General features: G+C 33.8%; 7 protein-coding genes across 11 annotated transcripts in view; 5 read left to right on the plus strand and 2 right to left on the minus strand.

Moving 5' to 3' along the window:
• Positions 1 to 12576: 12576 nt before the first annotated feature.
• Positions 12577 to 14907, plus strand: LOC122596533 (probable serine/threonine-protein kinase PBL10). The gene is made up of 5 exons (XM_043769134.1): positions 12577 to 12795; positions 13021 to 13159; positions 13248 to 13381; positions 14370 to 14475; positions 14660 to 14907. The coding sequence occupies exons 1-5, from the start codon at positions 12577 to 12579 to the stop codon at positions 14905 to 14907; spliced, it is 846 nt and encodes a 281-aa protein (XP_043625069.1).
• Positions 14908 to 17073: 2166 nt separating this feature from the next.
• LOC122579136 (RPM1-interacting protein 4-like) lies at positions 17074 to 20287 on the plus strand. The gene is made up of 4 exons (XM_043751249.1): positions 17074 to 17324; positions 19147 to 19449; positions 19520 to 19702; positions 20051 to 20287. Exons 1-4 carry the CDS (start codon positions 17319 to 17321, stop codon positions 20081 to 20083), a joined length of 525 nt encoding a protein of 174 aa, XP_043607184.1. The 5' UTR covers positions 17074 to 17318; the 3' UTR covers positions 20084 to 20287.
• Positions 20288 to 23638: 3351 nt separating this feature from the next.
• On the minus strand, positions 23639 to 31305 carry LOC122598680 (beta-galactosidase 9-like). The gene is made up of 19 exons (XM_043771263.1): positions 31177 to 31305; positions 30773 to 30868; positions 30572 to 30684; positions 30325 to 30391; positions 29910 to 30002; positions 29678 to 29821; positions 29404 to 29492; positions 29178 to 29283; positions 28889 to 28976; positions 28683 to 28804; positions 28330 to 28494; positions 27412 to 27641; positions 27083 to 27198; positions 26383 to 26480; positions 25699 to 25809; positions 25277 to 25387; positions 24786 to 24994; positions 24315 to 24663; positions 23639 to 24057 (listed from the first exon to the last, which is right to left on the minus strand). Exons 2-19 carry the CDS (start codon positions 30866 to 30868, stop codon positions 23929 to 23931), a joined length of 2436 nt encoding a protein of 811 aa, XP_043627198.1. The 5' UTR covers positions 31177 to 31305; the 3' UTR covers positions 23639 to 23928.
• A 10105-nt stretch (positions 31306 to 41410) lies between these two features.
• Positions 41411 to 50551, minus strand: LOC122601724 (beta-galactosidase 9-like). Of its 3 annotated transcripts, none has more exons than XM_043774477.1 (20): positions 50011 to 50551; positions 49780 to 49875; positions 49559 to 49671; positions 49358 to 49424; positions 49123 to 49215; positions 48878 to 49021; positions 48307 to 48395; positions 48033 to 48138; positions 47750 to 47837; positions 47522 to 47643; positions 47215 to 47379; positions 46882 to 47114; positions 46435 to 46550; positions 46166 to 46263; positions 45482 to 45592; positions 44971 to 45081; positions 44480 to 44688; positions 43719 to 44064; positions 42372 to 42565; positions 41411 to 41790 (listed from the first exon to the last, which is right to left on the minus strand). In XM_043774477.1, exons 1-19 carry the CDS (start codon positions 50200 to 50202, stop codon positions 42413 to 42415), a joined length of 2652 nt encoding a protein of 883 aa, XP_043630412.1. In that variant the 5' UTR covers positions 50203 to 50551; the 3' UTR covers positions 41411 to 41790; positions 42372 to 42412. The 3 variants fall into 3 exon arrangements, with proteins under 3 accessions (XP_043630412.1, XP_043630406.1, XP_043630401.1); XM_043774471.1 differs by having other exon boundaries at positions 41411 to 41799; XM_043774466.1 differs by lacking the exon at positions 41411 to 41790 and having other exon boundaries at positions 42249 to 42565; positions 50011 to 50550.
• Positions 50552 to 53519: 2968 nt separating this feature from the next.
• Positions 53520 to 58646, plus strand: LOC122601743. Its single transcript, XM_043774485.1, has 12 exons — positions 53520 to 53726; positions 53794 to 53899; positions 54118 to 54181; positions 54876 to 54977; positions 55084 to 55148; positions 55389 to 55484; positions 55599 to 55678; positions 56087 to 56264; positions 56472 to 56527; positions 57034 to 57162; positions 57252 to 57435; positions 58288 to 58646. The coding sequence occupies exons 1-12, from the start codon at positions 53683 to 53685 to the stop codon at positions 58411 to 58413; spliced, it is 1230 nt and encodes a 409-aa protein (XP_043630420.1). The 5' UTR covers positions 53520 to 53682; the 3' UTR covers positions 58414 to 58646.
• A 6697-nt stretch (positions 58647 to 65343) lies between these two features.
• LOC122611198 (F-box/kelch-repeat protein At3g23880-like) lies at positions 65344 to 67130 on the plus strand. Its single transcript, XM_043784184.1, has 2 exons — positions 65344 to 66560; positions 66898 to 67130. The coding sequence occupies exon 1, from the start codon at positions 65414 to 65416 to the stop codon at positions 66551 to 66553; it is 1140 nt and encodes a 379-aa protein (XP_043640119.1). The 5' UTR covers positions 65344 to 65413; the 3' UTR covers positions 66554 to 66560; positions 66898 to 67130.
• A 977-nt stretch (positions 67131 to 68107) lies between these two features.
• Positions 68108 to 72089, plus strand: part of LOC122597040 (cellulose synthase-like protein D1) — a 4318-nt gene continuing 336 nt past the window's right edge. Inside the window, exons 1-6 of one of the 3 annotated variants that reach the window (XM_043769675.1) lie at positions 68108 to 68581; positions 68705 to 69134; positions 69504 to 69884; positions 69974 to 70349; positions 70431 to 70854; positions 71307 to 72089. The exon at positions 71307 to 72089 is cut by the window's right edge and continues 336 nt beyond it. In XM_043769675.1, coding sequence (XP_043625610.1) covers positions 68223 to 68581; positions 68705 to 69134; positions 69504 to 69884; positions 69974 to 70349; positions 70431 to 70854; positions 71307 to 72089 — 2753 coding nt within the window. In that variant the 5' untranslated portion in view covers positions 68108 to 68222. The remainder of the gene's footprint in view (positions 68582 to 68704; positions 69135 to 69503; positions 69885 to 69973; positions 70350 to 70430; positions 70855 to 71306) is intronic. The other 2 variants (XM_043769679.1, XM_043769686.1) reach the window with 2 other exon arrangements.

Genomic DNA, 72089 nt, shown 5'->3' on the forward strand with positions numbered 1-72089 from the left:
CACATACATCAAGTTGCCTTGATTGCGTAAGCCTTAAACATGTATAACACAAACAATTATCAAATAATCACATAGTTAGCTTTCTGAAAATTCCAGTAGCTTCACGACCTGTTTAGACCTGTTTCTGGTCCGATTCAGATTTCGACCAAAACTACAAAGTTTTAGCCCTATGTGTTGAGAATCTACAGTTCAAAGCACAGCTTCTAACTCATTACGGATTAAAAGATATAAATTTTTTAGTAAACTGTCGCAAAACAGAAAGTTTATGCGAAAAAATTCACATTGTCACACAATTAGTTTTACAACTATCTAGCATAATTAACCCTAATGATCAAGATTTCATATCAATATATCTAAGTAAGAATCATGAATGATTTGCATGAAAAATTCATGATTTTTACTTCTTTTTAACAATTAAAAGTAAAGGTACAACATATAATTACATACAATTTATCACATAAACATGTAATTAAATCAAAACTTGGATTAGGAACCCTAAAAAAACTTTTTTTTTTATTTTCTGGAAAAAAAATGTTCGATCCATATATATATATTAAATAAAACCCTTTTCATATTAAATAATGTAATTAAATTACAAAAAACGATTGAACAATATATATATATAATCGAAAATTTGGAAAACAAGAACCCTAACCCCCCTTCAAGTTTTGATCTTTTGGTAATCAAAAAACATACATAGTAGGCTCTGATACCACTGTTGGGTTTTATAACTAATTATCACAACAAAGCACAAAGCACGCAGCGGAAGACAAGATCTATGTAGTTTAACTAATTAACCAAGGAATAGAATGTGTACCTTAATATGGAGAGATTGAAGACAAAATAAGGTTTAACTTAACCTCTCTACGATTGCACACTCAACGGTGGAACGTTGTATGCCGGTACTTGATCACGAACAACCCTTTGCTTAAACCCGAAAACCTAGCTAACCCGAAAACCTTTTTCCTAGCTATGGAAAACCGAAAATCAAAACCCTTAGGGTTGTTGACTTCGGCCGAGAGAGAGAGAGGAGAGAAAGAGAGGAGAAAAACCCTATGGATTTAATTGTGTGAAAAACCAGATAACATAGGTTTATATTTATAGGTTTAGGAAACTTAATGACCAAGTCTTGGAGGGTTTTGGAACCCTATTTCGACCGCCCCCCTTAGAAACAAACAAGGGAAGTTTCCTAATTGTTTCATAATTCCAACTCTTCTCCGTTAAGTCCGTTAATTAAGTACCGTTAACTTTTAACTCTTTTAACGAACCCCCGTTAGATTTTCGTGATCAAATTAATCAATAAATTACATTTAATATATTAATTAATTTATATTAATATTCACGTTGAGGTGTGACCCCGTAGGCTTAAATACTTTTCGGACATACGTTCATTTTACGTGATCATATTCCAACAGTTGTTGTTAAAGCTAGATTCAAGGATAAAACCTTATTCGGTAGTAATTAATGCCAATAATAAGATAATATATTATTATACTGCGTGTAAAAAGAAAACCTTAACTTACAAATCGACTTACAACGTAACAATGATTTAACTGGAAGTCTTAACTAGATTTTCGCAACAATCTCTGTTACATATAGAATGTAATCTCAGTACGTAGGAAGAAGAACTGAAACTTGAAATTATGGTTGGTTTTTATTGGATTAAATATATATGGTGTGTCCCAGACCAAAAGATTAAAAGCAGCTATAGTACTATTGGACCTTGGTTAACTATTTGTGTTTTCACTTTGCCTCCATTATTGGCTGGAAGGTTCCATCTGAATCTATAAATATTAGATTTACAAAGAAATATTGTCCACTTGTTTTGTAAAAATGATAAACAATCTTAACTTGATTTAGTTGTATTTCTACTTACACACTTTCAAGAATTATGCAGGATTATAAGTTTGGGAGCTTTTATCAAGGTCTGGTAAAGTTCAAGGGTGCAGATTGTAATTATAGAAGAAAGTCTAAAAGTGACAAGAAAAGAATTGTTGAGGGGGCAAAGAAGAAATAGCAGGGGTATATAACCCTGCTTAGGGTTCTTGTGACATCCGTCACCAAACCAGTAATTTACTATAGTCTCTAATTTGTATTCCTAATTTCTTGACTAGTTAATGTGCCTACATAGTATAACAAACATGGAGATGTTGTGATCATTCCAATATGTGACTTTTATTACTTGGGTTCCAATAAGTTTAGGATTTAGACATTTGATCTACGTAAAACATAAATGACTATAACTGTTCTCGTAATATTTAGACGCGTAGTTGTTAGTCATATTCATTTCTTAATAGCAGTACTACTCGTTCACTATTTAGAGTTATAATCTAACAAGTTGGGCCATGACATTGTATGAATCACACTTAAGATTAACTAAAAGCCTATAACACTTTACTACAAAAAATAAATAAATAAATAAATAAATAAATGTATCTACCTGTTGGTCTTAGTTCGGTCAAAGGGATGTCTATCCCATCCAAATCCTAAATAATTCTAGATAATGATAGTAGTAACTATATATAAAAAACATGGAAGGCAAGTAACCTACTTATTAAACAACAACAACAAATTTCCCAAATCCTTAGCTTGTAATTTACGAATAGAGGAATTAAAATCCTACTATAACTCTTGCTAAATTATACACTAATAAATCCTAATTATAAACTATATCAAAGACTTATCTATGAATATAATTATAACCCTTCATTGTTTCTTTTTCTTCTCCTGCCGTCGAACACATACAACACCACACAAGAGCATATTAAAATCCTCATCAAGCCAAGTTTTATAAACATTATGTCAAAGCAAATTTTGGTACTTTAAGGAGTGATCATCAACCTTGGTGGTAAAATTCTTAATCTCTATCTTTTATTAAATTATATATATATATTTATATATAATATAAGTAACCTATTTGATGAATATATATTATGACAAATTTATAATGAATGAAAGGGTTTTTTTTTAAGGTTAAATCAAAAGATTGAAATATAAATCATATTAATGTTAAAAGTTTACGTATTTATTGTAACATAATAATAAATGTAATTAGAGAAATTCAATTATGAATGCATGGAAATCATAATAACAGATGTAAATAGGTGTTGGAAAGATTTGAAAGTTTATATATGAATATTAGTTGTAGTAGTCTTTAAAACAGTAAGTTTGGGTTATTTCAGAATCTGGACAGATTCGGTTTGTTAACTTTGAAAGGTCGTATCTTGGTCATGGAAGATGGTTAAGTCATGTTTTTGGTGTCTAAAATTAATTTCAGGAAGTCTACTTTCTGGTGGATGTGGTTTCGTGTCAAAATATGAAGTTTAAGGTTATCAAACGAATTTTATAACAAAAGTGCACAAAGCTGAGTTTTCCGAACAGATTTAGGTCAAACTCAAATAGTCATATCTTGGTCGATTTTACGAACTGGAAGGTTATTTTTTTTAGAGATATTTTTAAGGTGTTAAGAGTGTACAGTAAAAATTTGGATATTTTTTTGAAGCTTCGAAGACCCTTAACTTTTATAAAACTTTTTTGCGCGCAAACAGTGAATTTTCTGACTAGTCTGTGATTATGGAATTTTTTAAAAAATAGTTAACGTGAGAAATAAATTAAGTAAAAATTCATGTAAGTTTATAACACTCTAAGGTTACAGTAGTTAAGATTTGAAAACTTGAATTGGTCGTTTCATCCTAATAAAAAATAGATAAAGTCACCAAAAATTTCAGTAAATATGAACTTGTGGAAACCAATGGTATATCATTAAAACAAATACACTATATTAGGTTATGTGACTTGTAACTTAATAATACATGACAAATCAGTTGTGAATATTTTGAAAGTAGCCATATATGTATATCATCGAATGCGGGTTACAATGGACGGTTATTAACCATGTCCATAATTGTAACTTGTACATGTATATGTTGTGTAGATTCTAGTGATCTTTTGGACTTTGCACAACTGCTTGCTGATTGAGGTGAGTTTCGTGGCCCCTTTTTATTTTATTTCTTTGGGGGGAAATGATGCTCAAAACACTATTCATTTCTTTACTAGCTGTGCCAAAACTTGTTTGTTTTCATGGACAAATACGTGTAATTATGAAATTGTGTATGCTAGTTTGCTTGTATTGATTTCTTTGATGCAATAGATGTCTTTTGATATCTATTGAAGACTATTGGAAAACTATCGACCAACTTTATACTCCAGCTGGTAGTTGTTGGTATTTAAAGCATGATTGAGTTGTTGGCAGGAGTGATGGGGATTGTGTTGTTGGATAACTATGATGGCATTGATCAGTATTTAGTATGCTACCACATGTTTATATTTACACTATTGTCCAAACCTCATATATCATGCACAACAAATTCATTTGTATTACTTTAAACCTACGAACTCACCAACATTATGTTGACATTTTCGAGCATTCATTTTCAGGTAATAACAATGCTTAAGAAGATTGAGCATAAGGCATTTAGGAAGACTAATAAAGAGATACTTCATGGACTCCTAGTTGCATTTAATCATTGAACTCTATTTGCTATTTGTTACATCTTTTGATATTTGAAGCGTGTTGCCTAGACTTATCCCGCTTGTGGGAATTACATTTATTTTGATTTCATTTAGTATGACTCTATTATAAAGTCCATGTGCTATTGCTATATCTTTTTGTCATATCCTACGATTCCGCCTAAGGTGGGGTGTGACAGTTCTGGATTCGGGATATACAACGATATTATTTCCAGTTTATCTTTCTCTTAAAAATCAATTTTGTGGTTCTTGTTTATGATCATACTGATCATTCTGCTTGTCAGTTTATTATTCTGTATTTGATTTCTAAACATTTTGTTTAGATTTCATCCTTATTCTCTGTTTGTAATCGAACATTATTAAACAGTAATAATAATCACAGCCGACTTGTTCGTTATTTCAAAATTTCTTCATGGTATCAGAGCCAGGTTACTCTGATTAGTGCTTCTGATCAAGATTAGTGTTCAATCAGGGCGTATTTCGATTTTCGAAACCCTGATTTGAAAACCCTAATTTTTAGGGTTTGTTCATCTTTGATTCGTGGTTTTCCGCTGCTTCCTCGTTTTAGGGTTTGTTCTTGACTTAGTGAATCAAGAACAGATCTATTGTTGCTGATCCTGGATCTCTCTTGACTAAGTGAATCAAGATCTGATCTAGGGTTCTTCTACCTTCTGCCGAAAGCACTGTATTGTTGATCTTCTTTCTCTTATTTTCTTCAATAAAGTTTTATATATATATATATATTCTAATCTCACAAAATCAATTGTGTTAATACTTGACCGGTCTTCATTGAGAGACTTGGAATCCTGTCACTGACACTTTTGAGGGATTAGAATTATTTTCAAAAATTTTTTTATTACTTATATTTTTGTTATTATTCTCTATTACTTCTCTGTGATTGTTATTAGTCAAAAGTGTTTATGTGTTGTTGATTGTGTATTATTTTCTTTAATTGATTGAAGTGTGTTGTTTGTGTGTTAATTGTTAAATTTGTGTTTAATTTGATAAAATGGTGAATACTCCTCCTGGTTCTGTTCATACTGGAAATACTCCTCCTGCTTCTGTGCATAATGAAGAATCTGAATCAGAAAATGAATTTGAAACTAAGATAAGTAAACTAGACTTTGGTAATCCTTTGTATTTGCATGCTAGTGACATCACTAATACTCCACTTATTAGTCTGAAATTAAAAGGAACTGAGAATTATAATGTTTGGAGTTGTGCTATGTTACTTGCATTAGAAACTAAGAATAAAAAAGGATTTATTGATGGTACTTGTGTTAGACCTCTTGATAATGAAGTGTTAGCATTACAGTGGGATAGATGTAATGCTGTTGTCTTATCTTGGATTCTTAATTGTGTAACTGAAGAAGTGTTTCTTGGACAAATTTTTTCAAAAAATGCAACTGTTGTTTGGAATGAATTAAAAGAAACTTATGATAAAGTTGATGGTGTTATTACATTTAATCTTCATAATAAAATCAATTCCTTGTGTCAAAATGGTTCACCATTATCTGAATATTATCATAAACTTAATTCTTTGTGGAAACAGTTTGATGCCTTGATTAAATTACCTACTTGTGTGTGTCATGCTGCTAAAGATTTTCAAGAACATAATCAGTTAATAAAACTAATGCAGTTTCTTATGGGTCTTGATGATTCATATAATTCAGTTAGAAGTCAAATTCTTACTAATAATCCTTTACCTTCTGTTAAAAGTGCTTATGCTTTATTGTCTAGAGAAGAATCTCACAAAACTGCTTCTGTTAATACTGTGACTAGTAAATCTGTTTCTAATGCATTTGTGTCTAAATTTGTGGATAACAAGAAAAGATTTAATGGAAATAACAACTATATCAATAGAGGTCCTAATACTAATCTTAATTGTACTCATTGTAAAGGGATAGGTCATACTATTGATAGGTGTTTTGAGTTAATTGGTTATCCACCTGGTTATAAGAAGAGAACTAATTTTCAAGGATCTCAGTCAAATCAAAGAAGAATTTATAATAATCATGTGATGTCTGACAAATGTGTTAATGATAATGGTTCTTCTTCTGCTACTACTGCTTCTTCTTCTACTTCTGCTCCTTTTTCTCTTTCAAATGAACAGATGTCTAGACTTATGAATCTTCTTAATGAAAAACCTGGAGTTTCTGCCAATCTTGCTAACATGGCAGGTACTTTTTATAACTCAAACAGTTTTTTTAATCAAAATTTTGAAAGATTTTTCTGTTCTTCTTCTAGTACCAGTTCTAAAACCAAACATTCTGGTTGGATTTCTGATTCTGGTGCAAATCAACACATGACATATTCTTCTAAAAATATTTTTGATGAAATTGATGTTTCTGATCTTAATCTTACTGTTGGTCATCCAAATGGAACCTTAGCTAAAGTCAAAATGATTGGAAATCTTAAATTGAACAACATGGTAACATTGTTTGATGTGTTGATTGTTCCAGAATATTGTGTGAACCTACTTTCTGTTCATAAACTGGCTAGAGATAGCAAAAGATTTATAGGTTTTGATGAATTTAGATGTTATATTCAGGATTTAAAAACCAGGAAGACTCTATGGACTAGTAATGAATGTGGAGGATTATATATGATTGATGAAAGTTCTATTTGCCAAGGTGTGACTAATAATGCTATATATACTTGTTATGCTTCTCAATTATTGTGGCATAGTAGACTTGGTCATCCTGGTAATCAAGTTTTGAATGTTTTAAAAGATACTTTGAAAATTGACTTTAGATCTTCTGATTCTCCTTGTGATATTTGTCACAAAGCTAAACAAACCAGATTACCATTTCCTCTAAGTAATCATGTTTCAAAAGATATAGGGGAACTTGTTCATTTAGATTTATGGGGTCCTTATAAAGTTCAAAGCAAAGAAGGTTTCAAGTATTTTTTAACTGTTGTAGATGATTTCTCTAGGGCTGTCTGGACTTTTTTGATCAAATCTAAAACTGAAGTAAATTCAAATATTAAAGAATTTGTTTTATTAATAGAAAATCAATTCAGCAAGAAAATTAAAACTTTTAGATCTGATAATGGGACTGAATTTGTAAATAATGATTTGAAACAGTTTTTTGTTAGCAAAGGTATTATGCACCAGACTTCAAATGTGTATACTCCTCAGCAAAATGGTATTGCTGAGAGAAAACACAGACATCTTCTTAATGTTGCTAGGTCTCTTCTGTTTCAGGGGGAACTTCCTCTTTATTTGTGGACTGAATGTATTTTAACTGCTACTTATTTAATTAACAGGATTCCTTCTTCTGTTCTTGATGGTCACTCACCTTTTTATAAAATCTATGGTTCTGAACCATCTCTCTCACATCTCAAGTCATTTGGTTGTCTTTGTTATGCAACAATTCTTAATAATAATGATAAATTTAGTAGTAAAGCTGAAAAATGTGTTTTTATTGGTTATTCAAATGAGAAAAAAGGATACAAACTATATAGTTTGGATAATAAAAACATATTTTTTTCAAGAGATGTTCATTTTTATGAAACTGTATTTCCATTTAAACTTAAAAAATTTTCAGTTGAGTCTAAATTTTTTAATGATGAAAGTATTACTCATTTAAATTTTTTTAATGAAAACTATTTTGACAATTCAAATGACTTGTTGCCCAATCCCAATGATGAAGTGAGAGACAAATACAGAAGTGAGGGCAGTGATAATGAGATGGATGGCAGTCATAGGACTACTGCAGGCCCTGGGGGACAGGGTTCTTTGCCTGGCAGTTCTAAGTCTACCACATCTCATCATCAAAATGCAACATTTTCTGCTGAAAATGAGAATTCTGAGGGAAATATTAGTGACAACACTCTTTTTAGTAATGCTGAAAATGATTTACATAATACAGAAAATGTTATACATGCTGAAAATGGTTTACATGCTGATAATTATCAATTTTTTGAATCTGAAAACATTAACCTTGATAATGTAAATCAAACTGCTAATCTTAGAAAGTCTGAAAGAAGTTCTGTTTTACCCAAACATCTTAAAGATTATGTTTTAGATGATAAAGTCAAGTATGGTGTAGAGAAAGTTGTAAATTACTCTAACTTAGGTTCTGAAAATTTATGTTTTATTACAAGTTTAAATAAAAGTGTTGAACCTAAGAGTTATAGTGAAGCTTCTAAAGATATGAACTGGGTTCAAGCTATGAATAATGAAATGGAAGCTTTACATAGAAATAATACTTGGGAGCTTGTTGATCTTCCTAAAGGAAGAGAACCTATAGGATGTAAATGGATATTTAAAATTAAATACAAAGCAAATGGGGAAATTGAAAGATATAAAGCTAGGCTTGTAGCAAAAGGTTATAGTCAAAGAGTAGGTTTAGATTTTGATGAAACCTTTTCTCCGGTGGTTAAAATGGTGACTGTTAGATGCTTATTGTCTCTTGCTGTGAATAATTGTTGGCCCTTATTTCAATTAGATGTTAACAATGCTTTTTTGTATGGTGATTTGAATGAGGATGTGTATATGTGTTTACCTGAAGGATATTATGATATTAGTTCAAATAAAGTATGTAAACTAGTGAAGTCCTTATATGGACTTAAGCAAGCACCTAGACAATGGAATGAAAAATTAACAAGTGCTTTAATTGAATATGGATTCAAACAAAGTAAAAGTGATTATTCCTTGTTTACCTTGAATAAAAGTTCTGTGTTTGTTGCCTTATTAGTATATGTTGATGACATTGTTTTAACTGGTAATGATGTAAAAGAGATTGAAAAGGTAAAAATGTTTATGCAAAATAAGTTCATGATTAAAGATTTAGGGAAGTTAAAGTATTTTCTTGGAATAGAAGTTATTTATAATACTGTTGGTTTATGTTTGTCACAAAGGAAATATTGTATGGAATTATTGCATGAGTTTGGTTTGCTTGGCAGTAAACCTACAAAAACTCCTATGGAGAATAATTATACCATTCCTAAAAGTTCTAATGATGAAAAAATCCTGAAAAATATTTCTGTTTATCAGAAATTAATAGGCAAGCTTATCTATCTTACTTTGACGAGGCCTGATATAAGTTATTCTGTTCATGCTCTTAGTCAGTATATGCATGCTCCTACTGATGTTCATCTTAAGTTGGCTTTTAGAGTGTTAAGATATTTAAAACTATCTCCAGGAAAAGGTATTCAAATGACAAAAAATAATAAACTAGACCTTGTTGGTTATGTTGATTCTGATTGGGGTAGATGTTTGAATTCAAGAAGGCCTGTCACTGGTTTTAGTGTATTTTTTGGAGGTAATCTTGTTTCCTGGAAAAGTAAAAAACAACAAACAGTTTCTAGGTCCTCAGCTGAAGCTGAATATAGGGCCATGGCAACTGTTACTTGTGAACTTCTTTGGATTATAAATTTGTTGACAGATTTGAACATTAATCATATTTTACCTGCAAAACTGTTTTGTGATAACAAATCTACTATTCAAATTGCTGGAAATCCAGTTTTTCATGAAAGGACTAAGCATTTGGAAATTGATTTACATTTGGTAAGGGAAAAGATAACTGCAGGTTTAATAAAAGTGTTCAAAATAGATTCACAAGATAATGTTGCTGACATTCTTACCAAAAGTCTAAGTTTTGAGCAACATAAATTTCTTTGTTCTAAATTTGGTTTATTTGATCCTTTTCAAGTTAAGATTGAGGGGGAATGTAAAAATGATAAACAATCTTAACTTGATTTAGTTGTATTTCTACTTACACACTTTCAAGAATTATGCAGGATTATAAGTTTGGGAGCTTTTATCAAGGTCTGGTAAAGTTCAAGGGTGCAGATTGTAATTATAGAAGAAAGTCTAAAAGTGACAAGAAAAGAATTGTTGAGGGGGCAAAGAAGAAATAGCAGGGGTATATAACCCTGCTTAGGGTTCTGGATTCGGGATATACAACGATATTATTTCCAGTTTATCTTTCTCTTAAAAATCAATTTTGTGGTTCTTGTTTATGATCATACTGATCATTCTGCTTGTCAGTTTATTATTCTGTATTTGATTTCTAAACATTTTGTTTAGATTTCATCCTTATTCTCTGTTTGTAATCGAACATTATTAAACAATAATAATAATCACAACCGACTTGTTCGTTATTTCAAAATTTCTTCATGTTTAAATATACAAGGATAAAACACAACCACATTTTTAGGCCATTCCTTAATTGGTAGGTTGACTTTGATTCTTTGATAAGCTGAAACATACTCATCCCTTTTCTTTTTTTATTATAGGCCGGCCTTCTTCAATTCACACGCAGGGGATTGTTTCTGGCACAGTTAAACCTGAACTTTTCTAAAACACACACCTCCCTCAAACTGTCATTACTAAAGCCCAGCAGCCTGCATGTATCACAAAACATTTGGTGGAAACCTCATTATACTATATATCAATAACTATGCCATCATCATCAACTTTAGCAAGTCCATGTCGTAGTTAGTCAAGGACTAGGTCTACTTGTGGCTATAAAGCGTTTGGATTCCATGTCCAACCAGGGGGAATCTGAGTTTAGAACCGAAATTGAAATGCTTTGTAACTTGCGCCATTGTCATCTGGTGTCTCTGATCGGTTATTGTGATGAAGAAAACGAAATGATCCTTGTTTATGAATACATGCGCCATGGAACTCTCTATCATCATCTACACAAAGCCGAGATTCCTTTAAATTGGGTGCAACGAATGAAGATAGCCATAGGTGCTGGACACGGACTGGATTATCTTCATACAGGCATCGGCACCCATCACGGAATCATACATCATGATGTCAAAACTTCAAACATTCTTTTGGATAAAAATTTAGCCGCTCTGATTTCGGATTTTGGTTTGTCCAGAATTGGCCCAACTAATCAATCAATGTCGTTCGTTGATGCTAGTGTCAAGGGTTCATTTGGGTATTTGGATCCAGAGTATTTCTATACCAGAAGACTGACCAGGAAAACAGATGTATATGCATTTGGGGTCGTATTGTTTGAGTTGCTGTCAGGGAGGCTCCCAGTGGACATACGTTATGGTGAAGATGAATGTAGCTTGGTAAGGTGGGCTCAAAAATGTCTAAGGGAGCGTAAGTTAGATCAAATGGTTGATTCTAATATAAAGGGAACGATCTCTCACAAATGCTTAAGGGGATTTGCCCAAATTGCAGGCCATTGTCTGCATAGCGTTCCAAAAAAACGCCCAACCATGACTGAGGTTGTGGCCTCACTTCAGGCACTATTGTAACTACAGGTTGAATATGCCAGATTATCGACTGTATTCTCTTGGAAGATTTACAAGTTTCCTGTTCTTGAGATTAGACGAATTTCTGGTATACATAATGTTTTTTCATCAATGATCTATATATGTTGGTATTGGTGCATTGATAACTAATTAACTACAGTATATAAATCAATTTCTAAGTACGTAACCAATACATAAAATCATACTGATATTTCAATGTGAACAAAGTTTACTTGCTTACGAATTGTCAAAGTCATCTGTTCTACTTATTTTCGAAAGAATACATCTGCCATTTCAGAATTCACAAGTAAAATTCTGTCTCAAATTCTTTTTCTCCCAGTTAATTTATTTGAAAAGGTCGATATTATGACGGCCTTTCAGCTGTTATACATGGAAAGGTTTGATCCTCATCCTATGCAAAGGTTGGAGGGCCTTTTCTACCATTTAGGTAGAACATGGAAGCAGCCTCTCTACTTAGGTAGAGGTAAGGTTAGTTTGCCTACAACTTAACCTCCCCATACACCGTCGAGGTATTGGGGCTCAAAACCCGCGGAAGGTGGCACTGAGCAGTTTCTTTCTTTCTTTCTTTCTTTTTCAGCCGTTAAAGAATTGTTTTTTAGAACGTACAGTATTGTTAATCAAGAGACTCATGTAGGCACATATATCAACATCTTTCAATTAATTCCCATCTATATATTTCGAATTGTTTTATAGTAGTATAAATTAGCAAGCTTTAACCACTTCATTTCTTTCTTTTCTCAAGACCAATCTGATACAAGCAGCTCACTACCAAAAATCCTTGAAGACATTAATGTTGAAATGCATGATCACAGTTGGGAAATAGTGGCTGGAGATTTAATAAAGTTCACATATGGTGAAATGGCACGCGTGACAAGAAACTTTGGAGATCACATAAGCTTGGGCAAGGATGGATTTGGAAAGCTTTACAAAGGTTGGGTCGATAAAATGACATATTCCCCATGTAAGGATGATACCGGTTTGCCCGTTGTCGTTAGGAAACTTTTTCAGTACAGACATGTAAGTCTAGGAAAGGTCGATATATTGAAGCATATACGTACTATTTTACCATTATTTCTGATTATCACTTAATGGTCTGGATTTACTTTTCCAACATTTACTTATGGACGCATATACAATATATATTTATTACAATAAAACTTTGCATTATCTGCATATATATATATATATATACTTCTTTCATGAGATGCATGCAGTGGTGACAGTTGATCACTTTGAATGCAGTTTGACCTAGAAATGATGAAGAAAAACTACCGTCATCCAAACCTTGTTAAACTCATAGGATACTGCTTGGAAGGTGAAAAGCTCTTACTTGTGCATGAATTCATGCATAACGGAAACTTTGATGAGCTCCTTGGTAGTGGTAAGTACGTAGCCCAGACGTTAATCAAATCCGTGTAACAATGGAAGTTTCATTGCAAATTCATCATTTATATATGTCTTGCGTGTAGGAGCTGTAGCACGACTTTCGTTGGCTACAAAGGTGAAAATAGCAGTAGGAATTGCTCGAGGAATTGTTTTCTTGAACAACATGGAAAATTTCAGTGAGTCTGGGCTATACAGATACAAGATAATGCTTGACAAGGTAGCTAGCTATTTTGGTATTTGCTTTAAAATTTAGTACAAAATGCAAGTAAGGTGATAGGGTAGCTGTTTATCCCATTTCACTGAAAACAGTCAATATCAAATGTTTTAGATTACGATTAATTACGTCCCGTCCTCTAGCACAAACACCTTACAGTTCCAAATTTCCACTCACATATGAATGCACATAACTAAGTAGGATTCATACATTAGTTCCCCAAGTAATTATAAGTTAATCGGTCGTTTGAAAGTCTATGGCTCGATACTTTATTATCAATGGAGCAAGCTAGTTTTGACCCTAGCTTATAGCAATATTATCATACGAGCTTAGATAGTGACTTCAAATCTTCAATAGCAGAGAAACATACTACACTCAAAGGGTCAAGTCATTGCTTGCTGACCGGTTGACCGCCCAGTACTCTTAATTAAGAACACACAGATATATATAGGGAAAAGTGAATATAAGGTTGTGTGGCACCTAAGCTTAGGTGTGGAACCCCTCACATACAAATTTTTTAATATTTTTTGATTAATGAATAAATGCTTGGGCCCCCATGGTTTTTATGGATTAAAAAAACAATATGTGAGTGTTTGACACCTAAACTTAGATAACTAACAGCCTTATATTCCCATCCCCCATATATATATATGGGATTTGAAAAAAGATTTGTAGGTTAACCACCACCAAACCAGTTGCACATCACCACCGGTTGCACACTGCAGTGCACTCTTGTCCATCTTGATGAAACTAGAAACTAGATACCCATCGACTGCCAATCATAATCATACAAACATGAAATGTCATATGTAAACGGATAACCTCCACACACCACCGCCAGACCGCCACTCTAGGTTATTGTGAGCTAATTCTCACAATTATATCAAACGTGGGAGGTGGTTCTTTGCCATACTTTTACTCTGATTTACTTTTTTAATGCTATATATTTGACACGCCATCATCGGTTTTAACGTATTTACGATACTTGTAGGAATTTACGGCGAAGCTTTCAGATTATGACGTTACTAAGATAGTATACGGTTACTGTACATGTGCGTATGATAAAGGGGATCCTAGCTACTATTATCCCGGGTGTGGTAAGTTACTTCAAGTCTCAAGTGTCTCAAATTACTACCCCTAATAATGACAATAATAAAAGGAACAACAAAAACTAACAAACCAATAATGAATAGCAATAGCAAGCAAAGCTTTCATTATAGCTGTAGTTCGGTAAGGCAATTGCATACTTCTAATTAAACAAATGCCATTTCATTTTTTTAGGACCCTTGCTGCTACAGAGCAATCTCTCCGGTTTTGAAGTGGTATTCGCGGAGATTCTAACAGGGAAGCGAATCTTCCTTGAAAAAGAAAATTGGTTGGAATTTGAAGAAAACTACTACTATAAAAATCTTGCAAAAATATGTTATACAAGTTGCAATGATATGGATTCAGAATCACGGATGCTAACAATTTTGAAGGAGTTTGACAAGATGCAATCAGGGCCGGAACTGATAATCACTGATAATTGATGGGCCAGGCCAAGAGCCCAAGACCAAAAAGAATCAAAGTATAAAGCAAAAGACGATATGCTAGTACGCGAATCACCACCAAACCGTTGCGGTTACCACAAGTGGCGGATCCACCTTACAATGAGGGTGATCCCATGCCGCTCCTCGAGTTTGCTTAATTGTTATAAATTTTTCGTAGTTTATATCAAATAGTTCGATCACTTCTATCCTACGTTTTCAGTTGGTATTTGTTATTGTTATAAAGGGTTATAAAGGGTCTCAGCCCAAGATAAAAAAAGAAAAGAATTCCAAGCCCACTTGCTAGTTGAAATATCTGGTAACGTTCCTTCTTTTACTCTTTCACGTCTTGTAGTACTGTAGGTTAAGAACTTAAGATAGGTTGAATATAAAATAAATCACCAAAAGCCTTTTATTTTATATTTTTATCAAAAGTTCTTACATAGCGCTTTACATTTTATAGGGATGTTTAAAGAGGTATTTTGTTTTTATGATTTTAAATTTTTAAATAATTTAACAAATGGACTTTTGACTTTTATTTTATGAGTTTTTTTAATAATATTGATATTGCTTTAAAACTAAAAAATAGTTTTAATCAACATTTAATTAACTAATGGGCAAATATTATTTAATTATGCATATACTATATGGACTATGAAATATCATTGTATGACACGATATTTTAATTTTCCTTTTTATTTTTTTTTACCATTCGTTAAAGTGTACGTCGTTAATGATTGGTGCTCCTTGCGAAAAAACTGTTTGGATCCGCCACTGGTTACCACTATCTTTGTCGTATCATGCGGACATCCATCTTATATATATATATATATATATATATATATATATATATAATATAGGGGTAAGTACCCCGAAATGTAAATAACCATGAATAAATGTCTATTGTATTATAGTGAGAATGAACTAAGGTTTTGGACATTGTATGTTGACAACATGGTAATTGTCCAAATCATATACAATTGGTATACGTGATAACCCATATGAGATGTCACGCCCAAGTTTTTTGATTAGTTGGTTACATGATTAGAACTTTTTATATTAATTTGTCAACATACAATGTTTAAAATCTTAATTCGTTCCTACTATAAATATTTTTTCATAATTACTAACATGTGAATATTTATCCCTATGTAATAATACTAGCATGGTACCCGTGCGTTGCAGTGGATACCTATAACAAGATGTCTCATGTAGTGATTAATGAACATAGCATAAATGGACAATCAATTAAAATTAAAACTTTCAAATTAAGGAGAGGGTTGTTTTTTGTAGGGGTGTATTTTGGACAATTCCCCCTATGTAACTTTCAACGGAAGGTGTATTTTTTTTATTAAGTAGTATAGATAATACAAGGCTAAAAATATTTGATAAAGGTTATAATCTACTTTGCATACAGTTTGTCAAGATTTGAAAAGTTATACTGTAATACCTTCATTAATTTCTTGTACGTTTTTATACATGTGGAAGGGAATATGAGGTTGTTAGACACTTAAGTTGGGTGAAAAACCCCTGACATGTCATTTTTTAAAAATAAAAAACATATGGACGCAAACATTTATTCAAAACATTAAAAATTAGTATGTGAGGGGTTTTCACCCAAGTTAGTTGCATAATAGCACCATACTCACTGTTCCCTTTTTATACATTTAGTCAAATATGTATATTATAGCTTATACTTAATCTATACTATATTATAAAATATATCTATTATTGATTTTCAACATTTAACTTAAAATTTCAATATTGATTTTAAGTTTCAACAATGAACATATTATAATGCATGTTGTATCATATATCATAACCACATTACATCAATAACTGTTTCCACTACTCACCGGCGCCATGGCCACCACCACCAATCTCCGCCTCCACCACCTCCGCTCGCCACCACCCGTCCCGCCACCGCCGCTATTACATCACCACCACCGCTGTAACGCGCGAATGCCTTTCTCTCGTAATTGTTAATTAATTATGAAATACATGTATACTTTTTTTAATTAACTGAGATATGATCTTCTATGCTAATGCTACTACACTTAAAAAACTTCTGGCAAACGATAAAAATCATGCTAAGAAATTGAGTTAACCGAAAAAAAAAAAGTACTGGTATTAGTTGTTTATTAAAATATTTTTAAAGGCTTGGGATAGGTATGTGTGTGGGAGGGAGAGTCAACAATCAGTCTTCGGAAAGAAAAGTCAAAAATGGAATGATTTGTCAGTCACCCCCTTCGATCAATTGAAGTCCCCCACCGCTGCCATTTCCACCTTTCATTCTCTCTCTCTCTCTCTCTCTCAGAGCCATATTGCGTGTGGGTGTGTATTTTGGTTTCTACTTGTATTCAACAAGTACTCTTCCTAAAAGCCAAGTCAATCAATCATATATATATATATATATGGCAGTAAGTTCCATTCTTTTTTCCTTTGGATCTGTTTTAACAATCATGATTATGTTCTAGTATTTCTGTAACTTTTAGGTTTTATTTTGTGGCTTTTAAATGTTGTATGTGAGATATGCTAATTTAGTTTATATGTTGACGTTTTTCCAGTGTGATTTATCTGCTATTAGGATATTCCTGGTACTAGTTTTATAGTTAAGTAACAGTTCAGGCAAATCTTCAGAAAAGATGAATTTAGCACTAGGAAATTTGCTAATTGGAGGAACGATTATCAGAGTGTCAATTCTACAATATTTTAGGTTTGTATGGTTTGTTAGGAGTAGAAACCATTACATGTAATTAGAGATATTGAGAGTTATTGTATGGACAACCAAATAACAGTGCTACAAGTTTCATGGGTTGTAACAGTGCTACAATCTTGACTTGTTATTAAAGCCTTAGAGGTGACAAATGAAAGGTTTGATTAATGAACTAAAAGGTAGTAATTTCTACATCGAGTCCAACAAGTTGGTTCAATTTGGTTGACATGCAAATACTCAACATCTTGTTATACTATACGTTTTGTAACATTGCAATTGAGATCGACACAAAATGACAAGCATTTACATCTAGGATCATCCTTTTAACCTGAATGAGACTGATAACAAGCATCACAAAACTGTCCACCAAATTACTAGACATGTTTTTAAGACGGGCGCTTTTATTTGCATAAACTTCTTAAGTAAATAACCGAGTAACTAATCCACATCGAGAATATTTTCAAGCAGCAAACAATTACCCTAGAAAATTTCTATGTGCATATTTACAACTTCATAATTTGAACTTTTACACAAACCAACTTTTAGACTAACATGAAGATGGGCCGGGGTAGAACACTTACAAAATTATCTGTGCATGCATGAACTTATATTGAGAATGTGTCACTTATCTCCAGCCCTGATTTCATTGTTCATGAAGAAAGTGGCAATTGGTCTTCCTCGTGCAAAGTATAGATATTACTACAGGGTATAATAATAGCATAGATACAAATATTTTCTAATTTGGAAACCAAACATAACAAAAAAGAAAAAAAAACTTATGGTTTCTTCCATGTTACTTATATTTAACCTTGTCTTTCTTTGGTAAGAATAATGTGTGGTTCCCCCGTTAGGACTTAGGAGTTTTTGGTAATTAGGATGCCTTTTTTTAAGATTTTTCTTGCACGGTACCGTGTTATATAATTGTTCTTGATGCTGATTCCTAAGAAATTACTCTCTGTTGAGCTTAACATAGGGTCCAATATCTGCATTCTTGCTTAACAAATTCAGCATTAGAGCCTTTTTTTAGGTGATAGGACTTGGTTCTAGTTTATGGACGCTGAACAGTCTCTTGCCTGCTATTTCTGATTTAATTTACTATGATGGTATTAAAAAGTTGAACCTTTTGACCACAAAGGTCAAAATGTATCTCTGGTTCTTGATGGTATACAACGCTTTGCTGCTGCATTACTTGATAATGTAGTTTATTTTAGACAATCTACTTCGAGAAAGCAAAGAAAGGTCAGATGCAGAAATGACACCAAGATTCCTGACCTTTTGCCATTGTGTTTGAAAGTGATTTTGATTATATTGCTTTTTCAGGGATCAATAATTTAGTTTATAGAATTGGGTTGGGTGTCTTGAGATTGATTGATATTATTCCATATCCCATATGTCATTTTGTTGATTCTGATTATTCAATATCCCACTTGTCATCTTGTTGATTCTGATTATTCCATATCCCATAATAGATACTGTCATACTGGTACACATAGCCAAACACCCCTAATAGTGAACCTTCATTCCAGGGCCAAGAAGAAGCTGAACGCAAGACTGCCGACTCCAGAAAGTTTGAATCAGAGACACCAAAGAACCAAGATGCATCAAGACGAAAAAACAGCCGTGAAGGTGATCTAAGTAGATCATTTGATTCCCCATCACATCCTAAAAAGGTGTCAACACCCCAACATCACCAGTCAAGCGAAGCGACAAGGAGTAACACGGCTTCTCCAATGTGGGAAAGAAAGGTTTCATCTGATGGTACCAATGGTGTGACCTCTTCCACTCCTGGAAGATCCCGGTTGAGGCAAGTTACCCTTGGTGATGAAAGCGTAAGTTCCTAAAGCAGTTTGAATACTTGGACTTTGTGATATGATTTTAATGGTGCATATGGTTTGGCAGCCTGATGACAGCACTGCTGTTCCGGTGTTCGGTGACTGGGATGATAGTAATCCCGCTTCAGCTGAAGGTTACTCTCACATATTCAACAAAGTACGAGAGGAGAAGCATGGCGGTGGTGGAAAGTCTCCGAGGATAACGAGTGAGCACTCTCAATTTTATGGTCAAAGACCCGAGAGTAAAAAGGTAAAAGGTCCACTTCTTGTGAATGGGTCGCTTTGGAATTATGTTTTTTTACGAGGCAAATGGGTGGAAAAAAAGTTTAGCTAAACAAGAAGCAAACCAAATCAGTCGAATGCTGTTTGGATAGTGTCCCCTAAGTTGGTTTTGTTCAACAATTAGATTATTTTTGTAGTTATATAGCTTTTGTAAGTAAAATGGACTAAAAAGTCTACTTAATCTGACCCATCGCGTTTCTGTACTAAGAAATAACCGTAACCTACCCATTTTGACACATTTACTTGTATCAACACATTTAGTAGCCACGATTACTATCAACTCCGCAAGATTTTCAATTGCTTCTACTTTTTTTAGGGGTGTGGCTGCTTCCCATGGAGCAGAAAGTGACTTCCGGCTGGCCACTGGAGTAAATGCGGATTGTACTTTATAAATAAGCAAGGTGTTTGTAAACTGCATTCTTTCTTGTTCATAGATTGTAGGCAAAACTCTTCCTATTGTCGTACAGGGAGGATTTATTTCCTATCTGTCCCATTGTATGCTTCTTTTATTGAATGAAATCAGAAAAAGATAGCAAGAATGATTTGGGTCAAATTTTCATTACCTTTCCAGGTATGTAATTTTGTAACAGGTAAATCTAGATATATGTGACCAATCAACAGTTCCCGTTAATCTTTTTGATCATACATATATGTATTATATAGTCTTTTTGATCATACATATATGTATTATACCCAACACTTAGGAAATGTTGATATATATACGTATTCTACCCAACAGTTCCCATTGAAGATCGCATGCTCTTTGATATTTCTTGTTTTTTGTTCTCTCTCTAATAATATTCTGATGTATCGTTATATTGATGAAGATGATATGCTCCGTGCATTATCACTCCAAGGGTAAGGGCCTCCATGTGTAGAATCAGACTCCAACTTTGCAGCTATTTCTTTCCTCACATGTCTGACAAAACCCATGCATATATTTTTAAACATTAGTTTTATTGGTACGACACATCTGAAGGACAATTGAGTCCGTCCTCGAGTTTCAGATGCTTATTAAACTTTCTTTAAATTCATGGGTGCGGGTGGGTGTGCGGGTGCTTTCCATATGGTTGTAAATTCTTGGTTGTAAATTGTTTTTTTTTTGTTCGTAAATTCGAGGCAAGCATGCCCTTCCTCGTGGTTAGAAGTTAATTAAACGACTGTTTTTCCTATCCTTTCATCTCTATCTTTAAAATATATATAAAAGAGAAACTTTAAATCAAAAATAAAAAAGTTCTCTATCTTTAAAATATATATAAAAGAGAAACTTTAAATCAAAAATAAAAAAGTTTATATTTTGGATGAAGTTTAACTTTTAATTAGAACCATTAGATCAAAATATTGATGTCATATACCTTTTTTAGCTTTCTAGATTTAATTTTTATTTCATAAATTTTAAATAATTATTATTTCCTTATATAAATTTGTAGACAAAATAATTATTGTTATTTAATGATACGAGAAACTAATATTATTTACGTTTTACATTATTTTTCATATTTAGAATCAAGTTTGTCTTTTTTAAAACAAGATTTCATGTTTTAATGTAATACGTTTTTATTAAATTATAAGTTATAGAGTTTTTATCATATGACGTAATAAATAAATATAAGTTATAAACATTTAGTTTTACATCATAAGTATCTTATTATATTTAATTCAACGTTTTGAAAACCAAACCGGATGTTAAACCGACCTTCTTACCATTTCACTGTTCGGAACCGTCGGATCAATCGAGCCGGATTAAAAAACCGGATAATATAATATAATATGTATACACACACACACACTAGATTACGCCGGTGCGATGCACAGATTGAAATACTTTCCAATAATTATTCAACGAGTTTTATGTTATTAAATAACTAAAAAACATGTACGAAATTTATAGTAAACTATCATATTTATATATCAAAAGAATATTGTATGAAAGTTGCAAAGATATTATGAATAGATTAGCACAATATACGATGTATAGATTGATAATAAAATTTGCTTAATAATTTTAGTGGATAACTAAATTATTCAACGAAAACGTTAAAGCACAAACACAATGACAATGCAAACATACTCGGATGCATGAAAGACATCCAAACAAAGCGGAAACCTTACATAACAAGTTCTTTAACGAAAATGTATCCACTTTCCAATGGTGTGATCACTTTAAACCGGAATTTTAACCACCACTAATTTAACTTCATGTTTTTAGTGGTTTAATTACTATCGGCATAAATATTTATCAGCTTATAATATTATATAAATTTAACATGTCATTCATTATATATGTTTCCCGCGTATTTCGCTGGTAATAATCTAGTTGTTTTCTATATGTATATATGGATAAATTTTGTTTTAGTTCTTGACTAGAATGTTTACCCCGCGCGTTGCCGCAGGATTTTGTTTCAGCGATACGTCATGTAATTTTAGTTATTGCGAGGAAGTTTGTTGTCAACTCAGTTTTATTATGTTAGTTCTTTTAAAATATCTTCATTAACCTTTTACATCAATTATCTAAACCACTCGGCGCTGACACCACTAACGTCGCTGTCACTACTATCTGTCGCTGCCACCACTACATTGTGGCTGTCACGATCACCGCCACATGGGTATCGTGCTAGTTTATTTTTTAGATATTTTATTTTTCAGAATCTCCATATTTTATTATGTAGATAAATATGTAAACAGTTGTAAGTCGTTGAATATGGGTTGGGCACTGGGCAGTTGTCCGTAAGTTGATTGTGTTGGAAATTATTAGAAAATAATAGTACAAAAGAAACGTGTTTTAGTACGTAGCTTAATCGAGACTTGTGGGTAGCGCAACAAAGGAAAAAAAAACTTTAGCACAACTGGCCAACTGCAGTCGCTGATGGCTTACTTTTGTTTTTGTTAGGGGCTACAGTTAGCAAAATCCTAAGATTAATAGGATGTCTAAAAACATAAAACAAATTAATAACTATATTAATGCAAACAATGACACTCTCATGAACGGTGATGTAATATATTGTCTTGATTTAAATATTACATTAATGTAATATGTAAAAAACAATGCAAGTTATTATAAATTAAAAACTGCTATATATATGAAACAGAGGAAATTAATCAAAACTAAATGTTTAAAAGTAAAATCGTAAATGTATGAAAGTTGTTTGATGTAAACATGAGAGCCCAAAAGTTTGGTGTCAAAAAACTGAAACTGAAGACTTTAATGAGGGCAAAAGCTAGAAGTTAAAAACTTTATAAGTTAAAAATTAAAAGATATAAATTATAAGGGGTCAAAAGTGAAATTTTAAAGTTATTTATTGTGTTTGTTTTATATGTGCAATACACACTTGTACATTGTATATATAGATAACTTGTAAAAGCATATAGCTTTTTAGTATGTATATAATTAGGTGATCAAACGTACTTCAGAAGTTAATTTGTCTAGTTTCGGAACCATTACACACACACACACACACATATAGGGGAAAGATAATTTGAGACCAACTAAAAAAAATCCAAAAAAGGACCATTGATTTTCGTAACTTACACACCACCATCATCATCTACTACGATATACAAGACTTTTTTGTAAAAACACTAAGACTTTCCAGCGACGGCCCACAGAAAAATCATGTGTAAGTTAAGTTACACAACTTACACATGTGTAAGTTAACTTACACATGATTTTCTGGTGGGCCCGTCGCCGGAAAGTCTTAGTGTTTTTACAAAAAAAGTCTTGTATATCGTAGTAGATGATGATGGTGTACAAAAATCAATGGTCCTAGTTGGTCTTAAAATAAGAGGTGGTCTCAAAATATCTTACCCCTATATATATATATATATTTGAGAACTATTCACATATGAATATAGGTTATTATAACTATAACTTGATAGTTCATATGTAAGCGAATATGTCCACATATATCATTTACATATAAACATAAAGTCATAATATTAGAAGTTCTTTCAATTCAAATGGTTCTCGCATGAACCTTTTCATATATATATACATATATATATATATATATGCTCTCACGGTTCTCATAAATAGAAAGGCTCTGAGAAGAACCTTACCCTTCGACCAACAAAACAATCATGCGCACAATTATTGAACATAAATTGAAACTAGTTTGTACTATGAAGAGAATTTTGCATGTGCTTTGACATTTCTTAACTACTCTGGTATCGACCCTTGGCATATGATCCGCTGCATCATGTAGTCGTTGATGACGATGGTTCACATCTTGCCTTAACAGCCAGGGATTTCACAGTCCCGGGGCATGGGTCGCCAAATACAGAATTTGAGACTTCTATTTTGCAGCTATTTCTTCCCTCACAGGCCTGTCAACAATTCATTAATTGAAGCAAATTAAATAAGAAACAGATCTTTATAGGGAAGAGTTTAACAATTAACATTATGGGACCAGTTTGACAAGCCTGGAAAGCCAACCATGGGTTTCAAAACAAGGATAGCACGCATGGGTGGCGAGCAAAAGGGACAAGTCACCAATGTTGTCCAGGTGAACAACAGATAGCAACAAGCAAGATATGGAACACGGTGGTGCGGTATATATGTGTGTGTGATGCATGTATATTACCTTGGACACTATGGACGATGAAGTTGGTGCGTGGCAATTGCCTATGGAGAACGCCTGGCAGCTACCTTGGGGAGTTCCATAGCTAGCAAACTCTATGGACACAACTGTATAACCATCTTCACATTGCAATTGCATCACTGGTTCCATCTGGATTACGGAAGGTTCTCCATTGATGTCTTTTGGATAGGACCACATTTGAAGAGGTGGATAATAATCCTCAAAAACGTGAGCACAGACAGTTTTGACAAAAACTGTCTTGACAGAAATCTCAAATGGGTTCCCTCCTGTCTCGTCAAATACAACGAGTAGATTATCTGATGGCTGTAACCATGATCGTGGCACATGGTACCTGTTTTAGAGGTATATCTACATCAATACTACAATCACTTCTACTATGTTTCTGTTAAGTTTTTTAGTTAAGTTTCATGGTAAAAAACTAAAAATATACATGAAATATGCTAAGAAATATACCAAATCTGAGTAGGCTTGCCACAATTTGTAGTACATTTGTCTGGACCATAAAACCCACGATAATCGCAAGTTTCCTGACAACCATATTTTCTGGTAACAAGGGTCCAGTATCTTCCTATATGGTGTCCGTTGACCCAAGCTTGACCTTTATCCATACTGCTCACGTCAAGAACCACTGGATCTTTCCCAGGAGGGGAATCAAAATATGTCTGCCATACATAAAAGAGAAGAAAGTAACATTGGTATATATAACTTGCCACTACTTCCGAGCACACAGAAAATTGATTTTTAGCTGAGGATAATCGGATTAATAATGTTCGTTTGTGCTTGGGTGGAAACACAAGGATAGACCTTTGGTTTAGATGATTTTTGTGGTGGTTAAGAGGATGTGTTGGGATATATGAGCAGTGATTAGCTCTAATTTCTTAGTGAGCAATATAAGTTAATACAAAAAGATTGAAATAAGCATAACATCTAGGGGTTGGGTTTACCTTGTACCAGGAAAGGATTGATGGAACTTCGTCATGTGTCAAATTAGTCCAAACCGAACTTCTGTCAGCATCAGTAGCATATAATTTCATGAATTCACCTTTAAGCCCAACCTATGATACAAATGCTAGCAGTTTGGTCGGTGAAGCATAATCTTAATTATACCAATATAGATGCAAAAATAAAAAAGCTTGATTTTCATTAGTCTTCTTTCTTGCAAAATATCAGTAATCTTCGTCACGTTACACTAAGTCATGACGCTTGATCAGTTAAGCTTATTCTGGATTTTCAAAACCTCGTTGCTAGATAGCAAGTAAAGTAGGATATTCATTTGATTAAACACCAAGTGCATAGAAGACTGGAAATTGCTTAAAATACTTTGAACTTTGAAGGTAATGCTGAAAGCAGTACATCAGAAAAGTACCTGATAGGTCCATGTTGAATGTGTGAGATCAATATCCCCATTCTTGAATCCATTTAGAGTGGTCCGACCCTTCAATCCTGCTCCATCTTTCTCAAAAAAGGGACCATAGTTCTGAAGGATGTATAACATTATATTGAGATTGAAATAAATTAACCTGGTTACATACTATGACTCACTAGTAGAAAAATATCACATAGGGACTGATTTCTATGAGAGAAATAGAGATGTTAAATGGGTCGTTTGGGTAGCACGTCAAAATGAGTCTGGTCGACATAAAAATACTTGTCCAAAATGTTTTATATTGCTAAATATATGTTTACAACATTACATAACTTCATGTTTTCAACTAATACTATATTTTTTTTGAAGAAGAGAAATTATTTAGCAGGTATGATTCAATTCGTCCCTTGAGCGACTTTCTTCATGTTTGATCCGTTCCCTTATAATCTGATTGTATCATTTTACCCATGATACTGTAACAAAAGAATATAAATGAAATGGTATACTATAGTTCAAGGAACTACAATACGAACTAATACTATCCATTGCAGGAAAAAATGGCGCCAATACACACATGGAAGTGCTAATTGCATAGAATTCTCCGAGAATTCCCTCCATGGAAGCACTATAAATATAGATTCTATATTCTAACTTCATCAAGCATATTATGTGATATTTTATTACCTGCAAGCCTACTGTCTGCGATAATAACATCAAGTCATTGTATCCTTTCTTAAGTTGAACTACTTGAGCAACCTTGATCCAGTAACCATTTGCACTTCCTTTATTTCCAATACATTTGTAACACATCAGGGCTAGGTTTCTGTAAGTTTGTAATGGCATGACATGCAATTTCAAAGAAATAGAACACGCTAGGTTTAATTTCTGTGCATATGGGTCAAATGTGTAAAATAAAAATAGGTTAGAAGTAAACGAGTCAAAACTAATTGCAAGGCACCCAAAGTGTATTTTTAATGCATATAACCTCAACTAAATCATTTTTATTTGAAAAAAATCGTCAAAAAGGATAGCTTTTTTAAAGAACATTAGACAACTACCTTTTGATTAAAAAATTGCCAAAAAGTGTTTAATATCAAGTCAACCGGACTAAGTCTTACAAAAATACCAGTTTTGAGCCATTGTCCAACCCACCCAATTTGCCACCTTCTAAGTGTGCTGGGACTTTCACTAAACATAATGCACTAGCAATTAGCAAGAAAAATGTATCTTATTGTGTAAGGTCAATAATATTTAATTTCCCCAATGAATCTAAAGATGTACAGTGATGCAACACAACAAACTAGCAAGGTTAAGACATTCATTAGATAAACATTAAATTAGACACACAATATGAAATTACTTACAGCATGAACAGTAAGGTTACCTATAAGTTGTCCATTAATGAAGATACGAACCACATCACGCATGCTATCAATTGTAAGTGCAGGACTAACTGCATTTTCCTTCCAGTGTGCAATGTCCTCATCAGATACGTAGACTCTGCATTTCATAGACGCAAAAACGCATTACTAAAAGCTCTTTAAGGAGTAAAATAAGGATAATTGACACCAAATGAAGATACATGTCAGACTCTTTGAATATAACTTTACCCATGGTGTACCTGGTAAAATAAGGTATTTTAACACAACATGTGCAAAGAATTTAGTTGTCACAAGTACAAATTCTAACAATATACCTCTACCCTTGGTGTACCTGGTGAAATACCATAAATAATCTGTTCGGTCTTTTGTCACGTTTAAATGCTCTAAGATGCCTTGAACAGTAAAGTTCAGATCACTCCAAATACCAACAGGCTCCTTATATGCCATCCATGATTTGGAGACGAAAGGTACTTCCTTCTGGGTTAAGTACCCGGAAGCATCATTTTTTGTGGATGCTTTTGGCTTAATTTCCACAACTTTGATGGCGGTCTGTACCCCAACCTGATTTAAATTTGAATAAGATAAAATTTTTGTAATATCCTGAGGGAAGGGGGGGGGGGGGACCCAGCGGGAAGTAACATTGAAATAACCGAGACAGGTTTTGCAAAAATATCAGAAAAGTGCTATCAAGAGACAAAAAAAAAAATAAAAAATAAAAAATAAAAAATAAAAAATAATAATAATAATAATAATAAATGCTAAACAATTCCCTTCACATTCTGTCTCGAGCCAATATTTTGCTATGAAGTCATGGGTCAAATAAAGTTGCAAAATCAAACAGTGCGTTATATCGATGATATTACAAATGAAATAAGAGGAAAGTGTAAAACAAGGATAGAAAGAGAAATAGCTGAAATGTAGAGAAATGATGTAAACGTCACACAATGCGTCAAGCATGATTCATAACAAAGAGAGATCTAATATCACTGTCATCATCTTTAAATCCTAAAGGTAGAAACAAGGGACAGCATGAAAGGGAAAGTTTCCTGGCTACGATATGCTTCATGGAACAACTACAACGAGTCCTTCCAGAGTGAAATTTAGTGACAAAAACTTGTGTGGAAATATGTAAAAGGGACTGCCATCAGAGATGTAAATGCATATATACTTCATCTACTACATTAGCAATTTAAGTCATACCATTACCAAGGAAATTGAAGATTGTAAAGAACTACTACAATGATCAAACCTTTGCAGTGTTATATACACTATTATTGCAGTCTGGTAGTATGCTCACGGACCATGGTGGTAATGTGTATGATTGACCAAGGAATGATACAGTGATAGCTTTATTTTGATCGATATTTGCAAGAAATGCTGAGCAGATACTATTATTACCACGATACACATGTGCCTGAAGCAAAAACATGGCTGATGTCAGCTTAGAGTCACAAGTTTTATAATTAATATGAAAACTTATTGTTTTCATTGGCTATTTTTGAAGCCAATCATGTGACTTGATGTGATGAATTCTTTTTCTTTTTTTTCTGTAATAGGAGGTAACATTGCAATAAAATTTAAAAGCCGAGGGCTTTAGAAAACCTCCTGCATAGATCCTAGCTTTATGTACTCAGCTGACTCAGCAGCAACTAGTGCAGGCTCACAAAGCTTTAAGGCAGCATGCAGATCCTTTAGATGCCCCCATTTAGGCTGACTTAGAAGACCTAGACAGATTAGATCATCGTCAGTACCCACTATGAGCAATAAAAAAAAAAAGTTACATATATACATGCATGCACTGATCTTACCATACTCATCAATTGCAGCATCATGATCATAACTAGTGATATAGTTAGGCCCTCCAGAAGTCCGTCCAAAATTCGTCCCACCAAAAAACTGGTCCATAAAGAAAATTCATTATTGATCAATGACTACTGCAACAAGACAAAATTAAAGAACCGAATTTCCAACGCCACAGAAATTAAGCACTCCACTGGTAATTTGACGAGAAGAATATAAGGGACATATATCAAGTATGATAGATTGATTAACACTCTTTATTTTTGTAGGATGGAAATTCAGCATTGCTTAGTATACCATATAATAGTTCTGAAAGCTTCCTCCTCGTTCATAAAATCGAGCAACTGCAAATGCAAGGTCCTCCACGGGCCTATGAAAAAGTCTTTCTCCCCAGGGGGAAATCCTTGTGAATGGATGGAAAAACTAAGTTGCATGAAATGTAATGGAATATAAAGTACTTCTAATTCTTAACATGTTCAAGCTTGAGAATGTGAAGACAAATATGCAAAGAATTTCATACCACCATCCATCCCAATTCTCAGCCCACATTACTGGTTTCTTATCGGAGTTAGGTTTGAAACCATCACAGTAGAACCCGTTGCAGGTATCTATCTGCAAGAAAGAGAAGAGAGACATATAGCAACCAAACCAAGAAACAAAAGTCGGCACTTTTCCATTGAATCCAAAAATAAAGATAGGTGATCCACACATAATCAGCTCGTAAAGTTAAGTTGTTGCCAGTCTAAGTATTCTAAATGTTGTATAGTGAATGGATAGTTGATAGATCAGGAAGATACAATGTATTCTGGAGCATCATCTTGCCGGCACATAACCCATGGGACACCAGCTCCAAGTCCAGCAGCCATTTCTGCAGCCCATTTGATGTAGTCTTTCCCCCCTTGACCATATGAGCCTCCAATATTTCCGTACTCATTTTCAATCTGATACAATGACAGTTAGATTCAAGAAAACGTGACCGTCGTAAGTATTTACCAAATGACAAAAGGCCGGTAGCACCTAAAGAAAAACCTGCATCATAATGATTGGGCCACCTTGCCAAGAAAAGAGAGATTCGTCTCGCATCATATCTACTATTTTTTTGACAAAACGTTGCATCTCAACCTGCAAAAGGTGGTGCATGACTAATAATATTGACCATTATCAATCACTACCTGCAGCCTCTAATTAACACAAAGTAATAACAATAACCCCTGAAAATAGTCAGCTATATATCTTAAATGGCCTATGTATGAAGAATGTAACAAGATGAATGTAGAAACAGCTGCTAGCAAGCGTATTGACCTGCTGTCACATTTAACTATTAAAATGCATATCGAACCATATATGGCATCATAACATTCATAAATTGTATCCAAAAAACAAGAAATGAGATACATAAGTGATGGATTATGTAGACATAACTTATTTGGTCAGCCAGTGGTACCTTGAATGGTGCATTGTCTGTTCGGAATACGATTCCAGGAATATCACGAAGCCACACAGGGAAACCTCTGCAAAGTCATAATTTCTTAGTGTTAGATAGTAGAAATGGTCAAGCAATTGATACTTTTGATTATCATTATTAGTGATTGCTCATGAAATATATTCACATTACATAAAGGGTTGATTAACATATGCACTAGTTACTGAATACAAACTAAATAAAATTGGGCAGGGAAAGTTGATTAGACCCGAAATTCCACTCTGCACAAACATATGGACCTATTCGGAGATGAAGATACAGTCCGCTAGCTCCCACCAACTTTACGAACTTCACAAGATCATATTGTCCCTCGAAATTATACTGAACAAATTAAGTGAAGAAAATAAGACTCGGGCTGCAAGTATTAATTAATTAACAAGCTAGGTATGTAGCGGCCTAGCTAGCGCACCTGTTGTTGAAGGGGCTCATGGCCATTCCAAAAGACATAAGTTTGAATGACATCAATCCCACATTCCTTGGTCTTGGCAATCAAATCAGGCCACATCTGCATCATCATCATGACATCCATCATATCAGGTGATTTTATTAAGAGTGATCGATGAGAGATTACACTACTAAGGTCGATAACGTACATCACATATGTGTATATGCTATCATCGTATATATGAACATAGTACAATTAATATTGATATGATGTGATTATCGTACATCAAGGCCGGGAAAAAGGTAGATAGGATATAATGTGAGCAAACTGATATGAAACATAGTCTTGTATCTACCAATATATATATATATATAACTTGAACAGAGATTGAGAGTAGTGCGTTATGTACAAGAGCTATATAGATATACCTGAGGAGTGGCACGAGGATAGTGAAATTCAGCGGAAATGAGGATTCTACGTTGTCCATCAAGGATAAGTGCTCTGTGATCGTAGGTGACGTTGAATGGCTTGAAAAACTCACAGTTAGTAGCACTAATGCTGAAGAAGAACAGCATAAGCAGCTGCAGCCATTGTTTACAAACATCCATATCTTAATTATTTTTTACATTAAAGATCGATCGGCTGGCCTTAATTATATAGCTTCTTCTACAGTTCATGTTATACTTGTGTTCTTGGCACGATAAATGTTCATCATATACATACGTACTGCGGAATTAATTAATACAGTACTAAAAATTGAGGGACAAATTAAGGGAAAAAGAGATAGGAACTAATAATGAATTTCACCTTTTTCTTAATGCAGTGTACAATTGTAAAACAAATATTAATGTAAAATAAATAAGGCAAAATCTTGACCCTTAAATCATGGTTAAATTGATGCACAAAGAATCACGAAGCAATTGATGTGAAATGATTTTCATGATGCACGTTGATTATTACAGAAGAAAAACCTATTGTTTTATTTGTTTTACTTTAATACTTGTTTTATTTTACCTAAAACCTATATATATATATATATAGGATTTTTGGCCCGTGCGATGCACGGTTCTTGAATTATATTTTCAAAAACTTTTAGTATTTAATCAATAAAATTTCTAGTAAGCAACATTTAAATAAAAAATTATATAAAATTAATTGAAAGTATTTAAAATTCTAATATTCAGAATTTTCTTAATATCAGATCTACTATATTAATGAGTGGAAAAACAAAATATTATAATACATACATACATTTAGCAATAACAATTTTGTGAAATAAACTTGATATACTGACTTAGACACTTCGTACAAAACACATATTAATATAGACGTATTTATAGGTTAGTAATTAGCAAACTTATATATTGAAAAAAGGTGCTAGCAATTATTTATTTGGAAACAAATAAAAAGTTGACTATTTTATTTTATTGATATCGTAACGAAAAAAGAATGTAGTATATATTAAATGGAAAAATTCATGGAGATGACAGATAGAAAAAATCTTATGTGGCAAAGTATAAAGATAGTTTTAAGTTGAGTTGGATGGCTTTAGAATGCTAGGAAATTTTTTCTCAATAAAGGTAATATCGTTAGTTTGTAACATTAGACCTCCGTTAACCTATGTTAGTTTTTAATATCCATATAGACAGCTGAGTTGACATGTATAGAGTCATCACACAATCCATTTCCCTTTTTTTCTGATCTCTTTCTTGATTCATAACAAACAAACTAAAACCAAAATCATATCCTAAAGCTAAGTCATAATCAACAAAAATAATTTTCATCATCCATCCATCTATTTTTTTTTATTTTTTTTTTAACAGTTAGTAGTTAGTAATTAACGGTTAGCATTAGAGACACCACAATGACATCCAATTGGGCAGTATGCGGTGCATGAACCACGCAAGTCTGGGATGAAACCCAGGACTCTCGAAACCCCCCCCCCCCTAATAATCCACTCCTACAAATGTAGGAAGTGAGATTCGAACCTTGGTGGTTTTCCCCAAGGTCAAAGACCTTACCAATGGGCCACCAACCCATTGACTATCATCCATCTATATTTGTATCTACATCTACATCTCAATCAATCCCTAACTGCACCTCCTTATATTCCATTTCATCTTCTTCTCAAAACCCCCAAATTCAAACAATATCCGACCGGCAATCAACCTAAATTAAAGAAAAATTTAACAGATCTGGATTTAAAAATTAGATATTGATACGGGTGGTTCACGGTGGTGATTGGAAGACGATGGTGGTTTACGGTGGTGACTTGACAGGGCTACATGCTTACAGTGGTGCTGGTTTATGTTAAGGGCTAATTGATTATAAATTACTCCAACTTGTCACGAATGTCTGTTTTAGGACCAAACTTTTAAAACGTCTATTCAGGGGATCCAAACCGAAAGAAACTTTTATTTAGGGTCTATACCGGCTGAGATATGATGTGGAATCAGTCATTGCTTACTTGGCATCCATATGTATACCTAGGACCCACTTTGTGTCTCTCTACTTAATTTTAACTATATTATATATATGTATAGGTTTTAGATAAAATAAAACAAGTATTTTTTCCACTGAAAATCACCGTGCATCATAAAAATCATCGTGCATCAATTGTTTCGTGAATATCCATGCATTAATTTAACCATGATCTAAGGGTCAAGATCTTGTCCTATTTGTTTTACTTTAATACTTGTTTTACAATACTCAACCCCTATATGTATATAAGTATAACATATATTTTGTGTAAAATACACTCTCTTCTTCTCTCTTTATCCCTTTCTGATTCCAGCCATTTCCGTCGCTGGACCGCTGCCCCACCTCGCCGGAAATTGGTTAAACCTCAAGACGTTACAAAAATAACCTCCATAATCATCTAAACAACAAAGGTCAACCATCCAACCCCGACACCACCTCTGCCAGTACCCCCGTCACGCCGTCGTTGTTGCACGACCTAAAGGGCTAAAAGTCACCATCGCGCTGCCAGATCCCCCCAACGCTACTTTTTCTTGGTTTTTGCCGATTTCTAGCAAAACCCACCAAAACCCATCTTCTATTTTGCTCAAAATAATATGCTCAGATCTACATTTGGTATAAATCTGCTCATGCTTTGTAGTTTTTAGATTCAATAATATGTTTAGATCCGGAAGTCTAAACTTTTTCTGGCGACGGTGACCAGAAAACTTGGTTCTAATCACTTCAACTTATTAAGTGAAAGTGATTTTAAGAGAAGAAGGTGAATATGTTGTTTCTTGTTTTTGTTGTTGTTGATGTGTGGTCGTGTGAACTTGATTTGTGGTTGTCTTGTTATGTGATTAAAATGAAAACAGAAACTGGAACCAAGATTTTAAGTCTGTTTTTCCAATATCCATTTTATTTAAAACCATAAGTCCATAAGCCTTGTTTTCTACTATATGTACTCTCAGTTTTGTTTGCCAACAAAAAGAAATTGAAGGCTATATAAGTCAAATATAGAGATGCGATTTGACTTGGCATTTTAATGACATGTAATATATACATTACTAATAGTAATAAAAACGGAAGTACGGGAGTGCGTGCATATTATTTTATCCGAAATTAAAAACGTATTTATAAAATCCATGCCAAATAATTCAACAAACGTTAAGTTAGTCCAGATGGTAGGTTCGAATCCTGGTCCCCTTTTTATTTTCCAAACATTTATTTCATTTTCTTTCTCAATATTTATATTACAGATCGCTTAATTATATAAATATAATCTACATCGAATATATAACAAATGTTTCAGTAGATCACTTGGTAATGTTTCAGTAGAACACTTGGTAATTGATGTTGCCTATTATAGAGTCGATAAGGGTTCAAGCCCTGTCATCAGTTTTTTTTTCAAACAATTTACTAATACACAATAAATTCAATTTTTTCAATTGTTTTTTAACATCAACATTTTTATAATAACTTGTATATTTTTAAATTTATTATTGTGATTACTTCACAATACAAATACTTTTATTTTTCAACTTAGTTTTTAACAAAAACATTTATTTTCTCTTTAATATTGCTTTAAACATAATTATTTTTATACTTTCAATGTTTTAAACCTTTTAATAATAATTCAATGTTTTTAAGTTGAGAAATATACATTTATGTGTAGATAAAAAAATTTCAAAAAGTTTTTATTAATATGTTATTATTAACATGAATTTTAAACATATTTATGTTTTCTTTTACGCCTTTTAAAATGTAATGTTCATTAAGTTTTAAAAAATTCGTTGCGATTTGTTCATTTTATCTACGTTTTGTTATAAATTAATTTAAAAGTTAATCAAATTGAGATATTTTAGTTATGATATGTGTAAATTTTATGATTTATAGAGTAAGTTTGTGTCTCATGTGTTTTAAACGAAATGTTTCCCGGAGCAACGCCCTAGTAACTATCTTGTTTTGTGTCCCGGGGAGAAGCCCGGGCACAAAAACTAGTTTATACAAAAACTAAATGGAAAATGAAATTTAAAGTTAAAGTTTACCGGCTACCTGATCACAGACCCCAGATAGAAAATTTTTTCCAGTTTGGATATCCTGAATAGACATTTAAAAAGTTTGGTCCTAAAACAAACATTCGTGACAAGTTGGAGTACTTTCCAATCAATTAGACCTTTTTTTAACTCAGGATTATAATAATTATTATTTTTATAAATGATTAAATTATTGATTTACTTTGGGTGAGATCTCTATTTTTCTTTCACCGACTACAACATAAACACCTCATACTCACTTATCAATTTGTGATTTGTTATACGGAGTATTATAGTATACCAGTGTTCAGGGACGGGTAGTCTCAAAATGTATTAATAAAAGCAAAAAAATTGGAATTCAAATAACTTAACTAGATACCGAAATCAACTTAGAAATTTGCTAGCTCACTCCATCGGTTAAAATACTCCTAAAATTTTTTTCTCATTCACCATTGACCGAGCCATATATGGTAGTGCCTTGAAAAATAAAAGGAAAAAACTAATAAGTTCTCATAGTGTGTTTCTATGTATTTAATCCAATTTTTAAAAATAAACCCCAAACAAAAAAAACTCATAAGAATCGAATAAACATCTTTGCATACAGAATCCTACAAGAAAATTATTCTTGATAAAAAAATAGAACCAAACCAAGGACATACCAAACGTCGATCAAATGATTTTATCGACTAATGCAAGAAGGATAAGGAAACAAATTATTGATCAAAAAAAGAGTCAAGTCAAAAACCTTGCAAAGTCATCCCCTGTTGTGTTAAATCCTAAACTTAACGTGGATTAATGGGTTTTATCTCAAGATTTTATTTAAAACTGATATCATGTTTTTCATAAGATCCGAAGTACATGTGTCACACACAAACTAAAATGATGAATTGTTCCACCATGCTAAATAATCATACTAAAACATTCAACACCATCTCAATATGTAGCATTTTTTCCTGACAGAATAACATCGGGTAAAAAAATACACCATTAATGAGCTAGTTTCAAAATAAATTCAAAATAATCGTAGTCGATATATTAAAATAATCAGAATCTTACTCATAGCAAAATTTGACTTTTTATCTAAAAGCTTATAGAAAGATATACTCGTAAATCTTAAGTATACACTATTAATGAGCTACTTTCCAAACAATATCAAAATAATCAAAGTCAATATATTAAAGTAATCAGAAACCTACTCATAGCAAATTTAAACTTTATATCTAAAAGGTTATAAAAAGATATAATCGTAAATCCTAAGTGTTAATGTAGGTTACAAATACAAAATTTAATATATAATATTTTGATTAGTTAAGTCATATATCATAACTTAATCAATACGAAAGCTAAAGAAGAAACATACGAAAATTAACTCCATAAAAATATTGATTGTAGGTTACCTTTTTTTTCTTTAGTTAAATACAAAATTTACAGTTTCTTATATTCTAAAAGTGTAAACTATATAATTTGAAAATACATGTCAATTCATTAACAAAGACCATCTCAAACGTTTTGATTTTCTTCGGGTTGTTCCACTCCAAAACAGTCCATACATGCACAACACGGAGTCGTAAATGATGGTTAACATGTGTTGATTTAAGATCTTCAAGATGAACTAATGTGGTCATATTTTTTGTTGTTGTAGAATAAGCCATAACGAACCTATAATGGGTAACAAACTAAATTAAAAGAAATAATAATAACAATAACATAAGATTTCAATGTTAAAAAATAATATTAATGATTAATTATGTGCAAAGTATATAAAAAAAGCCCTTTTGGTGAGTTATATTATTAGATTAGCAATAAAAACAAAAGTGTAAATTAATTATTTTTTAAATTAGGCGAAATTGAAAATTTGTGATAGAAACCAAAAAGTGTAAATTAATTATTTTTAAGTGTAAATTGGTGATTAAAAACCAAAAAGTATAATTAATTATTTTATAAATTGAGTTAAAGTGTAAATTGGTGATGAAAAAAATCAAAAAGTGTAAAATAATTATTTTTAAATTGGGCTAAAGTGTAAATTGGTGATGGGAAATCAATAAGTGTAAATTAATTATTTTAGATTGGGGTTAAAGTGTATATTGGTGATGGAAAACCAAAAATTTTAAATTATTTAAGATTAATATTAAAAAATTAGAGGATTAATAAGGATAGAGGATTAGGCTCTAGGAGGGCGATTAAGGGTGTTAAGTGTATCTCACCCCCTCTTTTAGTTATATTATAGAAGATTATTATTTCAATACTTGTTAGTTTGATTTGTTTAGAAATAGTTTTTGATTTGGTTGAAAGACCATCCCCTAATACATGAGGTCTTGTGTTCAAGCCTTGGAAAGGACATAAGGAAGTCCATTAACGAGGGCTTGGCTTGGGTTTACCCAAGTTCAAGTCTGAAGGGGCAGGGTTTACTCCTATAAATCATCGTGCCTTCAGGCGGATTAGTAGGGGGTTTTCCCCCATCAGGTATTTGAAATAGGCATTTATACTTCGAGGGAACTCTCTAGCACGGATCCGGTTAAGACAACGTATGTTAGACCTCTCGCTGTCAACTTGGGTGTCTAACAGCCTCATATTCTCTTCCCTCTATATATATACAGGAGGAAGGGAATATGAAATTGTTAGACACCTAAATTGAGTAAAAAATCTCTCACAGTTAGAGCATATATAGATTAGGTGTATGTAACCATCACCAAATATCCCAGTGGCAAAAGAACCAAGTCTCATATTCAAATCCTTATCTAAGGTTAGTTAATACATTTATGAATTTGTATGGTAAAAATTGTACAATTTAATAATTAAATCAAAATTTTGTGATATTGTATCGTCTCTTTTAAAATAAAAAAAAAATATGGATACACGATTGAGAGGTGGTCATCACGTTGACCCATACATAATCTTAATCTTAATTTTAATATATACTATGAGACAGTTGAACTAATGACTTATTAACCAATCAAATCGCTTAATTTTATCAAATTGACTTCCGCTTATGTCATCATCTAAATTAAATATAAATTAAAAGTCATAATAATCATTATCTAAATAAATTATTATATTAGTATTTATTATATCATTAATTTACACTTTTTTGTTTTCCATCAATAATTTACACTTTTTAGCTCCGAGTACTTAATTTGTATTTATTTTTAACCATAACTTGAGATAATTTTAAAAATTTACAATCATTTAATTATTTAAAAAAAATTCAACATATGAGATATTGTCTACAAAAATTTAATTCAAAACCTAATTATTTATTAACAAATATTGGATTAGATTTTTATAAATTATAAATATTTAGTTTCATATTTAATATAAATACAATTTGAACTCTAGATACATATCACAACATAATAACTGATGATGATATACAACACCTTTATCCTAAACACAATAGGAATCACATAACATGAGACGATCACAAAACAAAACACGATTTAAAACAAAAGGTCACTTGAATACTAAATCCGAATCAATATGAACTCTATTTAAGATTCATTCTATCTCTCAATAAAAAGGTAAACAATTTTTTTTGTTATATTAGTTTTGGTTAATGTTTAAAGTTACAATTGTCACTCAAATCAAGAATCCTAATTTTTATCAAACAATATGAAAACAATTCTTAATGTTATCCAATTATCATAAGACAGGTGATTGGAAATAAGCCTATACATGCTAATGGGGTTGGTGGCCCATTGGTAAGGTCTTTCACTTTGGTAGGATCCACCTGGGTTCTAGTCTCACATTTTGTGATGGTGGATTAATAGGGGGTTTTCGAGAGTCCTGGTTTCAGGCATACGTGTAATTTAGGAAAAAAAATAAAAATAAACTTATGCGTGTTATGGGTCCGCATCATGATCAAGTACATATACTTAATGTCAACTACTATTTCTTAATTATCTTTTACAATAATATCACATTATAAGTACAACTGGTTTAAAAAAGAATCTATTATAGAGAAATTATTATAGCATGTGCCTTGTGGAATGACTATGATCTATGGCAAACAATTCCATCAATATGTCTCAGCTAATAATGACAGTGACGAACCTATTATTATTGTACTACAACTTGCAATGTAGAACACTTAGAACCGTATATCTTCAAAATTATAAGCTTTTATGACTTAAATGTATTAAGATCTAGTATTGATAATATCGTAAACTCGTGTCCAGTGTTGGACACGGGTCTTAATTCTAGTATCTATACTATATTATAAAGCAGATTCTACTATCTAACATTTTAAGTTTCGATATTTACTTCCCCAAAATGCCCCTTCTATCAATTATATATTACCAAACACCATTTCTCTCTTCTCAAATCTCAACCAATCATCTTTTTTCTCTCTCCTTTATAAATCATTTATTCCTCCAATTTATTTAAAATCTTTTATCTCACAAACCGTACATCGATAAATTATAAAAATTATATGGGTGTTCTTAAAAATTCATGCTCTTTCATTAGAGATGTCATTCGATACACTTTCGCCGATTTTTAAATCCGAGGACAGAACTCATACGGTTAAGGCATTTGGCTATCACACTTTATGACCTATCACCCCACCATCTCACCGCCGTAACGCGCTGGTACTTACTCTCGTAATAAATAAATAGGAATCTTATTTTGTAATTTAAAAATATGAAAAATTAGTGCGTAATTATATTTTAATTGATATTAAATTTAGTTTACCTCATTGTATATTATATATATATATATAGGGTAGGGTTAACGTGATAACCACATATATGGAGAGAACCGTGAGAATCACTAGTTTCCCTCCTTCTTTCTTCTTTTTTTTGTGGTTTTTTATTTTTTTAATTTTTGTTTTTCACATTTTTCAACTTTTTTTTGGTTTTTATTTTCTTTTAACAAAAACTCATTCCAAAAAAAAAAAAAAAATTTGTAAAAAATCATATGGGTTACGCGTTAAGAAAACGTATGGATACGGTACGGGCGTTGCCCTACATCCGTTCTAAAGGGGTTGTCACTGGACGCATATGTGAATGGTATGGATTTGATGGGCGGCGATCCAAGAGATGGTGACGGTTGTTACGGTACGGGCATAGCCCTTAATGCTAAGGATACCTTAAAAATGATTTTACAATGGTTCTCACGGTTCTCACCATATATGTGGTTCTCACTTGATCCCTTCTCTCTCTTTCTTTCTCTCTCTCTCTCTCTCTCTCTATCTATATATATATATATGTATATATATATATATATGTGGATCGGTTATTTAAAAACAATCAAGTGAATGAAGTAAATAAGGCCAACACAATTCAACATTTGTAACATAATAAAATTATGGGGAAGTGAAGGTGGTGCTGTTAAGCACTTAAGTTTGGTGAATCTCTCTCCCATGTTAAATTTTTAATCCATAAAAAACATAGGAGTCCGTTATTTATTCATTATACATTTATGAACTAAAATATCAGCATATGAGAGGGATTTCACCCAACTTAGGTGTGTGACAACGCCACCTTCACGTTTCCCTATATGTTACATGTGTTCATGGACGTTGCTCCCACTCCAATTTTGGTACAATATGATTTTTCAAAATTTAATGGTATAATTGTAATTTTTTTTCAAAAATAAGAAAAAATAAATAAGATATACATACAAATGTTACATCCATTGTTACAAGCTTATTTTTTGAAAGTCATAGGTCAACGAAGCATTAATGTAGAAATAAATCTCTCCAAAAGCATAATAAAAAAACTTGAGTTGTTTTGATTTTTAATCGAAAGAATGAAGAAAGCTAAAGAAAAAATTTTCTTTGTTTGATTACGTAAATGTACATCGTTTGTGAAAAAATTATTTTTCTTCAAATTATTATATATATTTATCACAAACAACTAATTATAACAATGATAATAGTCATATAGGAAAGATGTATATACAAGCTAATTATTAAATATTAGATATATTTTTCGGCTTTCTTGCATTATGATTAAATATGTTTTCATTCAACAAGACCTTTTCCGACGCGTGCGGCTTTTTTTTTCAAAATCAACTGGCATTTTTAAATGAGTGTTACACCCTGTGTAGGGGACAAAATGCTTTTGAGAGTCAATTTTTTGACATTTTCAAATACGTAAAACAGTCAAATTTTCGCGAAAATTTTTTTAGCTCCGTCTCTTCGTGTGTTATGCATGCATGTACATATATGTTAGTTAATAACTTTTGTTTTAATAAATTCTTTGAAAAGACGTGATTTCACATTAACTATTTCGTAACACAATCATTCATAAATTCCTTTACACACACACATACAACACAAGAGCATTATTCTGCTAGCTAGCTGTTTAACACGGTATATATATGCTGCTGGTTACTATTTATAGACAGCCCCGAAACGTGAACCTTTATTACAGGCCCACGGATAATTTGAACTTAAAACATGTCAGCCCCCAAGTCTTACCAATTAAATTAAGAACAGGAGATGTATGAAGCCAGGAAGAATCATCACACGTAGACTCTCCAATGCAGGACACAAAAGGTTCGCAATTCCACTTCACAGATTCAACAAAATACGAGCTGAGAAGCATGCTGCCAGAGCTAGTATTACGCATGGTGGTTACTTTTCATATCTTGAAAAGTAAAAATGGAAAATGGAAGAAACTCTTTTGTAGCTAAACCTCATCAAATATTTGATTCAAAGACTAGTTGATCCGTTCTAATGTGTTAATAATTAAGAACGAGAGCTAAACAAAATAGTCCAAGTGGCTCAAATGTGTCAAAACAAATTACCCCTGACTACACTCATAGCCCACACAAATTACTAACCTGCTTTACTCACCCCGAGCTCATTATCCTAATAATTTATGGTTTTATTATATCCCTAGAAATTCATATTTGACACACGGATTAGAAAATTTGACCCACGAAATGTTGTTGAGTCAATCTGGCCCAACCCAAACCATAAAAACTCATTTTGACATGTTAGGCTGTTAGCCAATACGCCTATTTTGCCACCAATTAATCGATTGGGATATAACCACAACATGTTTGAGCAATCAATAATTGCCATTAATCAATAATCTTACATATATGTACCATACCCTTTGATCAAAGGATATGTTCATGCATGCATGACACTCCATAAGCATAAGTGGAAATTGTATATGTACCATTGAAGACTGCTGCACTTGATGCTTCTTGTTTCTTGCCTCTATACTTCTGACAATCCAGTGTACCATAAAGTTGATGCCGATGATGGTTCACATCTTGCCTTCACGGCCAAGGTTTTTACAGTCCTTGGGCATGGGTCTCCAAATATAGAATTAGAGACTTCTACGTTGCAGCTATTTCTTCCTTTACAGGCCTATCAACAATTTTTTTTATAATAAATAATAATTTAGAACAATCAGGAAGCTTTCATGCAGTAATTCCACTTCTCTAACATTACAGAAAACAAGACCACTTGATATTGTTTGCAGACTGCCTATATATGTGTACACCTCTAGGGGAACTTTATTATTAGCGTCCACTTACCTCTTCAACTGCTAAATTATATCATGCTACAAAAATATCACAGGTCTAAAAGAACATTCATATTGTTTGCAGACTGCCTATATATGTGTACACCTCTAGGGGAACTTTATCATTAGCGTCCACTTACCTCTTCAACTGCTAAATTATATCATGCTACAAAACTATCACAGGTCTAAAAGAACATTCAAAATTGATTTTTCTTCACTTGTTCCCTATTAATAGTATGCACTGTAATAAAATACCACAAGTCATGCTAATTTCTAAGAAAATTTATGAGTGAAAGCTCCACATGTTACATGAAAAACAACCATGCTGAATAGTAATTGAATGATTGTAGAGGTTTCAAGTTGGGTAACAGATCAAACGGGTAAGTTTTGTACAGGTCAACTTGTGTTGTGTTGATTAACCCTGAACTTTTTTGTCCAAAACTTTTTTATCGACAATTTATGTGTCAAATATAAATATGATATATCAAATTTCTTATCATATCTACCTTTAACATGATTAAAAACCAGTCTTTATGGGGGAGGCAAAGATGTAGACACTCCCTACCTGGGGATAAGGAAACTGCTTCCAAACGGACCTCTGGCCAGACTGTGTGACAGTGAAAGGTGTATGTTTGTATGTTTGTGTGTGTGCACGTGCGCTTAAGTGTGAGTGGGAAACTGGGAATAGCTATAAAGTATATCTGAAAAATGAAAGGTGTAGAAAATCCAAGCCTAGCATACAAGCATAAGCATATAATCGATTACTGTCCAACTATTTTTGTTATATTACCTATCGGCCCATTATAGGTAAAACTAAGTAAATTGGTTGAAATCCCCACATATAATCAAGTGACATCCTATACATCAAGCTATTTTTATTCATATATTTGGTACAAATCTTGTAATGCTGGTAATATATATCCTACTTTAGAAGCCGGTTGCTACCCCCAGGAGCAACTTAAGATGCAAAGATGTTTGAACGTGTGTGTGTCATACCTTGGACAAGATGGACGATGAAGTTGGTGCGTGGCAGTTGCCTGTGGAGAACGCTTGACAGCTACCTTGAGGAGTTCCGTAGCTAGCAAACTCTATGGATGCAATTGTGAAACCATCTTCACACTGCAATTCCATTACTGGTTTCATCTGACTTGCTGGCAGTCGTCCATTGATGTAACTTGAGGACCACATATGAACGGGTGGATAGGAATCCTCAGACATGTGACCACACACAGTTCCAACAGAAACCGTCTTGACAGAAATTTCAAAAGGGTCCCCTCCTGTCTCCTCAAATAGAACTAGCAGATTGTCCGATGGCTGTAACCATGATCTTGGAACATGATACCTGTCACACCAAGATTGCTATGTCAAATCTGCAATCTTGTTTACTATGATTTTATAATGACTTTCAGATGAATCATAATGGTATAGCATAGAGATGGCTAAACAAGGGGCAGGTAGGTTCAGGTTTCAGTGGAAGCAGGTAACATTGGTTAGTGGGTTGAGTTGTTCCAGAACCCTTTTTATCCAAAAAATTAACATGTTAGTGTGTCATATATTTGTTTACAAAAAATATAAAAAGATAACTTTTGGATAGAATAACTTGGGAGGGTTTATCAATAAAACTATATATGTACAAGAATTCATATGGAACTGTTGGAGATAAAACATAGCCCGTATCAACCCATTCATAACTGATAAATTGCCACAAATAGTATAACCTAGAAGACATTAGATCTCTTTCAAGAAAAAAAAAATACCAAGTCTGAGTAGGCTTGCCACAATTTGTAGTACATTTGTCTGAATTATACGATCCACGATAATCACAAGTTTCCTGGCATCCATTTTTTGGTGCAACAAGAGTCCAATATCTTCCTATATGGTGTCCATTGACCCAAGCTTGACCCTTGCCCATACTGCTCATATCAAGAATCACCGGATCTTTTCCGAACGGGGAGTCGAAATATGTCTACCATCATTTAGAAAGGAAAAAAAAATTAAAATCAATATTTCTTTCCTAAATTGGTAATATCAAATATTTTCATGCAGTAATTGCACATAAGCATCGACCTCTTCCAAAAATGCCACAATGTTGGTTTAGAAAAACACTGTAATGTGCATGTCATATGGCATGTAATAAAGATTTATCACGGCTTTTAAAACAAATAAGGAGAATACGCAATACATGCTTGATGAGCAGCAGAAGTAACTAGACAAAGATTGAAGCTATATCCTTTAGGAATTCATTTACCTTGTACCATGAAAAGATTGATGGAACCTCGTCTTTTGCCAAATTAGTCCAACCCGAACTTCCGTTATCATCAGTAGCATATAGCTTTAGAAATTCACCTTTAAGCCCAACCTGCAGTAAAATTAAAAAGATAATAGTAACTTGGTTTGTGAAGTATAACTTTGGAATACTACAAATCCTATCCTAAAATATTTTCAAAATTTTGATATAAAGCTTACCTTTACTATATTATAATGTGCATATGGAGTATGGAACACTTGAAGTAAACTTTATAAAGAAATTCAAAATTCATATTTGAGCCTAATGTTGATAAATTATTCAATCAGCTAGCATTATATAAGATCTACAAATCCTATCATAAAATATAGAAAGATAAATGTGTACAATTAGTACCAAATTTTATAAGCCAAAATTCATGGTTTAATACATAAAGAAGACCAAAACTTGTTCAGAACTTTTTAACCTCGAAAATAGAGTGGTAATATTGAGAAGCACTACATCAGAAAAGTACCTGATAGGTCCATGGTGAATGTGTTAGATTAACATCACCGTTCTTGAATCCAGTTAGAGTGATCTGGCCCTTAAATCCTGCTCCATCTTTCTCAATGAAGGCACCATAATTCTGAATGAAGTATATGATTAGAAGTTTAGAACACAGTGGAGGTCGGAGTTTGGCCAGAACTCATGCTGGCCCATTTAGTTATGAATGAATCAGTTCAGATGGCTTTGTTTATCTCTAATGGGTCAAATGGGTAAACAAAAATTAGCATAAACGGGATATCGGTCAAGCGGGTTGAAGGTTTCTTAAAGTGTATTTTTGAACCCCAAAATCATTTTATTAAAAAAATAACATTATTGGTACTTGAATAATATAATTTGTGTATTCATAAGTTGCTAGTCTACCCGATCCATGTGACCCATTGTGAAAACATGTTTTAACCCGCACGTGCTATACCCATTACCCAACCCGTGCACTTTTCCACTTCTACTATAACAGCAAGCAAAAAACGGGAGGGCAAGGAAACAAGCATTCAGATCACAGGAGACCACCTGTTAACTAATCATCTATTAACAAGAAGTGGAGAAATAAACATGATAGAAGTACTAATATTTCCCTAATCTCGAAAGTAACCCTGTATGGCAGTATATATAAGTTATATCGCAACTTAGCCAAATATATTGTGTGATTCTTTACCTGTAAGCCCACAGTCTGTGATAATAACATCAGGTCATTGTATCCTTGCTTAAAATGAACTTGTTGTACAACCTTGACCCAGTCACCCTTTGAACTTCCTTTATTTCAACACACATGTAACACATCAGGGCTAAGTTTCCAAAAGTAGGCAATGACATGATATACAGTTTCATAGAAACAGAACTAGCAACTCAATATGACCACTAAGCACCACAAGGTTATCAGACTTAAATGAATACAAACAAGAAGTGGAAGCATAGTAAGCTAACCTATAAGTTGTCCATTGATGAAGATACGAACTATATCACGCATACTATCAATTGTAAGAGTTGGACTAACTACATTTTCCTTCCAGTATGCAATGTCCCCCTCAGAAACATAAACTCTGCATTTCATCAAAGCAATTAGGCATTATTACAAAATAAAAAGTTTGAAGTACCTAAAAGAGGGAAAAGCTAAACAACAAATGAAGATACAAATGAGACTATTTTACATTTGATCACTTCTTCAATGTATAAACATAAATTGAAGGGGCGAGGGAGGCAAGTCAAGTACTGTATCAAGACATAATATATTTCAACGAACTAATCGGCAACTTATCAAAAGGGTTTTGACACACCAATAGGATTTTTAATCAATAGCTACTGGGCACATGAAGGCAACTATCAATAGCAGGATAGGGCCAATAGGCAACTGTCGATGATGTAATGGAGTACCTGGTGATATACCATAAGTAATCAGATCGGTCTTTTGTCACATTTAAATGCTCCAAAATGCCTTGAACAGTGAAATTATCAGCACCCCAAACACCAATGGGCTCCTTGAGTGTCATCCATGATTCTGATACGAGGGGTTTTTCCTTCTGAATCATATAGAGCTCATTAGTAGCACTCTTTGCAGAGGCCATCGCCTTTATATCAACCCCTTTAATGGAGGTCTGTGCCCCAACCTGCACCATTTAATTAAATATACAATTATTAAATACTACCAATATTAGCTACTAAGAGAAAATAAAAAATGGAAAGTGTAGTTAGTCACGATAATCGAACCTTTGCAGTGTTGAATATGGTGTTTATGCAGTCTGGTAGTATACTCACAGACCATGGCGGCAAAGTGTATGATTGACCATGAAATTGCACAGTGCTTGCTTTATGTTCATCAATATTTGCAAGAAATGCAGAGCAAATACTTCCATTATTACGGTACACGTGTGCCTGAACAAAAACTACAGACTAAATCAAATCACAATTACACGTTTGATGACTTTAAGCAATACATTATCGTATCCTTTTCTGTGATAAGGCTCTGGTGTCCAATATATGCATAACAATCTATAAGCTGGGGACTTTAACGAACCTCTTGCATAGATCCCAATTTAATATATTGAGCCGACTCAGCAGCAACTAGTGCAGGCTCACAAAGCTTTATAGCTGCATGGAGATCCTTTAGATGCCCCCATTTAGGCTGACTTATAAGACCTAAACAGATTGTAATCATTGTCAAAGTTAGCCCCAAAAAGCTACATTTATGTATTAACATCCACAATAAGTAGAGAATTTATCAATACCCACACTTTAATCTTACCATATTCATCAATTGGAGCATCATAATCATAACTAGTGACATAATTAGGGCCTCCAGAAGTTCGCCCGAAATTTGTCCCGCCAAAAAACTGGTCCGTGGAAAAAAAAACATACATTTCAAAAAATAAGCATTTTAGTAGTAATTAAAGGTGGTAAAGGTGTAAAATATAAGAAAAGGTGCATTATGTGTAATGAACTGTTCTGTAACTATCATCCTAGTAAATAGAAACATAGCGTAGTTGCCGTTCCAAAAAAAAAAAGAAACATGGTGTAGCTTAGTATACCATATAATAATTCTGAAAGCTTCCTCCCCGCTGATAAAATCGAGCAACTGCAAATGCAAGATCCTCTACAGGCCTGTGAGGAAGTCTTCCTCCCCAAGTTGTATACCTTGTGAATAGACAGAAAAGTTAAATGCAGAAACTGTTGATTTTTATTAAGTACATCCAAAGATGTGTACTTATTCATACTCCTATTGCCTAAAAAGGAAAAATCGGAGCTTTAAATAAAAAAAAGATTATTTATTCATACTCCTATTCATACACTGAATTTGCTTACCATCCATCCCAGTTTTCTGTCCACAGTACTGGTTTATTGTTGGAGTTGGGTTTAAAACCATCACAGTAGTATCCATTGCAAGCATCTATCTGTAGGAAAGAGGAGACATTTAGAAACCAAACCAAAATAATAGGGTTGATATTTCCATTTGCAAATTTCACATATTAAAATCCTGTGAGCCAAACAAAAATAGATTGTCAAGCTAGGTTGCTGTCATAAGTATTCCCAATTGAAGTGGCAAAATTGGCAGGTGGGTGGGTTGGATAAAGGTTTTAAAGGCATCAACTTTTTACTAAATATTTAGTGTGTAAAATATGATTACAAAACTTACATTAGTTCAATAATGATATAGTTTCTTAACAATACAATTAGGAGGATTTCTGCACTTAATATACATTTTAGGTAAGTTTCAACCAGCGTGCCCTTTTTAGCCCATTACCTTTTATTATTAATTTTAAAATTTACCCATTTGACCACTTAAAGATGCAACATATCCCACATCGACTCACTCACACATTAATGGGTTAACATTGACACCTCTGAATGTATAGTAGATAGAGTAGGAAAGTACAATGTACTCTGGAGCATCAGTCTGCTTGCACATAACCCATGGGACGCCAGCTTCAAGTCCAACAGCCATTTTTGCAGCCCATTTTACATAGTCCTTTCCTTTTTGGCCATAAGAGCTTTCGACATCTCCGTACTCATTTTCAATCTGATACAATTACCAAAGAAACTAGAAGTAAGCATTGAAGATTCCCAAATAACTTTGTTCCATCTAGCTGATAATAATGATGAATATAACTTAGAGACTACCTGCAACATGATAATTGGACCTCCTTGCCAAGAGAAAAGAGATGCCTCTCGCATCACATCCACTATTTTTTTGACAAAACGTCGCATCTCTGCCTGCAATGAAGTGGTGCACTACTATTATCAAATATAACCCCTAACGGATTGAAGATATGTATAGTTCAAAACCTGTATTCTACCATGTTATTCAATCCATAAAGCACAAATGGGGGTACAGAAGTATTCAGTCCACTGGTACCTTGAATGGTTCATTGTCTGTCCGAAATACAATTCCAGGAATATCACGAAGCCACACAGGGAAACCCCTGCAAAATCATCAGTTGATATTAGCGTTTTGATAAGTACAAATTCCCAACGTATACTAACAGTTTCCATGTATGTTACAAAAACAAAGGGAAATAAGTTGTTAAATAGAAACCAAAATAGGGAAAGTTGATACCCAAAGTTCCACTCTGCACAAACATATGGACCTATTCGAAGATGAAGATAGAGCCCGCTAGCTCCAACCAGCTGTACAAACTTCACCAGATCATATCTTCCCTCAAAATTATACTGAATAAAGCAGAAAGGTGAAGAAAACAAGACTCTTCATGAGATCAGATAGCAAAAAAAACAGCTAAAACTACAACCGGGGAAGAAGGCTGAAAGTAACTAGCGCACCTGTCCTCTAGCTGGCTCATGGCCACTCCAGAATACATAAGTTTGAATGACATCAGCCCCACCTTCCTTGCTCTTGGCTATCAGATGAGGCCACATCTGACATCAAGTAAAAGGTATGAGATTTCAGTCTATAGCAACATATATGCCAAAATGCTGTGTTATTGACCGGTTTCCAAAAACAATTAAAAATCCCTAAATTAAAAATAATACGAGTAATATATCAGTCAGAACCTGAGGAGTGGCACGAGGATAGTGAATTCCAGCAGAAATCAGGATTCTTCGTTGCCCATCTATCTTAAGGGCTCTGTGATCGTAACTCACATTATACGCCTTAAAATACTCCCCGCCGTTGACCATCCTTACAGTCAACGCCATAACCACCACCACCAGCAGCCGCCATTGGAACGGAGGACTTAGACGCATTTCTCTTCTCTGTTGTTTGTTGTTATATGTATCTTAATAATTAATTAACGGAGGAATTGATTATTATATTGATACAACAACAAAGATAGGATCATCAATTCAATTGGGTTTTTTTGTAAGTTATATTATTAGACAGCAAGGCAAGACTTTATCTTCTTCTTCTTCTAACTTGTTATTGAGTACGTATTACAAATTGTGATTGTGATTGTGATTGTGATTGTGGTGGGTTCATTCATCAGTTCCTTCTAACGTCAATACCCAAGTGAACAACAATTGAAATCATACACATATCTATATACTAATATAATATAATATAATAGAGAGAGAGACAGTCAACTTTCAAGTTTCAAGGGAAGGAATCAAAGTATTATGAAATGAAACTATGAAATAAATTTAAAAAATATATATATATAATATAAAAATGTAACAGAAAATAAATACAGTGGGAAAGAGAATGAGTATTTAGAATGAGAATCGATTTCGTCGTTTAGTACAAGCAGAGAATGAATATATAAAAAATACTAAATTTTAAATAATAATTAAATTTAATACATTTAACATCACTAAAACAAAAAAAAATAAAAATTTTCGTTTCCCATCAATTCTCTACATTTCATAAAGAATTGAGGGAATGGAATCGATTCCCTATTTTCCTTTCTCTTTCCCATTCTCCATTACAACTAAACATGAAAAGTATTTCTTATTTCATTTTCACCATTTCCAATCCATTCTAGAAAACACCCCCAAGACTAATCCTTTCGACACATCATGGAATCCTAATGGGCCCAGCCCATTTAACAACAAAGTTAAATGCCCGATGAGAGGCCTAAGGGGCAGCCCAATACTAAAATAAAGGTTTGATTATAATTCATTAATTAATTACGTAATTAAACTTGTCCATCCTATTTTTATCAATGATAAAATAATAGTTAAAACATGATGATTAGAGCACAACCATGACCCTGGTTTATCCATGATAAATGTTTAGCGTGATAAATGTTTAGCGTAACAACAATTTTTACTTTCAAAATATTGACTATGTACACATAATCGAAAGATTTATTTTACTAGACACTAACTCTCCACTCACACCTAACTTTTAATTGAATATATATATTTATCTATACTATATTATAAAGCAAAAAGTCATTGTCTAAAGACATCCCCAATGGTATTTGATGAAAGACTTATATTGTAGAAAAAAGTCTTTGTAAAGGGTTGATACCATTAAGATAGAAGACTTATTTGACCAATAGGTTGAGAAACCTCAACCTTTTGAGTAAAAGTTTTTTTTCAATTGAGTCCTATGAAAAGCTTTAGAAAAAGCTTTGCCATTGGAGTAAACACTTTTTTAAGAGCTTGAAGTTAATAAAGTACATAGGTGGCAAGAAAAAAGCTTTCAAAAGGTTTCTTCATTGTGGATGCTCTAAATTTAAGTTTTAATATTTACTTTCTCAAAATGTCTCCCTATATATTATATTTTTATCTAAAATAACTATATTACCCTTTCTCTCTCTTTAAATCTTAACCAAACATTTTTTTTCTCTCTTCTCCACAAATCATTTATTCCCCCAATTCATTTAAAATCTTTTATCTCAAAAACTGTACATCGATAAATCATAAAAGTTATATGGGTGTTCTTAAAATTTCATGCTCTTTCATTAAAGGTGTCATTCGATATACTTTCGACGAATTTTTAAATCTAAGGGCGGAGCCCGTACGGCTAAGGCATTTGGCTATCACACTCTATGACTTATCACCTTCTATGACCTATCACACTATATGACCTATCACCCCACCATCTCACCGCCGTAACGCGCGGGTACTTGCTCTCGTACTATATTATAAAGCAAATTCCCTCTGTCTAAATTTTAAGTTTCAACATTTACTTTCCCATACCCCGCACAGTGATTGGGTCCTGTTGTTGTTGTAACATTTACTTTCCCAAAATGCCCTCCTATCTATTCTATATTTACATAAAATAACTATAATATTATTTCTCTCTTCTTAAATTTCAACCAATAATTTTTTTTATCTCTTCTCCATAAATCATTTATTATTTCAATTCATTCAAAATCTTTTATTCTACAAAAACCGTACATCGATAAATTATAAAAGTTATATGGGCGTTCTTAAAATTTCATGCTCTTTTATTAGAGATGTCATTTGATATACTTTCGACGAATTTTTAAATCCGAGGTCGGAACCCGTACGGTAAAGGCATTTGGCTACCACACTATATGACCTATCACACTTTATGACCTATCACCCCCAACATCTCACTGTCGCAACGTGCTGGTACTTATTCTCGTATATCTATACTCCATATATAAATAAACTACCCCCTCTCAAATTAAACACTCTACCTTTAAAATCTCTATTTTACCCTTTTAATTTACACTATCACCAAACTCTTTATTTCTGAATCTATAATATATTAATAAACAAATTACTCTCTTTTCAACTCTCTACCTTTTAAATACCCTTAATTTTCAACACATTCCTAACTCACACACTAAATCTACCCAATATATTCCTAAAATATTTTACACCCATATTTTTCCAAACTATCAATCTCACGACGATGTATGATGGGAGTTGAAATGTAGACAACCTTAAATCTCAGGCTGAGATGCTACTTTTAGGTTATATCTATTAAGAAAGTAACCCTTAATGTCTCGCCTTTCACGAGTTTTGAGTCTCAGTCTTGTCTTCGATGGTGTATGGATAGAGGTTGAGAGGTAGATAACTTTACCCTTACTAAAGTAGAGAGACCACTTTTGGTCTTTATCAAGGTAAAAAATGACTTTCAGCCTTGCTGCGCATACCCTTATATTTGTTTCTAGATACAAGGGTTATAACCACGTAATACAACACAATTGTTTCTTCTCTTTTCCTTTTACCACATTTTATCTATACTAAACACTATCTTGTTGAAAGTAACACGAGAAAAAATGTCTAAAATGTTATGAGTATCTCTTAGCTATACAATGTAATATTTTCAATTAGTACCCAAAAATAATTTTCACTTATACTACCATGTTAACATTAATGATTAAATTACACTATCAGTTATTTATCTTTTAAAATATTTTTATTAACTATTTAAATTAATTACTTTTATATCAATTATCTACACCACCAATAATCGCCTCCATGACCGCTACCGCATTACGCGGATAGGCGTTAAAATAAAAAAACCATCCAAAGGAACCTTTTGACTTTTACAGTTTTACTCCGGTAATTTATTAGAGAAGCCCGTTGAATAAACTAGACATATGGGGCACGCACCCGAATGCCAGTACTTCAGAGTATCATTCCCAAGTCCTCAAGAATCCCTACGAGTAATTTTAATAATAATTTAAATGTTCTCATCGAAACAAAAGGGCGGGAGATAATTAAAAGCCTCATCTGAAAAGTGAAAACCACAAAAAAAAGAAAGGGTAAAAATAAAGAAAGATTGCGAAATAAAGATAACTAATGGACGATACAGCACCGCCTCTGGATGTAGAGGCGATTCAAAGGTATTATTATTATCCACAAACCCTACCTACCACACTCCTCTAATAATCAAATTGTGTATTAATGCAGTCGGATCAAACAACTTACTGAAATTCCAAGCAATTGTTACGATGATACGATTTCCATTGCTTCTGATGAGGCGGATCTGTTGACAGAACGTGTTCCCCAGCTTCAGGTTTGATTTAAATTTAACAGATTTTTTTTGATTTATATCCTGTATCGTAATATATGGCCTGCGATTCACCCTCTGGTTACACCAACTTTTCAGGACTTAGCCTTATTCGAGAAATGGTGTATTTTGTGGGATTCATTTGGGGTTCTATTTTGCTACCTTATTATAGTTTTTGTCTATTTATTTTATATTTTAGTAAGTATATATTGTAATGAAAACAGGGAGAAATACATGAGATTCTTGAACGATGGTCGGATGTTGGTTCCCTAAAACCTCAAGATTTTGGTACATCTTATTTCCCCTATTTTACTTTATCATCTGATTTGATGGATTGACAAATATTAACAGTTTGGCCGTTTTCATTTTTCATGCTCCAACTATGCAAACTAGCTTAATGTACTCCCTATACTGCACTTGAACATATCCATTCTACAGCAAATTGCCATTTTATGTTCCAGATATGCTACTTTTAGTAACTGGTGTTACGGGTAAGAAATGCCATGTGGTGGGCCACGTTGATGAGATCTTGTGGAAAATATAATTGAGCTCCATATCATTGAAACTACAACTAATAATCATTTAAAATTTTCAAGCGATGTGTCTACCAAAAACGTTCCCAGGCCAACATGGTATTCTGGGGGTGTCATTTTGATGACATTGACTCTGATACAAATGTTAATCTGACATTGATGTTTCTAGCTTTCCTTTTTCAAACATTTCGTAATGCAATCAGACAGCTACCATCAAATGCAGTAGTCATTTTTATGTTTTTCTAGTTCCCAGTCATCATATTTGACACTTAAATGTTGATTATGGACGTCAACTTCAACGATACCTAACCCCACAATGAGCTTACTTGTTGATCATGGACCTTTTTTCAAAATTTCATGTGGAAAATGACCTGTCTATCCTTGCTATCTATTTTGGTAGTTTCAGTTATAAATATGTTTAGTATCAATTGGAAAACTTGTGTATATAGATACATATTTGGAGACTGTAAAAGGAAAGATTTGCTCTATCGAGGCTGAAAATGCTTCAGTTTTTTATGAAGTTGGGAATGTCGAGAAGGGATGCATGGAAGGTGAGGGAAAATCAAATTGGTTGTTGGTAAAAGATTCACTGCATGTTGACATGATTTCAAAATGAACAGCTTACCTTACTGTATGAGTGTATGCATTGTATCACAGATTATATTCAATTGCGGAGCAATATTGAAGGACTGAATTCTTCTCTAGACTTCACTCAGTCACAAGTAAGCTGCCACTAATTTTTTTCCATGCTGTATAACTTTCTGTTTCTGCTTTACATAAAAGAAGTCAGAGGAGATGTAAAGCTCTGTAGCTTAGTCTTTGATGTGGACTTGATTTTAGCTATCATAGTTTAATGGACATTTCTGTGCAGTCAGCATCACCACAATATCATGTTTAATGCTAGCAGACGTATGACATATCAATGACCTAACATATGTCTATATATAAACTGTATGTTCAAGGGTCTTGGAACAAAAAGAACAGATGCCCAGGAATGCTCTTTGTTGACAGAACATCAACTAGAATCTGTAGGTGCACTTGGTGAATGCAAGCTTAAGGTTAGATGATGTGGTCATTTAGCCAATATATCCATGAAAAAGATATGCTAGATATACCTTGTTTTTATGCTTTGTGTTCAGCTACTGATTAGCTTAATGCCCGTTTTCTTAAAGATTCTGAAGAGTAGTAGTCAGATTGAGAAGAAGAAGGGCACATTGAAATTATTGGAAGACCTTGACTACATTTTTAGAAGGTATTTTAAGGATAGTTAGGTTGTCTCTGGTTATAGAAAACTTATTCTGGTTTTACATTTTCATTAAAATGGAAATGGTTTTGTATCTCTTTAAAACCTTTGAAAACACATATAATTGCAAGTTTGGTAAACACAAAGACGTTTTCCATTTTGAAGTGGAAAGTATTTAGAAAACTATAAATATGAGTTTTCCAATGGATAATTATAACTTGGATTATAAAATTTACTGTTTTCAATACAATTTAGTTTGGAAAAATCACATTTGAACACGTGTTCTATTTTCTATGTTCTTGAAAAGTTTTTTTGAAAATGCTCCTCGTTTTCAACAGCGCACCCTTAGAGTTGCAAGTGGTTTTGGCTTTATTTTCCATTGTTATAAATTATTTATTTTTCCCTTCAAACATGCAGGTGTGAAGTTGTAATAAAGACTGAGAACATATTGACTGGACTTGAAGTCATAAAATATGAAGGAAACCAAATTAGTTTGTCTTTAAGAACATGTATTCCTGAACTAGAAGTGTCTGAGCAGAATCATGAGTTGGCAATAGAATTTCTGGATGACACATTAGAAATAAAGAATGCCGAGGTATTCATATTTTTGAATTTAAGAATAGCATTATACATCTAACCAAGAGCGCTCCTATACGATAGCTATTTGTTATCCTGAAGAGATGGATATAATTTCCTCCCATTTATAGTTTACAAATATTGTGTTCTTGGCTTTCTTTTCCAACCTTAACTTTAAATACCACTCAATGATACTGACTTTTGATGCTTTTCATTATCTTCACAGATTTTCCCAAATGATGTATTTATTGGCGAAATTATTGATGCTGCCAAATCATTTTCGTAAGTTACTTCCATACTTTTGCATGTTAAAAATACCCAAAATAGCTACCTCATATAACACAGATTGACACATACAGAAATATTAGAGGTGGCAATGGTCGGGTTGGGTAAAGTGTGAAAACAGGTTCAGTTTTATTACGGTGGAAACGTGTTGGTTGACCTCTAAACACGTTTTTGTCCATCTTTTTTTTTAACAAATGTTATAAATCATTCAATTGTCTCAAGATACCTAATTCCGGAGATCGTTAGCGTTAAAAATACAGTTAGGCGTGCTTTCAACCGGAGCGGCTTGTTTAATCTTTCTAATTTGGCCCATTTGACCTTTATTTATAAATGGGTCGAAATTGCTTCCTTCAGGAATTAATTTATCACAAGCTTAGCACCACTTTGCTTACACCTCTTATATGATGGACCCAAGTATCTCCTATATTGGTAAATTTGTTTTTACTCTGCGTTGTTGCTTACATCTAGTAGAAAATAAATTTGTTATTCTTGGCTTCTTGCAGTTGCCATTTTTCTCTTTCTCCAATGCCCGAGAACAAAAATTCGTTGGAGTGGTTTGTACGAAGAGTGCAGGACAGAATTGTTGTAAGCACCCTTAGGAAATCTTTGGTGAAGGCTGCAAGCAAGTCTAGGTGAGAGTGTGAGACATCAGTGTGATTTTGATTATACATTTTGTTTCTTTGATGTCTAGTCTTGACCATGCCTGCTGGTTTAAATATAGGCACTCCATCGAGTATATAGAACGAGATGAGATGATAGTGGCTCATATGGTGGATGGAATTGACGCTTTTATCAAGGTTTCTCAAGGATGGCCAATGTCTGTTTCTCCATTGAAGCTATTATCTTTAAAGGGTTCCAGCCAATCTTCCAAGGAGGTCACTTTCAGCTTTCTTTGCAGAGTTGAGGTAGCCATGCATTATATTTACCGTGCGTCATTTTTACCTAATAAAATATTTAATATATCTTCAGTTAACAGCTTATTGTGTTCCAGCCAATCAAAATAAACTCTCCTCATGGTCTTTGTAACGGTAGTGCTCCACTGCTCCTCATTCGAGGGTATAGGGGATACTTGAGGTGTTAGTTTTGATCCATATACCTAAAAATTTGTTGATTTGGGTTACATTCTATATCTGACGTCTGATGGGTGTAAGGGGTAAAACTTTGGCTTAAAAGTAATCAGGTTAAATGGTTTGGGTCCATCAAACAAATAGAAATTCGCCCATGGTGACATGGTGTATTCTAGTTCCTCACGACATCTGAAATCACTTTATTTAAGTGTTACTTTAATAATATAACATATATGATATAAATATATTTAGGACAGTAGCTATTTCTCAAACCAAAAAAGGACAAAAAGTGTTAGCATGATCTCAGCCCTTTAGTCTGTAATAGATAACACTTGCCTCAACCAGAACCTGTTTTGATCCGTTACCGGATCGCCCAACCTGCCTGTTTGATTGTGACGTCGACTGTCTTTTACTTTATCTATCAAGTATTAAGTTGCTTCATGTATATACTGTTTCGTGCAACGCAAGTTGTCAACTATGTTTAATATAAAATCATGTACCGTATCCTACAATTGTCAACTATGAGCATGAGCTACATCCACTCTTCAAGTATCAAAGGAACAAAATGAAGATACAAAGCTAAAGGAAACATGACTGTTTAACATGTTTGATCTGTTTGTAAAATTGTCAATTCTTGATTAAGGATATCCCCCCCTGTATTGCCAGCTCACGAAATCTCTGTTATTTCAGGAAATGGTAAAATCCTTGGATGTACAGGTATGCCAGAATCTTTCTACATTCATTGATGCAATAGAAGAATTTCTCAAGCAAAAGATGCATGCCGAACTCCAATCCAATGGTGTCAAACAAAAATGAAATTCTGCTACCTTTATGTTCTAAATTACATCTCGTGTTTGTGCCTACAATTCTGTAACTGCTGGCTATATCTAAAAGTGGTGCTTTTATAAGTATTATCATCCTGCCATGCACTGTGCTCAAGTCCAGGAGAAGCTGTTACTAACACTCGATCAAAAGAATTAACTTTGTGGTCCACATGGTTTATGACTGTGTGAAGGTCCTTTATGTAATGACAAGTTCAAATTTCTTAATTGTTTGTTTCCAGGCAACATGCTTTAATCAAGCATCAAATTAACAGTCTATCACCTTTTTTTATCGACTTTATATGGTTGATAGTCGATACAATGGACTTGTTCTTTGTTTATCCTTTTGTGGGTTGGGGCTGTATCTCTATCTAACTTTGACTTGAAGTATTCAAAGTATAAAATTCACCTACATCTAGTAGCTTCTGGCTTGATGATTATGTATTGTACTTTATACAAGGTGTTTTCTTGGAGCAATAAAGTAAGCCTATTTATTGAAAAAAACACCCTACACTTAACCTATTGATTTTGACTTATTTAAGGGGCCTGGCTTCTTAAATAAGGTGAAAAACATTGTAGTGTCCGGTCATGAAGAACATTGTACTGTCCGGTCTTCTTCATGATGTCTTAGTCGACATACTTAATGACAGTTCAAAATCTGTATACAAGTATTGGATAGCTTTAATTTCATCTGGAGGTTTTGTTAAATTGCATCATCATTGAGCCCTCTATCGTACCCACACTAACCATTCCCGCGTATACATCATATCAACTCATTATTTCAATGCTCTCAATGTATTATATATCACCATTGTGTTATGAATGTTTTGATGATGATTCAAAGGGCATTGTCAGTGTAGACGATCCTTTAAGGAAAGAAGCAGTTGGTGGAAAGCTGATGGGTTCTTGTTATGGAGTATGGACTAATATATGTTATCTGTTTACGGGCTTGGTCATGGTGTATCCATGGACAGATCCAAAATGGTAAGAGCTGCTCATTCTCTTTGTAGTAAATCTATCAATTTTAAGGTTTTCAATTTCAAACTGGTGTCTTGGAAAATGGCTCAGACCTCCCATATTGACATAACTGATCCCGATGACGTTGGGATATTTTCCAATCGTTAACCTCATTGGCTCGCCAGACATTGTGGCAATTTTGAAAAACGTGAAACGGTTCTTTCTTTACTTGTTTGGGAGATCTGAAGGCTGTTTGTATGTGGTGATGGTACAGATGTGAATGCATGTGTTACGAAGGAATAATATAGAAATTAAATTGTTAGATAACCAAAAAGCAAAAATTATAAAATAAATCTGTTTATTTTTAACATATACAAATACTAGTTAACTAGATTATTTTCCGCGTAATACGCGAGATAAATATATTAAATTTCCATAATAACTTATGGGTTATTATTTTAACGTGTTCACAAGACAGGTGTTTAAAAAAATTACATGAATTGAAATTCTAAATAAATAAAGAAAAATATATTTAATAGTCATTAATGAAGTATGAAATTTACCATTTTATGATTAAGATTTTCGTATTTTATGAAATATTAATTTCATTAATGCTTCTAAACATATGAAATGTGAACACATCTTAGAATAACCCATGACATAAGGAATGAGTAGTTATAGATAAGTCATATTAAAATATGATAATTCATTATTAAATACGTATTTTGGTAGCGAGGATGGTCAATAAGATATGTGTTATATCTTTGTAGAATGATATTGTAAAGTTAAATATTATCCTCTATATTTACCAATGTCAAATATCAAATTATAGGTAATCTTTTATTGTACTAAAGCATAGTTGCTCTAATAACTTATCGACCAATCACAGCTCTCGATTTCTTAATTTTGACTTTTGTTTTTAATTTTGACTTTAATTTACACTTTTTTGTTTTCCATCACAAATTTACACTTTTAACTCGATAATTTTAATATAATAAACAAATATAATAATAACTAATATATATCCAATAGAATAATAGCTAATATTTATCCAATAAGATAATAACTAATATACATCCAATTTATATTTTTTACCCAATAATTTTAATATAATAAACAATTATAATAATAACTATGTTATACCCAATAATATGTTCTATCATATATATAATTAATTAATTAAAGATAAATTAAATTTAATGCAAATATATTAAGATTTTAATAGTAATTGAATAATTAATTTTACAATGTTATTTAAATTGGTTTCTATCTACAAAGCCCGGTTTTCACACACGAACAATTGTACATTGCAGTATCTCGAGTTAAGTCGATAAGGGGCTTTAAGGTGTTAATATGTGACAAAGATGAAAAGACAAAAAACACTAAAACAAATTTCATCTATAAAGAAGTCTTTCAAATGATGAAGGAGGGTATATCCTTCCAATGTTCTTTTATCACATTAGTTTTCTTTCTATTAGCTTAACATTCTTGGCATTAGAATTGAACACTTGGTATACACTTATATCTTCAACTTTGAACTTATAAGCTTTTATGAGTTACATGTATTAATATCTAATATTAATAATGTCGTAAGTCTCGTGTCCAGTGTTGGACACAGATCTAAAATCTAGTATTGTAATAAAGAAACATGGAATTACAATGACGAAAGTCATTCAATATTATTTTATCGGTCTCATTTTAGATGTCATAGTTTGACTTTACAAGTCTTTTTCTTTCAAATTTGACCGTAAATATTTTCGCTTTTGTTATATAACACTTGATATTAAATATATGAATGGATTGAGTTTTATACATTTTTTTATTGATATAACTTTTATCAACTACTATATAATACAAAAATATTTACGGTCAAAGTTGAAAGGAAAAGACTTAAATAATCAAAATATGACATTTAAAATAGGACATAGGGAGTAACTCATTTGTCTAAAAATTATTTTCAGAATAAAAATAATACACAACTAAAAAATATATAACCATTATATACATGTTCATTGGATGACAATATTACCAGTAATTTTTGCAGAGGCCTTTTAAATGTATTATTTGAAAAGACATGTTACGAATTGCACTTTTGCTCATCATATAAAGGTGATTTCATTAAGGATAGACTACATTATATTGACCGTGTATGTTCTACAGCACATTGGCATCTCCAAAAAACAACTTTACAAACACCTCACTCCCAACCCCCAAGTATCGAACCCATTACCTGTGAAAAAACCAAGGGTACATCTGCCAGCTGCTGACTTCCTCTGTTTTTTTATAATTAATGTGCGGGTAAATACGTCAGGGGTATTATAGTTTAAAAAATAAAAATACAATAATATAAATAAATTAACATATTATTCTCAAAAGTGAGCACTAATTAGAACCAAAAATCAAAATTAAGTAAAAATGTAACATTTATCTTGTGATGGATGGAGTAATGTATTTTCTTTAGTTTTTCTCATAGGTCTTGGGTTCGACTCTTAGGAGTGACAAGTCCGTGGGTTTTTTTTCCTAACTCACATGTAACGGCTTATGGTCTATATCTCGTAGTCTAGACTCTAGAGTATGTGCAGAGCTTTACCATTATACGACGAGGTGTTCCCTTATGTCGAATACCGACTAACTGTTTAAAAATTTTAATATAAATAATTTTAAAAATATATTTTTATGTTATTAATTACTTTTTAAAAAATAAAAATAAAATTATATATTACATGTATGCATATGTTTCGAATCACATCAATTAAACATGGTTACTTAAGATTTTATCCGTTATTTATTTATTTAGAAAAGAAAAATATAAATTACATAGAAATTAATAATGCTACGGATGCAATAGGAACAAAGTTTTAGTTATGTAAACTTCAAAAATTAAAAGTAAATATACATTAAAAATAAATATATAAGAGGGATATAACCACTGGGTTAAACCCAAGTGGCCAGGGGTGTTTCACTAAACCTGCTATGCGGAGCCCCGGGGGAGTTTACTTCAAGGTCTCGAGTTCGAGCCTTGGTAGGTTCTCCTCGACGGTATTTTCCAATTAAGGAGGTGGTATGGTGAGAAAGGCTATTTAAGATCCGCTTAGTGCGGGACCCTTTCGTTGTGCGATTAGCACACATCATACGCGTTTGAGGTAAAATTCACTTATGAAAAAAATATAAGAGGGATATGATGAGTTTAAAATTTATAAAAGTACAAGGTTAACTTCTCTACTACACTCACTCACGGGCAGTGGACCCGTTCGTTCATAGTATAGCAAATAGGTAAGACCAGGATCGTTCGCAGAGACTATGTCTAAGAACTAAGTTAGGTGTAATTATAGGATTTGGGGGTTTGTCACGATTTAAATAAAACTAAAATAATAAAAACATAAATTGATTGATTTAGCAAAACAGTAATAATTAAAACATTGCATCTACTTGGAACAGTTCACATGCCATGATCATTTAGAAAACGGTTTAGAAATGTTGAACAACTCTTCTCACGTAAGGATTCTCGTTAGATTCACCAAACTATTTAGTAGTGCTGTCAATAGACTCACACTACCCTATAAACAGATTCTCGTTAGATTCACTGTTATGCCTTAAGACCTGAGTTTTGTAACTATGACTTAATCTTTAATGTAAGTCAAGATTCTTTTAGGTTTCTTAAAAAGTTACTTGACACTGATTACCCTAGTCACCCAGATCCGGTTTCCGTTCGCCAGATCAACTAGATTAACCTAATAAAACACATGTTCAGTTGAGCCAAATTATTAGTTAACCATCCCCCGCTCGGTTACAAGTCAAGAGACTACATTAATTATAGACTGATTAATGTTTCACAAACATGTTTAGTGACCCTGAGGCCTTAGCGCAAGTTCGACCAAACCAAATCAGTAAAACAAGATTTGTATATGAAAACCAATAACATTTGTCTGACTCAATAACCATGGATCTTCGACAAGCATAGAAACGGTTCAACTATCTAATATAGAAAACTATCATGGCATGATCACATTATCCAAATAGATGCAAAACTACTTAGCTACTCATGATAAGATAATTAAACCTAACAATTATTAAAATAAATAAATCCATAACAATAATTGTCAAATAATAGTCTTGCAATAGTAACCTAATAACAATAATAAAAGTACTAATAATAAAAGGAAAGGATCAAAGTAAAGAGTGAAGAACTGATGATGCCGGGTTACTGCTGATCACGCCGCGGTGACTTACGCATGCGCCACACCGAACACTCTCCTAGTTGTTGAAGAACCCTCCTAATATTGAATGCGACTGCTACTAATTAATTATGATATAGAAATTGATTGATTGTTTGTGCTTGATCTTCTAGATGATATGGAGGTGTTAAGAGGGTTTAGATCTGGTGGAAATACCCTAAAAACGGCCTCCAAGTCGACTGGAGGAAGCAAGCTACGGCCCTGGGGTTTTAGAGGGGTATTTATAGGTTTTCAGATAAAACCTAGCTGAACTGGGCTGACCAGCGGCGCTGGTGGCTGGGCCTGATGGGCCAGCGGCGCTGGTTGTCACCAGCGACGCTGGTGCTGCTTCAGGATGACTTCCAGCAGTTCTAGAGTGAAATAAGCGCCGCTGTAGGCTTCAGGTCCAACACGAAAGTTGTAGATCTTTCTCTCGCCTTTCCGTGGATAGTTTACTCGTTAGAAACGGAGTCCGTATGAAGAAGTTATGCCCAAAATACTAATACGTGGTTGCATGCTTCATGTCGCCCTCTAATTCTTCATGATCCGCTTGCTAGTCTTCGTCCAAATGTCTTGTGGCTTCATAGGCTTCCTTCTTGAGTCACTTGATGCCATTTACCCTCTCTCGCATCTTCCGTGAACCTACATAAACATACGATTCATTAAGTACCAATAGTTCTGGAATAATAACTCATTTAGACATAGAAATGAAGCCTTTCACTATGGTTTTTTATCACAAAATGGACGCTCATCAGGATATATTTTGACTAATCATATAAAGTGGAAGTATTAATGTAATCATTTAAAAAAGCTAAAGTAATTAAATTTGATCTAAAGGTTCTAAATCAAAGTTGGAATTCATCCAATGGTTCCTATTTGTTTATGTGAATTTAGGACCTTGTTATATATAGATTGGTAGATAACAAAGCTCCACTTAAGTATCTATTTTAGTGGGAAATAAACCATTATAAAAAAAGGAATGACAAACGTTCTCTTTACATATATTTACAAAAATGAGTTGAAAACTTGTCCTTTACATGCATTTTAAATGACAAATTTGTACTTTTAACCTAAATTTTTTTATTAATCTATATTCTTCACACTTATAATAGTTGTACAAGGTTCATTGTTTTTGTGATGACCTTCTACCCGGAAAAAAAACTGAAATTTAGATATGAGATTTGGTTCATGGTTCATTTGAAAAAGAGCTGTTGAGTCTCTCCCTCAGATATAGATATGAGATTTGGGATTCCGGCTTCTTTATCCGGCAAGGCTTCGCCTGCAATAGAGAAATTTTTACAAGGGAAAAACCCTAGGCCGGAGGTTCTTTTGAAACCAGTCTCTCTAATTTTGTGCAGGGGTAAAACTGTCTACATCATACCTCATCCAAACCCGGTTAGTTGCCGGATTGGATACCGTTGTGGCGTTGTTGTTGTTGTTGATTCTACCCGGTAAAAAGAATTTTAACGTGTATATATGTATAAACTTTAGAAGTATGTGGGCATATATATCGAGTGAAAAATAAATATAGGGCTGTTATGCATCAAACTTGGGTGAAAAACCTCTCACATACCAATATTTTAATATTTTGAATAAATGTTTGACCCCCACGATTTTCATGGTTTTAAAAAAAGTATATGAGAGGTTTTTCACTTAACTTAGATGTTTAAGATACCTAACAAAAAATTTTTTTAACATGACCTCATATGATCTAAAATGAAAATAGTCAAAAATACACACAGACACAGACAAAACATTGCTAGCTACCACATTCCTTGATCTTTATGTTCCTTTACCCCAAAATAAGAAAAGAAAACCCTAGAAATGACACTCCAAAATCAAAAGAGAATACATACATCGGAAATATCGAAGGACCCTCCCACGCTTCTACAAGAAATCATCCTGGAAATCCTGTCAAGGCTGCCCGTGGAATCGTTGTTACGTTGTAAGTCTGTTTGCAAATCATGGTCTTGTTTAATTTCCGACCCCCATTTCATCAAAACCTATCTCATGTTTTCAATAAGCAACATTCGGTATGCGCATCATAGATTAATCTTCAGTACTGTCCCTAGAATTAATCTCAAGACATGCCCTCTGTACGATGTTGTGTGTCATCATAAGTCGAATAATGTGTTGGAAGTTGATTATCCCTTGAAACACCCTCGTAAATCCGTTTGGATTGTCGGTTCTTGTAACGGGTTGTTATGTATTGCTATTGAGGAAGATACTCTGTTTCTCTGGAACCCTAGTACTAGGAAGTCGAATCAGCTACCGCATTGTGGGTTTAAGGCGCGCCAGGGTGGGTATGCCTTGTACGGGTTTGGGTACGATGAGTCGACCGATGACTATAAAGTTGTTGGGATTTCTTGTGTTTTTAGATCTGGGCATAAGTATGACACCAAAGTGAAGATATTTTCCATGAAAGCTGGGAACTGGAAGAAACTTGGGGATTTTCCTCAGGGGATTCCGTTGGATGATTCGGGTAAGTTTTCTAGTGGAGCTCTTCATTGGGCCGCCAGTCGGGATTTCGGGTCGGCTTATTCGTGGACGATAGTTTCTCTCCATCTAGCAAACGGGACTTATGGACAAGTGTCGCAACCCGTGTATGATGAAGGCGATAAGGATTTGAATTTGGGGGCTCTAGGAGAGTGGTTGTGTGTGCTTTGTAATTATCGCGGTCATCGTGCTGATATGTGGGTGATGAAGGATTACGGAGTGAATGAATCTTGGACTAAATTGGTTTCCATCCCGTATCTGACTGATCCTGGGAGGGATCAATATTCTGTTCCTCTGTGTATTTCCAAGGATGGAAAAGTTTTGTTGCAATTTGGGTCAAAATTATTTGCATATGATTCCAGGAATCGTTCATTCTCCGAGGTCGAGAACTTTGATGAATGTCTTGAAGCATGCACTTATGTGGAAAGTTTGGTATCACCCGATACCCCGAGCAGGCCTTGGAGGTGATATTAAGGTAAGCTTTCCTCTCTCCACTGAGTTTTGGTGCTTGTTTCTTTGGCCCCTACAAGGCTATAATTTTTAATTTAAACAACCCCTAGTTTGGGTCAGTTTTCAGTGTGAGGTTAAAAAAAAAGATAGAAGAGAAGAACTCGACCCTCACACACGCACGCTCCCTGTTCTTGAAATAAATTATTATTTGAATGGGCAATGCTTCTAAATTAAGCTGAACCAAATGATATTCAATGAGTCTTGGTTTTGGATTATCTCTAACCAAAAGGATTTTCATAAACTATTGTTGGTGTCAGTATATCTTATGAGTAAGCAAATCTGATGGATGTTTTTGGATGCAGATAAAGGCTCTCTCTGTGTGTGTTTGTTTTTCAAGGTCATCCGAGAGCATTAGATCCTCTTCACTTTTACATATCTTGCTTGATGGCTTGTGAAACCCCACTTTGTTTTGTTTAGTTGTGTTTTCAGAAATGCTATATGCTAATTATGTTAGAATTAATGTGTACCATGCATCTGGTGATCAAAGTTAATTAAACATTGGGACAAGTTAAAGTACTTCACTGTTTCGGCCAAATTTACTATTGCTCTTCTAAGCTGATTTCTCTTTCTGTTTAGTTATAATCTACCGTATCTCGTCAGTTTATTTGGCTTGTTACTACATACTGTCTTACTCTTGCCTATGCATCGTGGGCATGGGATGAAGACGGGTAAATATTATGTACCTTATACATACTTCTGTGGTGAAGCAAACGTTTTTGCAATGTAAGAAAAAAGGTAATATGGTTCCCGTGCTTCAATCCTAGAAGCCAATACAAGTTTTGCTACAAGCATTCTGTGAATATAAAAATGAAGTAGGCTTACACCCATCCCATTCGTATTACTTCATCTTCAAATCAACATATATATATATATATATATATAAAGTTATGTTTGTGTATAACAATCACACATTCGATATCTAAACCGGTATTGTATGGCTAGACTTCACATACTAAATTTTTGATCTGACGTGTTGTATCTTAGAGGATATAAACATATGTGAAGTATGTGATTGTATAAATTTTTCATGTAAAACAACTTGACCAAAATCACGAACCCAAGAGGGCCTTAAATATTTTATTTAGAAACAACTTACCTTACTCGATGGTTGATGCCCGCAGTTTGGCGGGTCAAGAAAAGCTCATGGCACGGTAATAGACAAGAGAGATTTGCACTCGTTACAAACTGATGCCATTCCCTACTATTGAGTTGATTTGACATGAGATGTTTATAAAAGATAATAAAACATGGCTCATACAAATATAAATGTATAACATTGGAACCTCATACTAAAGAAAATTAATGGGTGCAAAAAGGGTGGTGAGTTTGTAACATTTATATATATATGCTATAATAATGTAATAAAAATGAACGTTTCTAATAATTGGGGTGGAGCTAGCGAGAGACGAGGCTAAAAATAAGGATGCAGTAATGGCTGTAAAGATATAAACATATCCGAATTATATCTTTCTTTTTCTTTGTTTTTTCAACATGTTTTCTGCTAATGTCGATTCATCATAGGCTAATTAATTAGTTTTCATAGGTTTTACCAAATATTAGGCTCTACTAATGAATAGATCCATTTTTTTCAATAGATATAAAGAGAAATTAAATCAAAAACCAGCATATGCATTATGCATTTGCATTATTAATGGCTAGTTCTTCGTCGGGATCTAGTGATCGCTCGCCGGGGAAAAGGATTACACGACGGACCTCCAGCGGTCGTGCTGATGATGAACAAATGTCGTCCATATTAATGTCAGCAAACAACAAGTCCATGCAACTAAAAAACCAGCCAACAGACTTCGATCACCAACGTTGGTTGTTTGAAAGCAAAGGCAGGTACGGTATAGGAAATGCTTGTTGGCATGATGACGATAAGCCCGACCTTAGATCTGGAACAAGCTTTGCTGATTTCATGGACAAGCCTTGGAAGCCTCTCACCCGCAAGACTGTCGTTCCAGCTAGCATCCTTAGCCCATACAGGTACGTATGTCATGCATATATGCTACTAAAAAATTGATCGATGGTATATAGTTAAAATACATAAGAGTATTTTGTATGTACCTTAATCTATATTATTCCAGTTCAACATTTGTCCATCAACAGGGTACTCGTGGGAATCAGATTAATTATACAGTTCTTCTTTCTTTCTTGGAGATTACAGAACCCGAATTTTGATGCAATGTGGTTGTGGAGTATATCAGTCTCATGTGAGATTTGGTTTGCATTCTCGTGGTTGCTAGATCAGCTGCCAAAGCTAAATCCTATAAACCGAGCAACAGACTTGGTGGCTCTCAGAGATAAGTTTGAGAGCAAATCTTCTACGAACCCAACTGGCCGGTCAGATCTCCCAGGAGTGGATATATTCATCTCAACTGCCGACCCTGATAAAGAACCACCTCTAGTTACTGCTAACACCATTCTGTCTATCCTTGCGGTCGAGTATCCTGTCGAGAAAGTCGCTCTCTACATCTCCGATGACGGTGGCGCCATCCTCACGTTCGAGGCAATGGCCCAGGCTGTCAGTTTTGGCCATGTATGTAAGAACCAACTAACCATATATGTAGGTAATTATAGAGGTGCCAGGATGTACTTAGTTTGGGTAATAGTCAGAACAGGACGAGCCAGGCGCACAAGTAAACAGTTTTTCTCCACATTAGATTTGTTTTTAAGTATCTATGTTAGCACAAAAATATCCCAATTCTATTTATAAAGAGAACAGTAGCTTGTATGTATTTAATTACATTTTGGGTGGTTTTTGACCCATTCAGCTCCGGTTTCCTGTTTAGCTATTTACATATTCTATATGTTTGAACCATGAGATGCAAACATATCTGAATCAATTGGCATACGAGTAAACGAGTATAAATTGATACCACTTGTCTAACAAGTACTAAAAACGCAGATTTGGGTACCTTTTTGCCGGAAACACAACATTGAACCCAGGAATCCTGACAGTTATTTCACACAGAAAACAGACCCAACAAAGAACAAGAAACGACCTGATTTTGTGAAAGATCATCGTTGGATCAAGAGAGAATATGATGAGTTCAAAGTAAGAATCAATGGTCTTCCTGATGTGATACGAAAACGTTCTGAGAAGTACAACTACATGGAGGAAATGAAAGAGAAAAACCTCCATACACAGAAGAATGATACTTCAGCTTCGTTGGAGCCTGGTCAAGTCCTGAAGGCAACTTGGATGGCAGATGGTACACATTGGCCAGGTACTTGGTTGAACCCAGTAGCCGATCACAAGAAGGGTGATCATGCTGGAATTATACAGGTAATTTGCATTTATTTTCATAATAAGGGTATAATACTAAATCACTAATACAAATGTTGAATTTGAATCTTGTATCTATGTCTACATAGATAATGAGCAAGGTACCAGAATATGAACCTGTAATGGGGGTGGAAGATGAACAAAAACTAGATTTTACGGACGTGGATATCAGACTTCCTATGTTTGTCTATGTCTCGCGTGAGAAACGTCCTGGTTATGACCATGAGAAGAAGGCTGGAGCCATGAACTCGTTGGTTAGAGCATCAGCTATACTCTCCAATGGACCTTTCATTCTCAACTTGGATTGTGATCATTATATTAATAACTCCATGGCTATAAGGGAAGGTATGTGCTTCATGATGGATCGTGGTGGTGATCGTGTCTGCTTCATACAGTTTCCACAAAGATTTGAAGGCATTGATCCTTCCGATAGATATGCCAACCACAACACAGTCTTTTTTGATGGTGTGATCTTTTTCCCTTTTTGTGAGCTTTGAAGACCCTTGCTGTTCATTTTACTAAGTCATGCCTTTTTGATATGATTAGGAAATATGAGAGCTCTGGATGGTCTGCAAGGTCCGGTGTATGTAGGAACAGGTTGCATGTTTAGACGGTATGCACTCTATGGTTTCAGTCCACCTCGAGCAATCGAGTACAGTGGGATTGTCGGTCAGAAGAAAAAGCCCGCTGCCACCCTCTCTCCAAGTGACTCATTGCAGGCAGTGCATGATCAATACGATGACCTTGAAACTGCACCTCGAAACGAAGAGCATCCTGATTTAAGCCTCCCCAAAAAGTTTGGGAATTCGACTTTGTTTGTTGATTCTATAGAAATTGCTGAGTATCAAGGGCGGCCACTTGCTGACCATGTGTCTGTCAAAAATGGTCGCCCTCCAGGGGCACTACTAGTCCCACGTCTTCCACTTGATGCACCCACTGTAGCTGAGGCTATTGCTGTTATTTCTTGTTGGTAAATATTCCACCGGTATTAGTGTCATATAGCAAAATTGCATATAGCGATCACCAACTTCAAGTTTTAATCTAGCGTAACCAACTTCTTTTTGCCCTAAACAAAACCCATCAAATTTTCAATAGCTTTTATGTAAAACAATCTACCATGCTAACTGCAGTACCAAATCGGTGAAAAATGGAAACTTCTGTCTTGGTCATTGTTACCAGCGTGTCGGCTGCCACATCTTCGTTTGGCAGGGTGATTGGGCCATATTACCTTAAAAGGTAAGGAAGTTTTTGAAATGGATTTTTCTGACTAAAAAGTGTTGGTTATCTAAGATAGAAATTGGGTTGTGTTTTAATTTGGTTAGCGTGCGCGCCACACACACACACACACACACACACACACATATATATATGCGTCAGACATTCTCACCTACATATATGTATATCATTTACTGGTGTAAACAGGTATGAGGAGAACACTGAATGGGGAGAGAGGATAGGGTGGATTTACGGATCAGTAACAGAAGACGTGGTGACAGGTTACAGGATGCACAATCGTGGCTGGCGATCAATCTACTGCATAACAAAGCGAGATGCATTCCGTGGGTCAGCACCGATCAATTTGACTGACCGCTTGCACCAAGTGCTCAGATGGGCCACTGGATCAGTCGAGATCTTCTTCTCAAAAAACAATGCATTTTTAGCCAGCTCGCGTCTCAAGTTCTTACAACGCATAGCATATCTGAATGTCGGTTTATACCCATTCACATCTATATTCCTTGTTGCCTACTTATTCCTTCCAGCACTCTGCATGTTCACAGGGCAATTCATCGTGCCAAACATAGATTCAACATTTCTAACGTATCTCCTAGTTATGACTATTACCCTCTGTCTCATCTCACTCCTTGAAGTTAAATGGTCTGGAATAGCCCTCGAAGAATGGTGGCGCAACGAGCAGTTTTGGGCCATCGGTGGATCGAGTGCACACCTTGCGGCTGTAATCCAAGGGCTGCTAAAGGTGACAGCAGGAATAGAAATCTCGTTCACTTTGACATCCAAATCAGCAGCTGAAGATGAAGATGACATATATGCCGATCTGTTCGTAGTGAAATGGACAAGTCTGTTTATAATGCCACTTACCATCTGCGTTACAAACATCGTAGCTCTGATAATGGGGACTGCAAGGACTCTATTCAGTGTGATTCCGCAATGGAATAAGCTTGTTGGTGGATCTTTCTTTAGCTTTTG

This window comes from Erigeron canadensis, chromosome 1, assembly GCF_010389155.1.
Source record: "Erigeron canadensis isolate Cc75 chromosome 1, C_canadensis_v1, whole genome shotgun sequence".
Taxonomy (NCBI): Eukaryota; Viridiplantae; Streptophyta; class Magnoliopsida; order Asterales; family Asteraceae; genus Erigeron; species Erigeron canadensis.

Excerpts from the sequence above, each read along its gene's own strand:
- LOC122579136 (XM_043751249.1), top strand. Across the intron at positions 19,450-19,519 it reads TTACCCTTGGTGATGAAAGC|CCTGATGACAGCACTGCTGT; the intron begins GTAAGTTCCTAA and ends ATGGTTTGGCAG. Across the intron at positions 19,703-20,050 it reads AAAGACCCGAGAGTAAAAAG|GGGTGTGGCTGCTTCCCATG; the intron begins GTAAAAGGTCCA and ends TACTTTTTTTAG.
- LOC122601724 (XM_043774477.1), bottom strand. The coding sequence starts at position 50,202 with ATGCGTCTAAGTCCTCCGTTCCAATGGCGGCTGCTGGTGGTGGTGGTT. Across the intron at positions 49,425-49,558 it reads TGTGCAGAGTGGAACTTTGG|GGGTTTCCCTGTGTGGCTTC; the intron begins GTATCAACTTTC and ends ATGATTTTGCAG. Across the intron at positions 48,139-48,306 it reads ACAGAAAACTGGGATGGATG|GTATACAACTTGGGGAGGAA; the intron begins GTAAGCAAATTC and ends TCTATTCACAAG.
- LOC122611198 (XM_043784184.1), top strand. The coding sequence starts at position 65,414 with ATGACACTCCAAAATCAAAAGAGAATACATACATCGGAAATATCGAAG.
- LOC122598680 (XM_043771263.1), bottom strand. The coding sequence starts at position 30,868 with ATGTGGCCTGATTTGATTGCCAAGACCAAGGAATGTGGGATTGATGTC. Across the intron at positions 30,685-30,772 it reads ATGAGCCCCTTCAACAACAG|TATAATTTCGAGGGACAATA; the intron begins GTGCGCTAGCTA and ends TAATTTGTTCAG. Across the intron at positions 25,810-26,382 it reads CGCAGACAGTAGGCTTGCAG|AACTATGGTCCCTTTTTTGA; the intron begins GTAATAAAATAT and ends TACATCCTTCAG.
- LOC122596533 (XM_043769134.1), top strand. The coding sequence starts at position 12,577 with ATGCATGATCACAGTTGGGAAATAGTGGCTGGAGATTTAATAAAGTTC. Across the intron at positions 12,796-13,020 it reads AACTTTTTCAGTACAGACAT|TTTGACCTAGAAATGATGAA; the intron begins GTAAGTCTAGGA and ends CTTTGAATGCAG. Across the intron at positions 14,476-14,659 it reads CTACTATTATCCCGGGTGTG|GACCCTTGCTGCTACAGAGC; the intron begins GTAAGTTACTTC and ends TCATTTTTTTAG.
- LOC122601743 (XM_043774485.1), top strand. The coding sequence starts at position 53,683 with ATGGACGATACAGCACCGCCTCTGGATGTAGAGGCGATTCAAAG. Across the intron at positions 54,182-54,875 it reads CCTAAAACCTCAAGATTTTG|ATACATATTTGGAGACTGTA; the intron begins GTACATCTTATT and ends TTGTGTATATAG. Across the intron at positions 55,149-55,388 it reads TAGACTTCACTCAGTCACAA|GGTCTTGGAACAAAAAGAAC; the intron begins GTAAGCTGCCAC and ends TGTATGTTCAAG.